The following is a 72,089-nucleotide window of genomic DNA, read 5'->3' as shown; positions in this document are numbered from 1 at the left end:
TAAGGGAAGTAGATAAGTTTTGTACATTTGTCCCCAAGATTCACAGCAGTAGCTGATGTGGCAGTGAAATAACGAAAAATACAGGGAACGTAGTATGGTGTACGGGAAATACCTTTTCGCCTTGGTAAGCGCGTAGCAACTGAAAGCTAGCTTTTTAGATAGCTTATCTATCTGCTCTTGCCAGTGCAAGTGTTGGTCAAAGATGATACCTAGGTATTTGAAAGAACAAACTTGCTAAACACAATCGTTGTTTAGAGATATGTGAATCGTACTAGGGTCGATGTTTCTTCTCTTGGAGTGGAATACTACATATTTAGTTTTATTTACATCTATTGTTAGTTTATTAACACGAAACCATTCTGAAACATTAAACAGTTCGGACGTTATCGTATTTTCTAGGCCCAAGAGTGACTCAGATGTGAACAAAAGAGCAGTGTCATCTGCATGCATAAAGACCTTTGAAAATTGAACAGCCTGCGGTAGGTCGTTTACGAAAATGGAAAACAAAACAGGACCCAATACAGATCCTTGAGGGACACCGCAAGTCACGGGTAGTAGTGTGGCGCGTCTGTCACTCAGCACTACTTTTTGTTTTCTGGCGGAAAGGTAGCTATCAAAGAACTGGAGAGAGGCATTATTAATACCACATGCTTTTAATTTTTCAAATACCTCTGAGTGACAGACGCACTCAAATGCCTTTTTTATGTCGAGGAATATTACTATTGCAATATGATTTTTGTGCAGAGCAGTGTTAATATGGTGAGAAAGTGATGTGACAGTAGTGGTTCTTGATTTGGCTGAGATAAAGCCATGCTGCTCAGCACAGATTACATTATTATCAAGCAGAAACTTGTTCAATTGTAAGGATATTAATTTTTCAAAAAACAGTATTGATTATACTAAGCAGAGATATGTGTCTAACTACTGGGGTCATTGGGATCTCCTGTCTTGTATACTGGCACAACTTTCGCAATCTTCAAGTTTATTGGATACTGAGAGCTAACCATCGCATGGTTAATTAGGTTGCATAAGGGAGTGCAAAGAATGTTGATATTGTCTTTTAGCACCTTCGATGGTGCTAAAATCCAGCGATTGCCTGTTGATGTGCTAGAAAGAGGGCCGTACAGGTGAATTCCCACAATCTCAAAGGGCTAGGCTAAGCAGATCAGCGGCCGCAGAGGAGCGGCTGGCTGGCGAGGTGGATTTCCGCGGAACTGACACTCTGGCAGGATTGGACGAACCGGTGAACCTAACGGTACATCCCACGCCAGTACTACCGCAGTCGCAGGCGAGTGAAGGTTTTCAACAAGCCGGTGTGGACACACTGGGGGTCGTCATGTTCGTGAGAGCAAATCACAAAGCGTAAATGGGTCAAAATAACAAGCAGCCACTTTCGACCATCTGGGAGGTAATTCCTACGGTTAAGGAACTCGTCTCTGATGGCGAAATGGTGAGACTGCCGGCGGAGAGCGCGACAAGGAGGACGTGTTGATCGGCCAGATAAGAAATCCAGTAGTAAAGCCATCCATGCGTCTTTGGGTTACTCGGACTTCATACTGGTGGGCATGTCGGTGGGATGTAGGACGGATATAGCAGGAGTGGCTACAGATGGCAGGAGAGAACGTGAGAAGGCATGAGCATCGGCATGTTTACGGCCAGAGCGATAGACGACGTTAATGTCTAATTCTTGGAGCCTCAAAGCCCAATGGGCCAGTTGACCGGAAGGATATTTCAAAGAAGACAGCCAGCAGAAAAGTGATGGTCGGTGACGACATAAAACGAGCGGACATACTAGTAGGGGCGAAACTGGGCTATTGCCCAAAGGATAGCTAGAGCTCTTTCTCGGTTATGGAATAGTTTGCTTAAGCCTTTTTCAGGGTCCATCTGGAGTAAGCGACTACATGTTATTCAAAGCGAGACTTCCGCTGAGCAAGTACTGCGCCGTTGCTGAAATCGCTGGCATCTGTGTACATTTCCGTGGGATAAGAAGGGTCCAAATGACAGAGGATTGGTGGAGTCGTCAGAAGGGGCGGAGTGTCGCGAAGTTTTATCACAGTGTGGAGACCAGGTTGAAAGGTCGTGGCTTGACAGAAGCTTGGTGAAAGGGTCGATGATTGTTGCTAAAGGGCGAAAGAAGCAGTGGAAGTAGGAGCAGAAGAGACCGACGAAGCTACGGAGTTCTTTCACAGTAATGGGCTTGGGAAATTCTGCCACAGCGTGCAATGTTGCCGGACCGGGAAGAAAGCCAATCTTGGAAACGACGTGTCCGAGAATGGTAAGCTGCCATTCTCCGAAACGGAACTTCTTTACATTTAGTCGGATGCCAGCGTCAGTCAGGCATCGCAGAACTGTCTCAAGGTGCTGAAGATGAGATGCAAAATCAGGAGGAAAAGATAAGAAGGTCCTCCTGGTAACAAAGGCAAGTGCGCCATTTGAGCTGTCTGAGTAGGTTGTCCATCATGCACTCGAATGCTGCGGGGCATTGCACAATCCGAATGGCATGACTGTAAATTCAAAGTGCCAAAGGCAACGTCACTGAAATAAAACTTAGTTGTGGTTTAGCTCTGGTTAACCCTAGTTGAATTTCGAAGGGAACGACGGAAGCTTCTTTTGCCTGCTGTGTCGTAGAGGTAACGAGAATGCCAACGGTTACGGCAGGCTGATTCTAATATCACCCTCACATATGAAAGCTTCTGCCGGAGCTAGGAGTAGCATCAATTCAAATGTCATGGCAGGTTGATTTTTCTTTTATAAAGAGACACGCCTCTATAGAACGTAGCTGCGGCCACCCGAGGTCTCGCTTTGGTTGTCTTAGTGTTGCTTTCGTAACAAAAGATAGCGTTTGTGAGCTTCACCGTGTCGTCCTATTTTCTGTATGCACTTATGCGTTCACTTACGCTTTATAGTATTCCACATCCGTGTCATCGGTACCGCTGAAAATGGCTTCAGAAATAAGTAAATAAACAAATACGGAGTTCTTCTCAGTAATGGTTTACATGCTGCACAGTACAAAATTGTTACCATTATGTTATGTTTTCATGAGAGGTCAGTGTTTGTGACTGCTGAATGTCCTGCATGGTAATTGTTTTGAAGATCTTGTTTCCTATAGAGACATATTGATTATAACATGATGGTTACATTCAGCATCCGGGTATTTGTGCTTCCCTGCCAATCCAAATGGCCTGTGTTCAGAGTACATAATCAGTATTCGAGAAAAAGGGGTAAAATAAGTTTGGTGAAAGCCATTACTTCCAATAAATTCATAGAAATGAATTCTGTAGAGGCCGTAACGAGTAATGAAAATTGTAATATGTCGACTTGTTTCATAAACGCGTGTCGAAAATTTAGCACTTTTGTATTTGGAATTACTGCCTCACTTTGCAAACCTGTTGTCAAGCAAACTTTCTGCGTGGAATTTGAACAGAAACATTATTTTTTATTAACTAGAATGAACTTTAGGTACAATAATAGTTGTAATCTAATTGCAGTTACAAACTATTTATACTACAATGCTAGGGTTTGAGGCTTAAAAGTTCACGTCTTTAGTTTGCATGGCTTCATTGTGCTACTTGAACGCTTCTGCAGCTTATAGGAAACACATGGCAGAGAGTACTCAATGGCTCTACTGACTTCAGTAATGATACGTTTGTGCATCCTGACACATTCCTCAATAGCGCATGAACACGCAGATTGGAGACAATACATGATGCATGTGTGTAATCAAACTTTTATTGGAGATATGTGAAAGAGGTCATTGAGAGCTTTATTCAGAACAAGAAAGTAATGCTTGCATGGGTTCATCACTGATAGTCATTGTTTTTCCTGTTACATACCTCACTAAGGCCTGATGATATAAATTCAGGATGCAGTCAACAGACGCAATGCTATAACCTTCTGGAATGAATGAGGAATCTCTATGAATTGTTTCTAGAAATGCTTTTCATTTGCCTGACTGAAGATTTTCAGAGTGGAACAGTCTTCCCGTCATCGAAAAGGAAGGAATGGTTTTTTTGTATCTTGCATTGTCCTCGACTTCAGTGAACGTTTTCTTGCTGCTCATCACAAAACGCTTCTGGACTGCTGCAAATAATGATACTTTCGAACATTTTCACCCTTCGGGGAAGATGTGTTAGTCCGTTTAGACCATGACAGCGAAGACTTTATACAAAAAGCTACTTACGTTTTGAATGGTTTTACAAGTGCGCTAACAATTGTCGATTTACCGCAACTTTCATGAAGCTTACTTCCTAAACCTTCTTTCCTGAAATTTCCCGAAGCTTGAAATCTTCTTCGCACACATTGTGAAAGAAGGCCAAGTCGAGACGCCAAAGTCATGACGGCAAGGCAAGGTACGCCGTGTCAGCGTTTTACTCTATTCGTGAACCCAAGCGCGTGCCGGAGCCGGTGCCGCGGGACGATGACGATGGTATGTACAAAAGAAAGAAGAAGATTATGGTATGTACAAATGAAAGAAGATCCGCGGAAGGCTCACACAATCTTCCCTGGGGGTCGGAAGCGGCCAGACTGCCAACCGATGCACCGCGGCGCACAAACGGCTTCAAGCGAGAGACATGAACAATTTCAGTTCTACGGTGGCGTCGATCGGCTGGGGGATCAACAGGTGTGACTCGGTAGTTCACGGGGGAAGTTCGGTTGATGACCTTGTAGGGACTAAGATAGCGGCGCTGAAATTTATCACTAAGGCCAGGGGCGCGCAGTGGTGTGTAAAGCAGGACTTCGTCACCAGGACGAAAAGAGACCGAAAGATGCGTAGAATCGTAGCGACTTTTGCGGTCTTCCTGGCAGGATTATGTGTTGAGGCGCGCAATATAACGGCATCTGGCCACACGGGATAAGAACTGGGCTGGTACTGATCAGGAGTAGTCGGGCGTAGAGAAGAAGGAAGTGTCGAGCATTGTAGTGGGAGGACGGCCAAAAACGAGGAAAAACGGAGAGTAACCGGTAGTCCGCTGCACTGCTGTATTATAGGCGAATGTGATGAATGGTAGAATAGTTTCCCAATTTCGGTGATCCGGTGTGATGTACATGGATATCATATCGGATAGAGTGTGATGAAATCGCTCAGTCAGACCGTTAGTCTGGGGGTGGTAGCTTGAGATTGGCTTATGAAGAGTGGATGACGTATGAAGAACTTCGGCAACGACTGTTGATAAGAAGGCCGTCCCGCGGTCACTTAGAAGCACCCGAGGAGCGCCATGACGCAGGACAATTGATCGCCAAAATAAAATTAGCTACCTCTTCGGCGGAACCGGTCGGTACCGGGGCTGTCTCAGCGCAGCGTGTAAGGTGGTCGACAGATGTTATAATCCAATGGTTACCCCCATCGGAGAGAGACCATATAAGTCGATGCCGACTACGTCGAATGGCGTGGCGGGACATGGAAGGGGCTGTAGGAGGCCAGCGGGCGAAGAAGTCGGCCCTTTGCGACGTTGGCACAGATGGCAGGAAGCGACGTATTTAGCTACGGTAGAAGATAGGCCAGGCCAAAAGAATCGTCTTTTTACGCGGTCATATGTTTTGTCAAACCCAAGGTGACCTACAGTAGCGTCATCGTGGAAAGCCGCCAGTATACGTGGGCGAAGCGCACGCGGCACGACTGGGAGCCAACGAATTTCATCAGGGCAATACACGTAGCGGCGTAGTATGCCATCTTCGAGCTTGAAATTGCGAAGCTGTCGGCGAAGCCCAGCATTCGGCGGGTTCGAAGCAGCGATGAGGCGGTCGATGACGGGCTGGCAGTAGGCATCATCTAATTGCTGCGAGCGGAGTGCGTGTTTGTGCTCAGAATCGTCAAGAGAAACTGTTGTGATATGCGTCGGGGGAAGAGATGGCCGGCTGTGGTCAGAGGTGGAAATGCGTTGCGAAGAAAAACAGCAGGTTGATTCCGTAAGTGGACAGCGAGAAAGAGCGTCGGCGTCTTGGTGTTGGCGATCCGATTATAAACGACGTCGAAATTGTATTCTTGCAGGCGTAGAATCCAGCTGCCAAGTCGGCCTGTAAAATTTTTCAGTGAAGACAACCAACAAAGAGCATGGCGATCGGTCACAACTGTGAAGTGCCGACCATAGAGGTAAGGGCGAAACTTTTGAACAGCCCAGAAGACGGCAAGACATTCCTCCTCGGTAATGGTGCAGTTTTTCTCAGCTGGAGTCAAGGTCCGACTGGCGAAGGCAATGGCTTTCTCACGCGAAGTTGCATCGTGCTGCAGAAGGACAGCGCCAAGACCATGACCACTGGCATCAGTGTGCAGGATGGTAGGAGCGCTGTCGCTGAAGTGGCCAAGAACGGGATCTGATGTGAGGGCGTGCTTTAGGTCGGTAAAATCAGTGTTGCACTGTTCAGTCCACACGAAAGAGCTGCGCGCTTTAAGTAGTTCATGAAGTGGCGCAGCAATGGTTGCAAACTGCCTTATGAAACGCCGGAAATATGACACCAGGCCGAGGAAACTGCGCAAATCTGCAGTCCGTCACGGACGAGGAAAGTTCAAGACCGCGATGATTTTATCAGGATCTGGACGAATGCCGTCATGGCTAACCAGATGTCCCAATATTTTAATTTCCTTCAGTGCAAAGTGGAACTTCTTGGTGTTGAGCTGAAGGCCCGCTGAAGAAAAACACGTCAGGACTTCATTCAGGCGCGTGACATGGACGTTAAAAGTTGCCGAAAAGATAACAATGTCGTCCAAGTAACATGAACAGGTTCTTCATTTTAGGCCATGAAGTACCATATCAATCACTCTTTCAAATGTCGCGGGTGCGTTACACAGGCTGAAGGGCATAACATTAAACTCATAAAGTCCATCGGGAGTTGCGAAAGCGGTTTTTTCTTTGTCGCCCTCATGAATTGGTATTTGCCAATAACCTGAGCGGAGATCCAAGGTCGAGAAATATTCGGCGCCTTGGAGAGAGTCAAGGGCGTCATCTATTCGCGGCATCCGGTAGACATCTTTACGGGTAATTTTGTTGAGTGCGCGATAATCAACACAAAATCGTACCGATCCGTCCTTTTTTTTTTAACTAATGCTACTGGGGAGGACCATGGGCTTGTTGATGGACGAATAATATCGCGAAGGAGCATGTCATTCACATTTTCTTCGATTACTTTTTGTTCCGAGAGAGAAACCCGATAAGGTCGTAGGCGTACGATCGAGTTACCTTCAGTAATGATGCTGTGGTGTGCAACACTAGTCCGTCCCAGTGGTGGGCAAGTGGCATCAAAAATGGCTTGATGGGCTTGAAGCAATTCCAACAATTGTTTGCATTGGTGCGGCAGGAGGTCCGGACTGATTGTCTTCGACAGCATAGGAAGAGAGACGTGCGATGAAGTACGTTGCTGAGGTAGCGCGGCGGTGAGCACCATCATGGACATAGGGTGAGCATCCACTATGCATGGCAGGGAAGTTCCTTTAGTCAACACGAGGGATTCACGGGATGGGTTCGGGACAGCTACTATCGCTGAGCTGCTGCGGAATCGTACAAGACTTGACGGGAAGGCGATTCCACGTGCAAGATGACGATGAGATGGTGCGATGAGTACATCCCCGTCAGTGATGTATTCCGAAACAACAGTAACATGTTTTTCGCACTGTGGAGGCAATACAGTATCAACTGCGGCAATGAGAGAATGACGTCCTTCAGAAATGTCAGATGAAAAATCACTGTCGTGATATGAACGACACGGTCGCGAAAATAAATTGACGCTGAAGCAGTCGACAAAAAACCCCGTCTAAAAATCATCTGATGCGCACACGGTGAAAGCACAGCAAATTGCACATGGTGGCGGACGCCGTCTATAACAATTCGAACTGTACACTTTGCTGAAGGATGTAGAAGGGTGTCATTTGCTTCACGAAGTTCAGGTTCATCACATGGTGTCGTTACTTTCCGCAAACGGTGGCACAAACCAGCGCGAATAGCAGGAATTGCAGCCCCTGTGTCAATCAAAGCTTCGACCGGTAATCCTTCAGCTAAAACGGAAATCATATTGTACGGGCGATAAGGAGGACTTTTGGTAAGCTCGCAAAGTGCAGTTTCACCTCCGGAAACCGTATCGCTTAGTTTTCCGAATGATGGACAGGAACAGTTGTTGCTGCTCGAAAACAGAGCGGCGGTATGGGAAACGCGACCGACGTCGGAATACATGGGCGCCACTTGGTTCAGACGAGGATACCGGCGGTGGAGAGGATCGACGAGGTGGGCTGGGAATAGGTCATCGCTGATAATATGAGGGTACGTCACTTTCGAAGGCGTCGTAACTACGCCGCTCGTTCTGAATGCGTCGACGACAGAAGCGGGATATATGTCCTCGGATTCCACAATAGTAGCACACTGGGTGAGAGGGGCGCCAAGGTGCGTAATAGGGTGGCGTAGGATGAGCCGTCGTCACGGCGTTGATATGCTTGTAGGCCGGTGCTTGTCGTGGGGGAGGAACAAAAGGAGGAGGTGATGCGGCAACGTGAGCATAAGTCGGCACTGGGCGAGGTGCAGTAGGGTCAGGTGCGACAGGGTGGGTGATAGTTGCCAACTCTTCTTTAATGATGGTGCCGAGGCTGGCGTCATTCGAAGAAGAGTGATCACACCCGTGCCGGCAGAAAGGGCTGAGGGCTTGGAGCTCCTCGCGGGTTATCGCTCGAATTAGGGCTCGTATATCGAGGTCAGTAGAGGGCGGGCCAGTAGAGAAGCCGGGCTGCAATCGGGAGGACTGCAGCTGTTCGAGGCGTTGACAGGTCGTAATAATGAAATCAACACTTGATGGATTTTGGGCAAGTAGGGTGTTATAAGCCACATAATTGATTCCTTTCATGACATGGCGCGCGCGTTCAGGTTCAGGCATGGTGGGACAAATACGCCGGCAAAGTGCAAGTATGGCATTTATGTAAGACGCATACGACTCATCGGGACCTTGAAGACGGAAAGCGAGCTTGTTCTTCGCGATCTCAGTCCGAACTGCCGGGTCGGAGAAGTATTGGCGGAACTGCTGTTTGAAGGTGGGCCAGTTAGTGGTTTGGGGCTCGCGGTTGATAAACCAATTCCTGGCGACCTCAATAAGGTAGAAGGAAACGTTGAGAAATTTTAAAGCGTCATCCCACCGGTTGTAGGCACTGCAGCATTCATAAGTGTCAAGCCAGTCATCCACGTGCTCGTCGCGACGACCGGCGAACAGCGGCGGGTCGCGTTGTCATGTGGGCACAGTGGGCACAGTGGGAGGCGGCGGTGTAGCCGAGGTAGAGGGTCCGGCCGGGTCGGGACTGCTCTCGGTTGACATAACGATGGTGGTTGTTGCCAAACGGCACAAGTCAGCAAGGGGATCAAATTTCACCTCCACCACTTGTGAAAGAAGGCCAGGTCGAGACGCCAAAGTCGAGACGGCAAGGCAAGTGCGCCGTGTCAGCGTTTTAATCTGATCGTGAACCCAGGCGCGTACTGGAGCCGGCGCCGCGGGACGATGACGATGGTATGTACAAAAGGAAGAAGAAGATTATGGTATGTACAAATAAAAGAAGATCCGTGGAAGGCTCACAATATTCTCGAGTGCTTGACATTCCAGACAAGGGGCAACAGATCTATTTTATTGTATGACACCGCTCACTAAGAGTGCCTTAAGCACTTCTGTTATCACGTTTTCTGCGTACGAGCTGTTCTATGTACGTATGTGTATGCCCCGTTTACAAATGTGATGCACCACCAAATCGCCCGACAGCTATTCCTATTTCTTAGGGCATTATCCGCCCAAAAATTCTGACTGCAATGCCTATTATATTTAAACAAGGTGAAGCAAGACTGGCATTAAATAAACGTCTTATAAGTTTTCTAACAAGACTGTTTTCTACAGTAGGACACACACAGGTAAAACTAGTGCCAGTGAAATCCAAGATAATAGCAAGGTTCAGCGTTTCCCAATCTTCGTACAAAGAACACATCTGTCTAAAAGAGGGAAAAAATGGTAGCACATCTGTGGCACACAGACATAAAGAAATATTGTAAAATGCTGTTACAGTAGCCCCTAGTGAAAACTTTTTCTGTGTGTGTCTGTTCCTGCCTTTTCCTCTCATCAACTTCATAAAACCGTTCTCGCCAAGTCGCACCAATCGCAGCCCAAATGCTCTGTGCACACAATCACATAACCGAATTTAGAGCGACCAACACAAATACCGCTAAAGCACAAAAATTTGCGCTGATTACTGGCCGTTTACAGCACGGAGACCTTATAATATAGGCCGAGAGCACAGCATTCGATTTACACCCCCAATGAACTCCGATGATCACCGAAGCCTTGTACATAGGCGTGAGATACTTGCAATCAAATGCACAACTTGTTACACGGCACGTATATCATCACTTCGCCTCAAGATGTATGCACAAAGAGCACAAAATGCTAGCACGCACACACATACAAAAACAAACATACACGTGAGTGAAAATATACATCACAGCACGCATGTTTAGACGCGGAAGCTCTTCGGCATCACCGAGACGCGCTTAGGTCACAAGTTCAATTTTATCACAAATGCTATCTTTTCTTTACTCTGAACGCTCACTGTTTCACGGTGCGCTTGGCTACCTTCCTGCTCTTCGAAAAGGGGCCCAAATATTTCGTGCGCTTGCAGCGTGGCGCCGAAACGCAGAACCGGAATATCCGCAGATGCAGCGTTCAGATTTTAGTCAATCGAAAGAAATGCACTTCTAGAGAATCAATGCGAATCAATACTGATAGCGCAAAAAACTAACTGGTAAGCGCACAGGCCAAACAGCGAAACATTCGACTGCAATTTTTCTTCATTGCTCAGTTCGGCTTGGCTCGTGTTCACGAGAGTGGCTTCCCTGAACACCCTCAGCAACCACTTTGGGCAATTTACCTCATGCCATAATCTTAAGCCGCAAAAAAAGCAGTTGCAAGGATGTTACATAATGCAAGATTGACGGAATGTTTACATCACGCAATGGGGAAAGGACCGGCACGTCTATGTATTCCCCTAATTTCCCTACTGAGGTGCCTGGCGTCCTTGTGTCTTAGTTAAGACGGCGCTAGGGTCGTAATCGTGCAAGCGACTTATTCAAATCAAGACCAAAGCCTGCAGTCTTGATTCCAGGCTTAAGCGGCCATGTTGGCGGCCAATTCCTTAGACTCAAGTTAAGTCTGGACTTGACTAAAACAGTCTTAAGAATGTTTTGTGCAAGCGGACCAGGTCGCCCACAAGCTTAAGTGTGTCGCGCATAGAGTGGGAGCACACGTTATGTTTAGAGCTGCGTACAAGCTGCAGCGTCTGTGCAGAAGAGTCAACTTTTCTGGACCTCAAAGGGCAGTTTACGGCAAGAGGCACGAAAAGCGTTTTGTTGCTTGCCGTAACCACGTGGTTTATGCGACCCCTTTTCCTTGCTACGCTTCATACGTTGGGCCTCATATGTGCATCATATGATCGCTTCAGAGCTACGCATCATATGTTGGGCATCATATGTGCATCATATGATCGCTTCAGAGAATATGTGTTGTCCCTTTATGACGGAGTTCCCAAAAGCAAACTAGTCCTCCTTCGTCGATCGTGCGAAGGATGCGTTCCCCTCCTTCAGCAGTGCGCTATGCTCAAGCATTATCCGGACCAGTGTATGAGGAAAATCTATGAAGCCCTTACTATCGCGCGCAAAGGAGCCTTATTTGCCCGCAGACCATCTATATCATTGTCCCGCCACGAGCTTGCGTATCTTAACACCTAAGCGACAAGCAAAGTGCCTTTCATTTCATTGTTGCCTCACAATTTTCTACTTTTGCGCATCTGTCGGTCTGTGTATTTATTCACTCAGAAATACATACAATCAATTGCTATAGCGCTGGTGTGTGTCCGTCTTCCTTCGTCTCCTTTTGCTTTTGCATTGCTTTTTAAAAGATGAGTAAGCAAGAAAAAAACTCAGAATGGGGTATCTAAAGAAGTCGCCTGTGTTTGCAGAGTGTATTCTGGTGGTCCTGCAAACATGACCTTCGTACCGGCTCGGGCGGTTGTCCTCACCCTCAATAGGGGCGAGAGTAGCAGCCGAGCCGCTATCGATCTACCGGCCCAAAACCAATATCTGCGCCTGGGAGACAAACAACACTGACGTGACCTCCGCTTCAAGCCAGGGGGCTATCGAATATTTAGGTCGATCAACGCCCGAATCATTTTTGCGGGTTTATTCTTCCAGCACCTCGATGAAGATGCAATGCATTCGAAGCCCGAAGCCATGTAGGCTTCTGGGCAGCCAAGCTCAGAAAGCTTTTAGGCAGAGAGTATGCATCGCTATTTGGCTGAGTAAACACGCTGAAGGCCTAGCAAGCAAAGCTGTACGAATGGGATCTGTAAAAACAGGCATCAAAATTATGTCTTGCGGGTTCCATCCAACAGAGCGTTTCACAGTGGCTCACTGCAGGTAAAGACATTCACGAAATAATGCTGCGCAACTCTGCTATCATTTTCTCGCGTGATAGCAAATGCAGATGACCACGTAGGTTAGGTAATGAGCGAATAACAATATGCTTTCTAGCAGCGCGCGTCCAATCGATCGACTATAGGTCTAAGTGCTTGTAAAGAAAGTAATGGGAGGAAGGAGGGGAAGGGCGTGGAGAAATCACTCTTTAAAGTTAGGAGTAAAATTTTTAAGCACGACGATAATAATTAAAAGCATAGCAGAAATATTCGTTCCTGTCGTGGTATTCCACTGGGTAAATGTGGAAAGGGTACCACAAGTCGAACGTAGGTAACAATAATTGTATATAAAAAATTAAAATAACTCGCTTTAGCCGAGTTTTCAAGGGCCAAAGGGCCAAAGGGCATCTCTCAAGGGCCAAAGGGCATCTCTGCGCATCTGCAAACGCGCGCAAAATGAGGTCCATAAGCACCGCCACGATTTAAATGAGCCTGTTTCCGCGACAGCACTGTTTTGCTCAGTTACTCAATCCTGCTTTGAAGCTCTAAAGGGAAGCTTTTTTTTTTTTGTTCGTGGAGGCTGTGCGGTGTGCTTCAATCTCATACCGCCTTCGAAACTAGCTATTTTTAAAGTTGCAGCTGCTTGCCTTAAAGGCTGTTGCCTTTCGAACTGTTCCGCGGTATTATACGATTTGCTATAAGTAAAACACAATTTTAAATGAGGGTGTCTTTAACCATGACCATAGCTTACTCCATGTTGATGTATACTTAGCGAAAAATATTGTTATTTTCTTTTTTTTTATGCAAATGTGATTCATTCTGAAAATAAAGTACGGATGTACTATCATGAAAGTATTGTGATGAAGATATTTTCTCTTTTTCTGTTCGATGTTGTGTTTTCTGTGACTTTCTTATTACGTTTATTTTATTTCTTTTTATTATATGGGCGCTTTCTATGATATTCATTTAGTCTATTCTAAATTATTATCAAGCTGCTGTCACTTACAAGGAAATGGTTTTGTAGGCACATTTATGAAGCTATTTAATGGGCACGTAGGACAACCGCGAAAGGTGAAATAAAAATTATTTTCGTGCGCAATTTTGTTCGACAAAGCCATCAGCTTTCCGGTTTTTAGAGTACCAACCGCTTCTTAATGAAGTAATAAAGTCATAATGGGGCCTACAAAGAATACAAAGCCCCATTGCTTCGACGAAGAGCACAGTGTTCCGGAGACTTATACGCCATTTATCTAAGGCACAAAAACAGCAACAAAAACTTGCCCATGATGTGGGTTGCCTTGCTGTTCTACCGGTTGTACCCTTTCCCCACTAGAATCAGGTTTTTGATTCCATGTTGCCCCTGCGTGTTAAGACAGGACATTGATGGTTATGCTGGATGGAGAGCCTCAATGACCCCAACGTGCAATCAGGGCGCAGGATATGTGCACTGCAAGATAGGAGGTATAATGGCTTTTCTCTAAAAAGTAATTTAAAGTATTGTGGTTCCCACTGAATGTGTAAAGATCACGTTACTTTGGAGTGTTACGCTTGAAGTAGATTGTGAACAGTCTTTTGGCATAAACTTCTACCCATTACAGTCCTTTTCATACAAGGTGCTCGACAAGACTGTGCTGAGAGCGTTGTTCCACTTTTTAACCAAAATTGTGCCAGTGAGTTGTTTTCCTGGGTACCTGCAACTTTCGGGTCATTGGGCTGCCCCTGGGCATCATAAATTACCGAAGCTCAACGATCGCGAGAAGACCGCATTCATCACACCGGACGGCTTTTTTGAGATAAGGTGATGCCATTTGGCCTCTGCTCCGCACTAGCAACGTTTCAACGAGTAATGGACACTGAGCTGGCGGGTTTGAAGTGGTAAATTTCTCGGATACACTTGGATGATGTCGTTGTCTTCTCCTTAGCTTTGAAGACCATCTAAAAAGGCTGCGGCCAAACCTAGCGGCTATCAAGTAATCAGGCCTAACTTTGAAAGCTGAGAAATACCACTATGCCTACGAGTAACTGCGGTTCCTGGTTTATATTGCTAGCAAAGATGGTGGTCGGCCTCGCCCTGAGAAAACGGCTGTGATCGCGCACTTTCCGCCGCCCGCCAACAAGAAAACAAGAAAGCCGGGCGGAGGTTCCTTAGGCTGTGCGCTTATTATCGGCGATTTGTCGGGGACTCTTCACATATTGCCGAATCGTTGACGCAGCTTACAAAAAGTGACGTAGCTTTTCAATGGGAAGCGCAGCAAGAAGCCTTCGCCGAACTTAAGCGCCCCGTATACAGTCCCCTCCTGTCCTTGGTTATTTTGATGAAAATGTCGAGACCAAAATTCACACAAACGTAAGCAGTGTGGGCCTATATGTGCCGTTCTCGTTCTGAAGAGTGCCGGACAGGAGAAAGTTATCTCCTTCGCTAGCCGTTCGTTATCGAAAGCTGAAGCTAATTATTCGACGACGGAGAAGAATGCGAATGACGGAGAACGGAAATGCTTGCCAGCATTTGGGCCACATCAAAATTTCGCCCCTATTTGTACCTATTTGTACGGACGACCATTCAGGATTGCGAGCGATATCACCATGCTCTGTGTTGGCTCGCCAAATGAAGAATCCCTCCGGATGTCTTGCGCGATGCAGCCTGCGCCTTAAAGAATTCGACATCACCGTCGTCTACATGTTCGGCTGCAAGCACTACAGTGCAGACTGCTTGTCAAGAGCCTCCTGATGCGCCATAAAAAGATGACAAAGACGCCTTCTTGGGACCGGTAAGAACTAGCAGCTTCGCACAAGAACAGCGCTCGGACCCTGATGTTAAAGACCTGGCTGATTACTTCGAAAGAAAGATCGCTTCCCCTTCTGCTGTGTTCCGGCGTCATTTATCGTCGTTCGCCCTGCACAATGATGTCGTCGTGGAGAACTTCGCAGCCAACAGGAACGCGCAGCTTTTTGTTGTGCGCAGAAACTTCAGACACGAGATTCTGTAGGGGAAGCACGGTGAGCCGACTGCAGGGCATCTCGAGTTTGGGCGCACGTTGCACAGGATACAAGAAAAGTATTACTGGCCACTGCTGCCTGCCGACGTTGCTCAATAGATGAGAACGTGCCGTGAATGCCAGCGACGTAAGACATCAATCCCCGACGAGCCCTGCTGGTCTGCTGAGCCCGATACTGCCGCCGATTAAGCCCTTTCAAGAAATTGAGATGGAGCTCCTCGGCCCCTGCCGAACTTCATCAGGGGGAAAGAACTGGATCATCGTGGCAATCGATTCCATGACCCACCATGCCGAAGCGAAAGTCCTGCCCAACGATACCACAGGGGAGGTCACTATGTTCTGCGTCGAACAAATTCGCCTGCTACACGGCGCTCCTAGCCGCTCATCATAAACAGAGGAGCTGCATTTACGGCTGCGCTCACGCAGGCCATTTTGCACTACAGTCAAACGAGCCACCTTAGGACAACTGCCTACCATCCCCAGACCAACAGACTTATAGCGCCTCAACAAAACGATCGCAGACATGATCGCCATGTACGTGGACGCTAAACATAAGACTTGGGACGCCATCCTGCCATACGTGAACTTCGCGTATAACACGGGAGTCCAGGAGACGACCAGAGCGACCCCCATCAAGCTTGTGCACACCGGGAAGCCCACGACGACTCTCGACGCAATGCTGCCGCATGTAACCAACGAGGACAACTTTGACATCGCCGCCACCTGCAGCATGCAGAGGGAGCCCGACGAATCGCACGGCTGCGTATTAAAGACCAACAGCGGGCCGACACCCGACGATACAACTTACGACGACGCCACGCGGAGTGCAAGGCCGGAGACCAAATGTGGGTTTGGACTAAGGGAATAGTTACTGCGTCGATACTTTGGGCCATACAAAATTCTTCGCTGCGTCGCACAACTAGACTATGATGTTATTCCCGACGGTACGAGGGCGTCAGAACTGCGACGCGCGCCCAGAAATACTACATGTTCGTCTGAAGCCTTATTACGCGCGTTAAAGAATCCGTGGTGTTGAATCTTTGTAATGTGTAGTTTAAAGTTTCCACGAACGCTTCAAAACTGTATTTGTTGTTTGTTTAGTAGCCTCCGGCATGCAGCATTGTCACTCCTATTCTGGCACGTATATTATTTCTCTATGTTTTGTTTGTTAATGCTCGATGTCGCGAGTCACACCTTTATCAGTTTCGTTGTAGCGCAAGATGCACCGAGATCTGTCTCGAAGGTTCCGGCCACTCGGGTGTCTTTTCACAATGTTCCAGCCCGTGCTGGTAGCTGTTTGCGACGTTATCTAGATTGTTCTGTGCACCCTTTAAATTGAGCGTTGACGAGTGTGGCGGGCATTCTTTGTTCGACGATCGACGAGCACGTTTGTTTCTATCGCCGCCGCCGCCGAGTTGCTTAGTTATTTTGCGGGCGCAAGTGAGCCCAATAATGAGTTTCCTCAGTGCACTCATAGACTCTTCATTTGTGTCACCGACTTTGTCATCACCACTTGACAATACCGACCTGCCGACCAAATCGAAGTGCTAACTCCTTAGAGTTCGCAATCCAGCTCTGATGTGAAGACCAAAAAGTCCTTCGTAACAAAAATCCGAGCAGCATCGGCAGCCACTGGAGTTCCGAACTAGGCATCGTAGCCACATATAACTGATGTAGCTTTCTTATCTCGTAAAACCTTTTTCATTGAGACTAACTTCTAGCTTTGCCGTCATCAATCCAATCTAAAGAGTCAACACGTGGGGAACAGGCTGTTTGCAATATGTGGCAATACAACCACGCGCACAAATATCCGTAATGCTCGTCATCGTGTTCGCGAACATCCGGTTGACCCTGGATTGTTCGCGACACTGGATAGTTCGGTGCACGTTAAAGAACACCAGCTGGTTCAAATTTCTCGAGTCTTCCGCTGTGGCGTCTCTCGTAGCCTTAGTTGATTTGGGACATTAAACCCCACAAACCAAATCAAATCAAACCAAAAGCTTCTGTAAAAGATTCTGCTGAAAATAAATTTAGGAAGTAAAGGGTCAGTAAGAAAATAAGAAGAAAAAATGTCGCACAAAACAAACGCTGGGCGGCACCTTTGCAAAGAGTGTCCTTGAAAAAAGAATTCAGAAGCTGAAGCTTTGCCCCAGCGGGTCCACCAAAGGAGACATTGCTAATTAAACGAAAACCCATGTGAGGCAAGCGGAAAAATACTGCCGAGAAAGGAAAGTAGGGGAAGTGACAAGAGTTTAAAAAGCATCAGAAGCGGGGAGCAGCGAACCAAGGGAACAGATGGCATGCAGGGGGCAGAAAAGATGGATTAAATGAAACAAAAAGCCCAGATATGGCAAGCCAAGTCATAAAGAATGTGGAAGAGGCGTTGAAGCATGACGGAAAAGATGAAGAACAAAAGGGGACGTTTCAAAGAAAGAGAGAGAGACAAAGAGAGCAGTAAAAGTGAAACGAGGGACGGAATGATAAAAAAGCGCGGAAGAAAAATAATATACGGACATCGGCGTCGACATAGCCACGCTTGAAAGAGAACAAAGAAGCCTAACGTGCTTAAGCTCAGCCATCAAGAAACAGGAAGTACTAGGAATGTTTTCTTGAAGAATTCGTTTTTCATTCCACAACAAGAGACGGAAGACTCACAATAAAGTTAATGAGCTATTGGCTGAACATGTCTGGAAGACTGGTATTAAATCTTTGGAGAAAAAGGCGTTACCGAGTTTACTGTAGAAATAATATTTTTAAAAAGGTGGCTGACAGACGCTGCCCCTGCAGCTGCCACCCTTCGTACAGTGAGCATAATTTTACCCTCAATTAGCCCGAAAACCGCAATAATGTATAAAATTCCTTTATTGGTTTAGGCTATCAAAAGACTACCGCTTTCCCATTATTTCATGCAGGCGGAAAAGAGAACTTTCACCGGTACTCATTGGTATTTATAGCATGAACGCGAAATAAACGGCTTATGTTCATATAAAAATAATGTACTGTTAGCACCCACGGTACTATTTATTTAGCATTATCGAAACATTTTATTCTCATAATTGTATTATCATCTCTCTGGGAAACTCATAAGTGTTCTTGAGTGTGTTCCGAAGAAACTTGGCTGACAATCGCGTTCAGTTCAGTTCAATCGTTCAGTCGTGTCCAACTCTTCGTGACCCTATGGACCATGTCACGCCACGCTTTCCGGTCTCTCACTATCTTCCTAACATCACATAACTTCATCTGCAGTGCCTCGAGGATGCCATCTAACCATCGCGTTCGCTGCCTACCTTTCTCCGGCGACCCTCAACCTTTCCCAACATCAAATCTTTCTCCAGCGACTCCTCTCTTCTCATCAGATGACCAAAGTAGCTGAGCTTTAACTTTAGAATTTGACCCTCCAATGAGCAGTCAGGGTTTATGGTCGACAATATTGACTGATTTGATCTTCTGGCAGTCCAAGGAACTCTCAAGAGTCTTCGCCAGCACCACAATTCAAATGCGTCAATTCTTCAGCGGTCAGCCTTTTTCACAGTCCAACTCTCGCATCCATACATCCCAACTGGAAAGACCATAGCACGAGTTATACGGATCTTAGTTGGCAGACTAATGTCTCTGCTCTTTACTAGGCGGTCAAAGCTAACCATTGATCTCTTTCCCAGAAGCAGGCGCCTCCTAATTTCATGGCTGCAGTCTCCTTCCGAGGTAATCTTTAAGCCCAAGAAAAGAAAATCTGTCACAGCTTCCACTTCTTGTCCCTTGATGCTCCAGGACTTGATAGGGCAAGACGCCATGATCTTTGTCTTTTTAATGTTCAGTTTAAGCCCAAACTTTTTACTCTCTTCTTGTACGCGCATCAGAAGTCTCTTGAGTACCGCTTCACTTTCTGCCATTAAAGTGGTATCATCCGCATATCAAAGGTTGTTGATACGTTTTCCAACAACCTTCACTCCAGCTGAAGACTCGTCCAGACCGGCCTTCCTCATGATGCACTCTGTATATAGGTTAAATAGGCAGGGCGACAGTATGCAGCCTTGCCTCACTCCTTTCTCAATCGGAAACCAATCAGTATGACCATGCCCAGTTTTGACTGTGGCCTCTTGCCCTTCATACAGATTCCTGAGGAGACAGATGAGGTGAATTGGAACTCCAATCTCTTGGAGAGCTTGCCACAATCTGCTGTGATCTACGCAATCAAACGCTTTCGCATAATAAATAAAGCAGAAGTAGATGGGTTTCTGGAACTCTCTTGCTTTTTCCATGATCCAACGAAGGTTGGCAACTTGGTCTCTAGTTCCTCTGCCCTTGCGAAACCCAGCTTGTACGTCCGGAAGCTCCCGATCCACATACTGTTGCAGCCTACCTTGGAGGATTTTCAACATCGCCTTGCTAGCATGCGAAATAAGCGCGATCGTGCGGTAGTTGGAACAATCTTTGGTACTGCCTTTCTTTGGAATCGGGATGTAAACTGACCTCCTCCAATCCTGTGGCCACTGCAGGGTTGTCCAAATCTTCTGACATAATGTATGCAGAATGTTAACAGCATCATGGTTGAGGTTTTGAAGCAACTCAGCTGGAATGCCATCAATTCCGCTAGCTTTGTTCTTAGCAAGGCTGGCTAAAGCCCATTCAACTTCACTCTTCAAGATGCCCGGCTCGAGATCAGTAATCACAACCGTCTTACGTTTGGTTTGCACGTTCGGGTCCTTCTTGTACAGTTGTTCTGTGTATTCCTGCCACCTCTTCTTTATCTCTGCGGCTTCAGTGAGGTCCTTGCCTCGTTTGTCCTTTATCACGCCCAGCTTAGCACAGAAGCTTCCTTTGATATCTTTTATTGTCTTATACAGAGCTCTTGTGTTCCTTAATTGGCTGTTGTCCTCAACTACTTGGCACTGTATGTTCAGAAAGGCGTTTCTTGTCTCTCCTTGCTATTTTCTGAAAATCCGCATTGAGAACCTTGTATCTTTCTCTTTCCCCCATAACTTTTGTCATCCTCCTTTCCTCAGCTATTTGCAAAGACTCTTCAGATAACCAGTTTGCTTTCTTGCATTTCTTTTGCTTTGGAACTACCTTAGTAGCAACTTCTTGTATTATATCACGAACATCAGTGCACATCTCTTCGGGCTCTTTGTCTTCTAGATCTAATCCTTGAAATCGATTCCCCACTTCCACAGCATATTCTTATGAAATTTGATCCAGATTATACCTGAAAGGCCTTCTAGTTTTCTGCGTTTTCCTCAATCGAAGCTTAATCTTGTCAACAAGAAGCTGATGATCGGTGCCACAATTGGCCCCAGGCCTTGTTTTTACTGCTTGTATAGCGCTTCTCCATCTCTGCCGGCAAATAATATAATCGATCTGATTCCTGTACAGACCGTCCGGTGAAGTCCATGTGTACAGGCGCCTCTTGTGGTGTTGAAAATGTGTATTCGCTATGGTCAGGTTGTTTTCTTAACAAAACTCTACTAGCCTCTGCCCAGCTTCATTTGGCTCGCCAAGACCGAACTTGCCTATAATTCCGGATATTTCTTCGCTCCCGACCTTAGCATTCCAGTCTCCTATGAGAAAAACGACGTATGATGATGGGGTGCGGTCTAAAAGGCATTGTAGGTCCGCATAAAATCTCTCAACGTCTGTTTCTTCTGTTTACTATGAGAGCGACCCCATGCCTTCTCTTGGATTCGTGCCCACAATCAAAGACATAATGGTCACCGGAGTTAAATTCTCCCATTCCGGTCCACTTGAGCTCGCTGGTACCCAAGGTATCAATATTCAATCTGTCAATTTCTCGCTTGACGATATCCAGTTTACCTTGCGTCATAGATCTTACATTCCATGTTGCTATGTAATACATCTCCTTGCAACATCGGACTTTCCGGTCGCTTCCCGACACATCCACAACTGAGCGTCCTTTTGGCTTTAGCCCAGCCGCTTCATTCATCCTGGAGCTACTAGAAATCGCCCTTTGTTCATCCCCAGTAACATGTGGGACGCCTTCCAACCTGGGGGGCTCATCTTCCGGCGCCCTATCATTAATGGTATTGTGACTGGCCATAGGGTTTTCTTGGCAGGAAATACTGGAGTGGGTTGCCATTACCTTCTCCAGTCAATCACATTTTGTCAGAACTCTCTGCCGTGACCTGTCTATCTTGGGTGGCCCTACACAGCAGAGCTCACGACTTCATCGAGTTTCGCAAGCCCCTCCGCTACGACAAGGCAGTGATCCATGAAGGGGGACAATCGCGACAACCCTGCAAATCGGAAAGCACTGAATACTGTAGCCCTAGGCCGCCCAAGCCCTGCTGAAGGTAGCATTCTCCAGCCAAAAGGCCACGAAATACTGGAAAGGAACAAAGACGGCAAAATCTTTTCTGACTAGGAGGCTGGTAAAAATTCGGAGCGTAAAGCCTGCAACAGGAGCAGCTAACGTACATTTGTCGTGTCGTATCAGAAGCACTGCTTTTGCACAGGTTATTATATTTATGTTACTAAAGCATCGTCTAATATTTTAGATAACAATAATGCACCAATATACGTGTTGCTTTTTAACTGTTTGCATGATATGTTTCTCTTTTTTGCCTTTATTTCACAATAAATACAGACGGATAGGTCGATTTTACTTCACCGTTTGTGCTCATACATTTAAAGCAAAGTAGAAATGATGTGCGTGATAAGTTTTGGCGATTAGGCAGTTAGTAGCGAAAATTTCCTAATCGACGTTTTCACTTTTTATTTACAGCGCAATAATATTCCTAATTTGGACGCCGTCAACCTAAATGTCAGTTAGCTTTTAAAATTTTGTATGTGACAATGTGGTTATATTTTTTGGCTGTCAATACAACACGTTTGGAGGTTCATTGAGTTGGCTTTTTTGGATTGCGCTTGGACAAAATGGCGTGTATAGCATTTTTTGTGCATCAAGTTAAGTTTCCTCTCTTATATTTATGATTTTTAAGCAGATACTACAATATCAGCTACATTTCGACCCGTAATGGCGGCAGTACATATTTATGCAATGGTGCAAAGCCAGCTCAACAAGATTTCAGGTGCATGCTTTTAAGGTTCTATATCTCAAACAAGCTTTAGCTGGAACAAGCATAAGCTGCACGTTTTTCTCCAAACAAGTTTCCTCCTTATCACCTTGCTACTTGAGTTTTCCCTGGAACCTTTTTTTTTGCATTTAAGTTGTGGTTTCCTGTGTGTTTATTATTCTGTTTCTTTGTCCCCCTGCGAAAAATTTTAAGAATTGTCCCCCTGTCCCTTCTCAGGTCCCTTTGCAAAGCCTATTCCTTTTTGAAGAAAGGTTACTCTGCACCGAACCTGCTTAAGCGGTGACTAATCATCCAACCCGTATTGTAGTTTTTCCTTATAATGCTCCTACTTCTTTTGAAAGCCACAGGATCCCTGGTTCCAGGCTGAGAAATACATACTGAAGGAGCATTTTTATACTTCTTTATTTTTTTTTCACTCCATGACCTACTTGATTCCCCCCCCCCCCCCCACCCCTATCCACCCGCCACACTCGACCTATTTTGTTCCCACCCACTTTCTCCCTCATCAGCTTTCCTTCTTCGGAAGCGAAAGCGTATTTAAAACCGTGTCAGAGATGATCGCTTTGCCCAAACGAAAACAAGTCCTCTTTTCGAAACTTTGGCTCGACCTTGCGAACTGAGGCTTCCCCTCCTTTATACTTGCTCTGTGCTCCTTCATACCGTGTAAGCCATTTTCTTCATCTCGTTCCACCTCGAACAAATTAAGAAATTTGAAATACGAGTGGCGAATTTTGTGTGGACGGTCTCCAACTTCACATTTTATCGTTCCCTCTAAAAGCAACAGTAAAATAAGTTAAGGGATTTTCGCAAATTTTTATTTAATCGCAGAGATCTATCACAAATAGCGTATGTCCGCCTTGCTACAAAACCCATTATAATAGACTTCCCAGAGGAGCCTCTCGTCAATTTTAAAACGCAGGTTTGCAAACAGCAAAAGAATTTCCAGGGTGCTATCTGCCTAAAACCGATCATAGTGGGAAGTCACGGGAAGATCTCTTTTAGCTCTATATGGGATCCCATGTGAAAGCCGTTGCAACAATTTCAGTTTGACCGTGGCCTCGCGGTCAGCTCGCATGCAACGGCGTACGCGATCTCAGAGGTCACGACGTTAGCACATTTTCTGCGCCGTCTCAGAGCCGCGCTTTGAAATGCCGGATACTTACGTCTTGTTATAGCCGGCGGGAGTGCCCGCCTTGATGGCAAAGTGGTTCAGCGGTTTAGCTCTTGGCCACTAAACCGACTACCAGTGTTAAAACCCGACCGGTTACAATCAGCTCCGATAGTTGTCTTTTTTTATTGCAAATGCATTACAAGAGGTCACTGGTTGGCCATAACCTCCATCAGTGTCTCTCGTTTTTGGCTGGCAAACTCTACAGACCCGTTTGGGCGACGCGCCTTGGAGCCACTATACAGCACTGTGTTCGAATGACTCACGCAAGGCCGCAGGGTTATAATCCTTTCGAAACTGCATATCCAATGTAAGCGACGGCATAAACAAGATATGACGATGTGTTTTGTCGGTAACGATGAGCGTATGAACTCTTTCGCCCTGAACACCCTGTATCTACATCCCCTTTTACGATGTGAGCCAAATACGCTCCGATAGCTACAGAGCGCCTATTCTCCTGAAACTGAAGTAAAACTTGTTGCTGAGTTAGTTGGTTCATGACCATACGAGAGAAAAGTAAGCGCAAAAGACGAAAGAGAGGAGACAGGACAACGCGCTACTGGTAGCTGATTCTTTTATTGAAATTCGCACACAATATATAGGGACATCGTCACACCCCCTATCGGCTCCGTACACGTCCGAAGGCAATATTATCTAACAATAAATTCTATGTTTAACATAGGTTATCTAAACCCTATAAACAGCTTACTCTTTAAAAACAAAATGACACGTGGTACGTAAAAGTACGGAAAAAGGAGTAGGCGTATGTATGAAAGTCTTATTTTGGAGTGTGGTAATTATAATCATGCGCTCTTCGTGGATTCCTAGTTTCTCGTAAAACTAAATATTTTATTGTGTCAGTATTGTAAGAACTCCTGAATAACGAAAAAGAAGTTTCAGCCTTGCCGATTTCCCTCGATCTGCTGAAGAAGGACCTGTAGTAAATTGAGCATTTGTGTCAAAGAACCCTTGCGCGAAAATTTTGAAAAGGGGAATTTTTCTGGCCGGCGTTGCACATTCTCAAGTTTTTTAATTAAGCCAACTTGGAAGAGTTCCTAGAGAGCACTCGCATTTTCTATCGTGGGCCTCAGGTAAGTTGAATAGGCTGTTAGTTTAGAAGATTGTTTTACGAGTTTTAGTTTTCAATGTAAGAACCACAGTTTCTTTTCGGCAGTTGAACCAATATGATTATTCTGGGTATTTCCAGCTCAAGTCCCTTGCTACTGTTAATTCCAAATACTTTGTTGCAGTAACTAATTTTTAGTTCCTTAGTGCCGACCATGTAACAATGTATAATCTAATGCTTGCTTAGTCTTGTTAGTGATTCTTAGGACGACTGTATTTGCCTCATGACATTTTTCATTGGTCACATCAGTTTTTGACCCGAATCCGACCGCCACTCAACAAGTCTTGATCTGCCTTGGTCCTTATTTCTGGATAAATTAAACAATCATCAGCTAAAAGAAATACGGTAACATTTTTGTTTCTAACATTGGTGAGTGCCGTTAATAAAGATGAAAAATAAAACTGGCACCGGAACAGATCCTTGCGGGACGGCGGAAGTTACGCGTAAGGATTCTGATTTATGGCCATTAATCTGAACATACCAGTATCTCTGTTTGACCGTTAATCTCTTCGATTATTCTCAACATACCATTAGTCTCTGTTTGATAAGTATGATAAGCATGCAGCTTATCAGTGTATCAGGTTAGAATTGATTCCTATTAGTACTAGGAGGAGGAGAAAAGGAGGGCGGAAGGCAGGTATATATATGGTTCGCAATAGGATTAGGGTGAGACATTTTTTTAAAGAAGGAGGAGAAGAAGCGAAAAATTGCTTCAACCTGTCCTCTGTTGTCAAGTGCCTGGTAAAGTCGTCCGTTGTTTATAATAGTTGGGTTATTGTGGAAAGCTTTTGCCTAAAGTCACGCTGGTTGGGACCGTTACGGGGCAACATGGAGGGAAAAATTGATAATAATTTCAGCCCCTTCCAGTAGTGTTTGTTACCATTCGGAATGAATCTCAAGTGAAGGTATAGACACGTTGGATGGTGCTGCTAAAGCACGAGCCAGTAAAAAACCTTGTGCTACGACAGACTACCCTGCATAAGTCTAGATATTCGACACAGCGAATCTAAAATGAAACCAGGCACCATTTGCGCCCCCCCCCCCAATCGGATATTCATAATATTAATCATCCGGCAGCTGATTTCTCACCAAATAATTTGCATTTATCGTGTTGCAGTTACTGCATACGACCCCAACGCGCTTAATAATAGTGGTAATAAATGAAAATGCGGCTACGGTATCTAAAAACGCAAGTGAATAATACAAAAGGAAATTCTTCTTAGATCTGGTTACATTTTAAACACTGTGTGAAATGTTTACCAAAAATAGAATAACATTAAATAACGTCAAGGAAAGTTACGGCACAGATCATGCTGCTTGAAGAGAATCAGAGAAGACATCTTTCGCTTTTTTGTTTTGTTGAAATATTTGTTATTGCTGGAGCGGAAGACATCTGCCATACCTTTTTTATTTTAATGACAGTTGGCAGACTGAAGCTCCCACTTTGATTCTAAAACACAAAACGAAATCATCTGAATGAGTACTCGATGAATTCAGCGTCACGCTCAGCACACACGAGAATTCCGTGGTGAATTGATGTATTTCATTCTTCACTCGGTGAGACGAATTGGCCTCTGAATACGAGAAAATTTTCAGTTCGTTTCCTTGCTATGAACGACAAAAGAGACTTATTTCTCGCTTCTCCTTTGTAGCTTTCATTCCCAACCAGTGATGGTCTAAAAAAAATATTATATATATAGTTCCAGCTTGCATTAGTGTCGCGCGTAAAAACCAGCAAAAACAAAAACAAATTGAATTCCCGTCTTCTGCGGGTTCACCAGGCGCCCTCTTGTGACTCAAAATTGCTTTTAATTACTCTACATTGTCTATTCCTCATATTTACGACATAGGAAGCGTTTCGTATGCAGCGCATTATATGTTTGCCAGATTCAATTGCTTATGTTCAGAAATCAAGCCTATTAAATCGCATATTCACCGAAGAAACGCCAAACTTGTGCACGAATGCTGACACCTCAATTGTGCGTGCATGCGCATATATTACAGGCTTTTTCGTCTTGGTATAGAGATCGTGTCACGTTTCTGCACACTGACTTGAACAAGATTCAAGTAATTCGTGCATTTATTACTAGAAGTGTTTCAATCCTCACTTCGGTGTAACACAGATGACATCTCAACTTGAGGCCTTAATTCTGCGTTGCGCAAAACTCTGGGCCTTTCTAGATGCTGCCAAAGTGTTAATAACAAGGCCTTATCCACGAAATATCCGCACATTTTAATGTTTCGGGCATCTTTCGTAGATCAATGAATTAATGTACACGTATGTAGGAAATTAATAATAGATGCAAGTGCACAAACCTCTAGCTTTAAAAAGAAGGTCTTTTGATGGCACTGGCAAATTTACAGCTTTCAATTGATATTTTTATTGGCTGCGCTTCATTGAAACTAGCAACCTCTCTCAAGCATTGCTCATCACGTGTAAACAACATCCTGCAAGCACCTACTAACCAGCTTCCGGCTGACAAGTTAAGCAGCTAGAAGCGCACTAACGTGTCTTCCGTGAAAACACTCCGCTCTGAGAAGTCTTTTCACCCCGTCTCTGCTAAGGCTTCAAAATGAAAAAAACAGAGATTACTGCAGAAGCTGCATTGGGAGAATGTGGAAGTATTAGAGTTGACGCGATGTCGGTGATTTCTAGTCAACGCCTTTCTATATCTACTTAACCACCTGTTATGACTTAGAACTTTACTTCTCATAACCCATGACTCTCCTGATTCATGAATTGGATACCTCGACACTTTTATGTCGATGAGTAATGACTTTTGACTTGTTGACGATACAGAACTTTCTATTGCACATAAAGCTCTCATCCGATCATTGACAGATTACGTCACGTGGTGATTACACCGAGAGGAAGTCAAATTGCGGGGACTCATTTTGCGGACACTTCCGAGGCAAAGTTACTATTCACATAAAAAGAGCGTGGAACTTGCGCCGCACTGACATCAGCTGCAGTTTAAGGATTTTGGTTTTCTACAAGCGGCTGGCCTGTACTCTCTTCTTCAGGTGTTATCGATCCAAGGGGACAAAAGAAACACATCGGACCAAAGTCATTGCTTTATTGCTTTTTTCTGCAAACTGCTGCGGTGACAGTTTTTTATTTGTTGAGGAGCGGGAAGGTGGGGAAATGGGAGTGAAATTGCAATAACGAAATATATCGCAGCATGCGACAAAGCCTTAATTTATTTATGCTTGTAAACGTCAAGATTTACGAGTTTCTTGTATGTGCCAGTGCATTATACAAGCTAGTCGTGAGGTGTTCTTGGAAACTGTTTCACGCCCTATGTGATACCTGTAAAAATGCCGCGGACAAGCAACAAAAAATTTGCATACGTCATTCAATTTAGTTTTACGCTCATTATAGCTTACACGGTAGAATGAGTGTTTAGTTCTATCACAGACAAGTAATACCGTACTGCTTATACTAAAAAATAGAATGAAAAGGGGAACAAAATATATCTCCTATTTCATCCTGTGACAAGTGCCATAGCCAGACTAAAGTTTGAAGGAGACAGCCACACTTAGTTGGCACTGATTACTCGCTGTTTCGGACAGCTTGGCAACTGCGCTTTGGTTTTGTCGTTTCCTGGAAATGGATCAGGCTTGTCTAAACCGCGGTTAAAGTTTAAAGTGGTTGCCTTTTCAAAAAAAAAAAAAAAGATATTTGTTGCGAAACAAATGCCAGAAAAGGATTCTTCACACAAAAAAAGAACTTATCCCCTTTGAGCGAGTATTCATATTTTGTGCGATGTTGTGCAGGCGCTTTTCTATGACTGCAGCACAAAAATATTAAAAGAGAAAACCATCTTACACTTAAAACGCTCAAAATCTGCACTCTATCAACGCAAATGTTGGGCATGACAGTTCTCATTTATTCACATTTATTTTGTTTGTTCATGTCGAGCAAGCCGTCCAGTTAGTGAAATAGGACTGATTTTGTGTTGCCTAGACAATATTCAAGACCAGTGCGTTGTTTAGACGACCTACAGTAGCGTATCAACATAGGTAATACGCCGAAAGAAGCAGATGTATCCGTTGGCTAGAAATACATCCTTGACTGAATGAGCTGCGCCTCACTTTCAAAATAAAAGCAAAGGTATGATTTGCAGAGGACAACGTCGCATTTGTCGCAGTTTATGAAAGGATGCTGACCACAGCGGGTACTTCCATTTTAAAAAGATGCAAGAACTGGAATAGAAGAGAAACACCAATGCTCAGACAATAAATTATGTTTTAATGGAATGAGGAACATAAATGTAAGTCGTCGCACCGGCATTGCGTAGTCTGGTGCATTGAAAACGTAGAAAACTGTTTTTGACAATTTTATCTCAACTGAGACCCATTATATCAAACGAAAAGGGTGGGTACATGTAGTTATTTCAGATATATTTTCTGCCAGAACTTTGTTGTGATTGTGTGGCCTTGTGGTGCAAAGCTGCCTAAAGTTCTAGAATAATCGAGTAAGTTCTCTTATTTTACTTTGAAAGTGTTAGTTGCTTTTGTACCTCTTTAAAAATATAGTAATGTGATATGCTCAGCGAAAAACACGTTTGCCGTTACAGGACTTAGCTATGGCTATTAAAAAACGATTTTATCTTCCTCGACTTTGATAGTCTTGTTTTAGAGTAATGAACAAAAACGGAATATATTCAAGAGAACAATTTCATTCTTTAAACGATTGTACGGATGACCTAAGGCCTAACTGTCACAGACTCAATTTATTTTTTCAATGAGTTACATCTTGCTTTTTTTTCCAAAGCACCTGTGTTGTTCGTTCTGATTAATATGACTTAAGATGAAGTAACGATGCTTCCAACGTAACAACAGTACTAAATATATTTTTCTGAATAAGCTATCAGCAAAATCAGGTACTATGATTATGTCGCATATTTGGTCGGACGACGAATGGAGGGCTTGGGAAGAGATGTTAATAGGCATTGCTCTTCCTTTTTCCCTTTGTGGTGGCTCAGTGATTACGCCCTTTGGGTGCTGAATCCAAAGACATCCTGGCCGTGATGGTAGCTTTTCAATGATTTCTAAAGGAAGGCTCTCGCGTGCTACGCGCTGTCACTGCAAGATAAAGATCCCCAGATGTTCGGAATTTCTAGCGGTACCACAGTGACCTCCCTCGTAATACTGGTTTACATTGGAAGGCTAAACCTATAAGGCAAATTAAAGAAGTTCTTAGAAATAACAAGTCTTTTTTCATATTATGTTAGAACACTTAACAGTGGTAGATAGAGAGCCTCAGTTCGCAAGCCGGAAAAACGTTTTGACACGACCACTAGTCGAAACGCTGGCTCGGCTTGCCAACTGAGCCTCCTCTCTACCCTTGTCCAGTGCACTTTCATACTGTGCAGCCATCTTTTCTCTCTCGTTCTATGTCTGCTTTCATAATGCATAGTTCTCGTAAATATCAGCGGAAGTCGAAAACAGAGTTTAAAACGTGTTTCAAGAGAACATTTTCGTCTAATAGTAAAAAGGATTGAAATGCAAACAAGCGCTCTAGATACATATTGTTCGGGGGAAAAACAATGGGGTGTTTATTTAAAGTGCTGAAGGAAGCGGAACAAGCTGAGGCCACTAGCTTCAAACACCACCGCCTCTTTCATCTCTTCTACCACCCAATACGTCGTCGTCGTAGAAGCGTTAAATGTCCCTCCTACTCAGCCGAAGCCCTCTGGATGTGTTCATGAGTCATGTGAAGCTAACACAGCTTCAAACGGGCAACGAAACGTAGTTCGGTTGTCGCAGACCAACGACTTGATGCAGTGAGGCGAGCTATTTAACAATTTAAATCACTGATCCATTTGACCACCACATATGGGCCGTCATGATGAGATTATATAGTCAAAAGGTGGAGGCCTAGGACTTGAACGCAAGGCGTTGAGGAAGGCAGACGACAGCAGGAGTTGTTCGGGGGAAGAGTAAACTGGAGATTTATTTTACCTAATTACAACAGATGTGCTAACGTGCAACCAGAATAAAGGGATCGAGATAGCTCTTAATCAGCTGAGGGCACAGGCCTGTCGCACTAAAGCAGCCCTCGTAGGCTGCTTAAATCCCCTTTTTTGTTCAAGATCTCTATAGCTGTGAATTCCGCGGCTTCCTAATCGTTCAATGGGCGCTGAGCCGCTTCTTTTGGCTACAAACAGTTTTTTGGTTTCGACCAACTGTCCTATCCCACATCAGGCACACGCACACATGCACACACGCACACACACACGCACGCACGCACGCGCACACACGCGCACACACACACACACACACACACACACACACACACACACACACACACACACACACACACACACACACACACACACACACACACACACACACACACACACACACACACACACACACACACACACACACACACACACACACACACACACACACACACACACACACACACACACACACACACACACACACACACACACACACACACACACACACACACACACACACACACACACACACACACACACACACACATGTCAGTGCACGTTAAAGAACCCCAGGTGGTCGAAATTTCCGGAGTCCTCCACTACGGCGTCTCTCATAGCCTGAGTTGCTTTGGCACGTTAAACCCCACAAACCAACCAACCAACCAACCAACACACACACACACACACACACACACACACACACACACACACACACACACACACACACACACACACACACACACACACACACACACACACACACACACACACACACACACACACACACACACACACACACACACACACACACACACACACACACACACACACACACACACACACACACACACACACACACACACACACACACACACACACACACACACACACACACACACACACACACACACACACACACACACACACACACACACACACACACACACACATCTCCTCGCACTTGACCCGACAAGACTGTACACTACTACAGAAAAGGCAGGTCGTCCTCGTTGCTCTCTATGAAGCGGTGATGTCCTGCAGGGTTCCAGGCATAAGTCGTAAATCTGGCTTCAATAGCGCTGGCAAGGCGATGTGACACACACCTTCAGCAACACAAAGCTTTATTCAAGCCAATAAATCTTAATGGCTATCGAGCGGCGCGTGCAGCAGCCTCTTTGAACCATCCCCCCCTTTCCGCCTCCCTTTCAGCAAGCATGGATGCACTATTTTGCAGTGCAGTCACAATAGATGGCGTGCAGCTTCTCCGGATCGGCTCGCCGTCCCGGCCAAGCTGCAACGGCGCCGACCCGGTGATAGGGAACCAATTTCCCCGCCGGGAAGCAGGAGCCCGGGAGAACCACAGCTTGGTCGAAGCCAGTACTCCGTAATGACCATAGAGTCACACAAGGATCATCTTTGAATCCACAATTGCTTCCCTATGAAGAGCTAAGGAAGCCTTCTCCCTCAGCATACTCGCAACACGACGTTGTGCATCTGCTGCGGTTCACCCCCGCCGTCCTGGTTCATTGTTCGGAGGAGCGGTGGGGAGGATCAAAGGACTCCCCTTTCCGTTTGCCAACAAAAGCGCCAGACATTACTTTCCGAAGACATGCCTCTCCACGTCGAGAAGTTAAGGATCCGTGCTTCTTTGTTCTGGTGTCCTCAGTCAACACGCACCGGTTCACTGTCGCATTTTCAAAGAAACCACAGCCTCCTCTGCAGCGGTCCTCTCCGAATGCGTGGGATTGCGCAAGCGATTTATAGCTAATTCGCTCGGGCATAACATGGACGAGGAGATTTGCATGTAGGCCGCGCTGCCGAATTGGACGCCAGAGGCACATTAAACCACCTATAAGTATGTTATACGCCGGTGACTAACATCATATCGTGCTTTGGAGCGTTTCTGTGAAGCACCAGAACGTAAGCGGGCGATTCTCCGAGCTTCTTCTGCGGGGCAGGGGGTCTCACCCGAACCGGAAATTTCACTTGTTGAGAAGGGTGAGAAGATATGCAGGGAGTAGCGTGGTGGTATGGTATGCAGCAGGAAGAATGGCTATACCCTGTCATCTCATGCGTGGCGGAATTAAACGGATATGCAATGAAGAATTGTATGGTGTCCTAGTTCCTAAGCCCTGCGTCCGCATACATGGCCAGCATGTTGACAACCGTTCTGTTAACGCGCTCAGTCAAGCCATTTGTCTGGTAACGGTATGGTGTCAAGTATTAGAAAATTAAGGCGAACAAACGCATGACCACTGAGGCATCAGTGATGAGTTGACGGCCCCGATCAGTGATGACATTTCGTGGCGGCCTGTGTTGCACGATAACGGAGAGCCGCAGAAAAAGCGACACGATGCGCCGTAGTATATGGAATAGCGACGGCTGCACTGTAATGTGTGAGGTATCCGCGATTTCCATCGAATGACTTGAGAAACGGGCCTACGAGGTCAATGCCTACTTGATCGAATGGGACTGACGAGGCCTTCAAAGGTGTAGCAAGCCAGATGGAGCTGTGGTGGGACGTTTGTGGCGTTGACATCACTTGCAACTGGCAACGTACTATTCACTCGTCGAGTGCATTATTGGCCAGTAAAGTCTTTCTTGAGTAGGGTGAAGTGTTGAAACGGATCCCAGATTCCCATACGTCGGATCATCGTGCATGGTGCCCACTACGTCAGTCCAAAGCATTTTGGGAACCACAAGTAGTTAACGCTGGCTGTAGGGGAGTAACCGAGGGTCCCGGTGCAGTCTTATGACTATGGGACCCTCGTCTATAATTCTATGCATTTTGTAAATATGCTCAATCTAATAAACTTTCACTTTCACTTTAACTGTTTTTCTATATTAGGCCATCACCACGCACATAAAAGCGACTTGTAGCTCTGCTGGTATGCAGCGGCGAAGACGCCTGCATACCATGGTCCTTTTGCTGTTATGTTTTAAAAACTTTCGGGCAAGGGAACGCCTGCTCTAGGGACGAAATATAATTGCCGAAATCGTCTCTGTAAAATTAGGTCATGGCCACTGAAATCCTAGAAAGACAATATGCCTGTGTGTGATGCCTCCGGTTTTTGTAAACCAGGGCGTAATCATATTCTTGTAACCAGAAGACCCAACATGCGAGGCGATATTTAAGGTCTCGAAGGTTCTGCAGCCAAAAGAGTGAATGATGGTCAGTTAATGTTGTCGAGAATCGTCCGTGCCGATTCTCGCATTGCGCAGCTCTGTGGCCATGGAACTTACTTAGAAGATTCAGGGGGGGGGGGGGGGGGGGGGCATAGACGTTCTTGAACAATTTGCCTGATAGTCGACGCAGACACGTCGGTCAGCCGTTCAAAAGTAGGCGCATACGAAGTGTTTTGAGGGCTTGAAACGCCCTGATGTGTCAATGACATCGGAGACAGTGTCAAGGTTGTATTTGGCCTTAAGAAGTTGGACACGTCTTCCGTGATGCCCTTCAACAGGTGGTCGACTCTGTTTTCCTCGGACATGTTTGAATTGACACATTTGCATAATCTAAGGATCTCTCAGTATAAGTGGTGCATGTTTTACTGGACAACTGAGATTTTTAGGCAAGGGTCTGCAGCTCAACCCGCTTTTTTCTCGCAGCAGAGCAGCCAAAACGCTGTTTTAGCTCTGTGGCAAACAGTTCGTAAGAAGTTAAGTTGTCCTCCTTATTCTCAAATTAGATCATCGACGTGTGAGTTAGGAACAAAACGACATTGGTTAGCATAGCGACAGGGTCCCACCGGCTGTACCGACTAACTCTTTGATAACGAGTTGAGCACTTCTTAGTTCAAAAGGGTGGCTTTTTGGGCTTGTTGGTGCTTGAACATAGCGAGACTGTAGCGCAAAGCAGACAGGACACATGAGAAGAACGAACAACACGAGCGCTAACTTCCAACAATCTTTATTTCAGACATGCAGCACATTTATACGCCAAAGATAGGAAATCACTTGTGCTGACAGTATCACCGCCGGAGAAAAGAGAGTTCTTTATCGCATAAACTAATAGACGGAGTGCTAACACAAGTCTCTCCGCAAGAAGATAAATGCTTGCGGAGAGACTTGTGTTAGCACTCCGTCTGTTAGTTTATGCGATAAAGAACTCTCTTTTCTCCGGCGGTGATACTGTCAGCACAAGTGATTTCCTATCTTTGGCGTATAATTGTGTTGCATGTCTGAAATAAAGATTGTTGGAAGTTAGCGCTCGTGTTGTTCGTTCTCATGTGTCCTGTCTGCTTTGCGCTACAGTCTCGCTTTGTTCACTTTTTAGTGTCGTCATTCTCTTCGCTTGGAAACTACAGTGGTTTCCCATGGGGCAGAGACGGAATATGGCTCACGGGGGCAGGCCTATCGCCAGCCTGGCTTCCAGCGTCGCGGCATGCACATTTGTATTCGGTTGTGTGCTCCAGATGGTCGGAAGCGGTGGCAGTCTAGCAAGGCGGCGACCACGGCAAAGCTTCAGTTGCTGTGGAAGCGCCGTTGGTAGTGGGAAAGCGGTCAAATTAAGCAACGCACACCAAGTTGTGAGAGTGAATTAAAAAAGGGGTGCTTAATTGCAGTGCTGACGGAAGCCGGACAAGGTGAGGCCGACTAGGTCAAAACACCACGTTCTCTTTCTACTCTTCTGCCAAACAATAAGTCGTCGTCAGCAGCGTTGCAATATAATAGGTATTGAATATTGCTGCATTGCCGATCTTCACTTCTCAGCTGCAAGAGATTCGAGTCATTAATGAAAAAAGTACGTCAAACAGGTAGGGGATATGAGTAGGTAAATGAATTTTTTCAAACAATGGCATAGATGATACTTGAGCGAAAGCTATTTTTGTTTTTGCCCTCACAACTGGTTGATTTTTTGAAAACCTACTTTGTTTGTACAGATGTAATCAAAGCCTAGGAAAAAGAAAGTAGCACTGACCCTTTCTAAAATTTTACACCTTGATTAAATCATTTTTTCTTCCTATAGGCTCTTTTTTTACAGTGATGTTCAGCTTGGCAGAAATTACTTTTTATAATCCCTCTAGTGCTTATAAATTTTGATGTAGGCTTAATTATATTGTTAAGTTTTATTGTTAACAGGGTTATAACCCTGTTATCTGGTCAGCATCACGCAGTATTACCAACTACAAGAGTTATTTCGTGCTAGGAAACTCATTCATCAAATTCGGCTTTACTTTTCGACCTCGCTATGGCTGATGCACGTTCTGCAAGGCAATAAAACATAGCGTCTGAATTATTTAAAATAGCAGATATTCAGCCAGCGAACGAATACAACATGATTGCATTTCCAATTTACGAAAATGAAGAGACTTGATTACGCTTCTTTGGAAGTGTCCCGCATATGGCGTGAAACTCTGTGGGCCTATAAGATGGGAGACTGTAAACATCTTAGAAGCTCTTACACGCATTCTGATTCGAAGGCGATGGAGTACTTGTGGTAGCCTGAATTACTGTTCGACCTAGAAAATGTTTTCAATAAACGCGATAAGAAGGGAACATCTTCCTTTTCTTTCCTAATCAAAAGGGAGACTAGCGGAGGCGAGAAAAAAAAATGTTCTGTCTTTGCTATCGATGTGCCCAATTTCAACATTGGGTGCTATGACAAAAATTGTACATCAGGTGCCAGAGAACATTATATTTTTTTTAATATCTTGTGGAAAGAAGGAAGTTTGTCAGACCCATAGTGCCGTTCACTTACATCAGAGCAGGTTGTATTCATACTGAAGGAACTGCTTTATAAAGTGGCTCATTGCCGTAGGCTCCGTTTAAGTACGCTGGCGATTGCTTGCTCTTTTTTCTTCAATGTGCTTGTAGGAGTTGATGGGTAGAGAGTACGACCGCATGCTTCTTATCATGCTATATAATTGTGATTTTTTTTTTTCTAGATTAGACATTTAAAAGCAAAACACAAAAAAAGGAGCGCTGTACACTTCTATACCAGAAAGTTCACAGAAGCTCATTGACATTTATGTGGCATATACGCGAAATTTGCTACTTTTATATAGCATTTTAAATATTTGACAGGTTGGTAATAGGTAATTACTTACTAATAAGTTGGTAATAGGTGATAGGTAGTAATAGATAACTATGGGATGCATGATATGAGGTGGTAAAGTGATTCGCTGTCTCAAAACCCTCACTAATTTCTAATTTACACGGCTGGGATCAAAAGATAATTAAGAATTAAATAAAAGCCGACATCGGGCTTTGGGAAAATCAAGAAAACGAGGAGTTTGGTCCTGCCGTGCTTGGCTACAACACAATCCAGTGTTAGACCATTGCAACTAGTCGGCCTGAAATGAATGGGCTAAACTTTTTATTCTTATGGTGGTGAAGAAAAGAAAGCGCGGTGATAGCTCGTGGAAGGTGGAGCGTGCAGAGTAGACAAAGAGGACGAAGACATGAGGATCAGGGCTTGTGGTGCTGGTGTTTACGGTGTATTCCAATGAGGATGGATGTGGAAAGGAGCTGAGTGACGTCACGGGCTGAGCAAACTTGCCCCAGATCCGGAACTCAAACATTCACATCGGCGATGGAGATTCGCCGCAGAGGGACGTCGACAGTTTCAAGCCGCACGCAGCAGGACAGGAACGGAGAAGTATACAAGACAGCCGTTTCTGACCTAGTAATGGTTCTTGGGCAGTCAGGAAAACAAATTCAGTGAAAAAAGTATGCAAAATAAAATAAACAAACTCGTTCGGGGAGTGTTTATACCGGCTGGCTGTAATGTCCCCCAGCCCGGAGAGGGCGGCTGGCGGCAAAAAACCGGAAGCTGCGAGGCCCAGCAGCCTCTAGAAGGCGTAAAATCTGCACAGTCACCCTCGCTTAAAAAAGGATTCCAGCGTTCGTGTGATTGCCGCTTTCAGGTGCCATCCTGAACCGCAACATTTTGGTGGCAGCGGTGGGATGGCGCTCACCTTCGCCCAGCGCAGAGCGCCATACGAGACCGGAGGTCGGTCTCCGCTACCCAGGCTTCAATACCAGCTCCAGTGTGCTCACCGGTAAGGTCCAGGGGAAAGTCTCCACTACCTCGCTGAATATATCCAGCAGTTGGCGTTGCACTGACTGCCGGGGCACCTCAGAAAGCCGTGGCCTTGATTGGCAACGAAGCTTTTCTCTACGCCATCGGGGATCCGGAGGTCCGGCGCCAGGTATGTCTCGGGAGCCCTGATTCGATCCCCGCCGCTTCGAGCCTCGTTATCGATGCGACCAGCAAGTGGCGCAAGCGGGGCCCCGATCACGAGGCCCACTTGCGGAGGAAGCTGGCCTACATGAATCTTGTGTGCAGAGATGCTGCCGAGCGCTGCCAGATTCTGCACAGCAATCTCGACCGGGCCAAAGGGGCGCTCGAGGATCTCGAGTCGCGTTCCTCTCAGGCTCTCAATAGTGGACAGGCCTTTTAAACACGGAACTCCCGAGGTAGAGGAACTGCTGGCTGGGAAAGACCAAGCAGAAGCTGACACTAAGCTCGCGTCTTCGTCAGCTGCAGAGCGAGCGCACGGTCCTCCAGGAGATTCAGAAAACCTCGAGATGCTGATCACCACCCTCGCGCAGCAGGCGGACGACCTCGAGAAGAAGGTGGACGAGGAGGACGAGGTGGCCGCACAGGCGGAGGACGCCCACAATCGGTTGCAGAAAGATATGGAGGCCCAGCAGCGGCAGACTCAGGAACTGCAGTCCCTCAACGATAAGCTGGGCAAGCCCACGCGCAGTCTGGGACGAGGTCGAGGACGTCACCATCGAGCTTGAGAACCAGAGAGCCAAGCTTTGGGAGGTAGAGAAGAAGCAGTGCAGGTTTAATCAGCTGTTGGCGAAGAAGATGACTGTGTCGGAATGGATAGCCGCCGCAGATTAAAATCACCGAGCAAGATTAGTCTGGCTCCCAAAAAGAAATGATGTTCCAAATAACGAAGTACTGTTAACCTGAAGTCTAGATGACTTAACGGGCTACGGTAAGCACAACATATTACAATAAATCAAGAACCAAGTAGCAGTTTTGCAAACATTGCTTCCACACCTTCAATATCTGCAAGTACCATGAATTGTATTTTTTGTTGATGAAAATGGCAACCCCTTTTTCACGTGTTGCTCTCTTTTCAAACGATAGCATAATTGGGGGGAGTAACCTCAGCATCTTTTATATCAGATATCAGCCAGGTTTCTGTTGCTGCCATAAAGTCTAGTTTTATGCCGATCAGTATGCTTTCTAAGGACTCAGCTTTGTTCATTAGGCTACGGGCGTTTATGTTAACGAACATTATTTGGCTTTTTTTGTGAGGACGGCGCGGTCGTAATGTTACTGTTTCGCTTTGGCTCTTTTGGTGCGACGGTGCTATTGGGCATAGTTTCCACTGGCTTAATACAGTTCTACTCATCGTCCCAGCAAAACCTTCACCTTTAAGACGCACTTTGTCGAAAACCACTGCAACTTTATCACCCTTATCTTTGTACTCTTTTGCAGCGTCCCGCAACTTATACGTAATGCCACATACGCGGACAGAGTAATCCTCGCTAAAGAAATATTTTATTTTGTCCTTTAATTTGCTGCAATTCTTAAATATTCTTGTTTTGCTACGAGAATCAAGAAGCTTAAGAATCACTGGTCTAGTTTTCTTTCAGTGCTAGCCATACCCTGTATGTGAATTCGTTCTATGGCAACAGGGTCAATCTTTAGGATATCGTTTATACTTTCCTCATTTGCGGTTTTTTCCAGTGATTCATTTTTCTTCTCTGTCCGCCGGAATACCATAAATTATTAGGTTGGACCTTTGAGAGATTTCATCAGGTCATCTATTTTTGCTTCTAGGGTAGTAACTCCTCCTCTAAAGACATCATATTCTTGGATACATGTGATATTTTCAGGTCAAGTGCGGCAATGTTTTCCAATCTTTTATCGATGGAAGCTAGGCGTTCTTTATTTATTTCTTTAATGTCATACGCTATAGCCTGAAGTTGAATAATGATCATCACGGTATCGGGTTCTGGGTTTATTTCAATGTCTCCTGAGAGCAGCAGGCGTTCCATAGAATAAAGCATATTGCATAACACCGGACCAATCAGGCCTGGGCACGGCAGTACTACGAGGCAAGGTTCGCTTGATCAATAGCAGTCGCCGTAGCGTTTGCTCACCTGTGCGAAAAAGACAATCGGGTTAGTGAACCTTATGCAGGAAGTGCTGCCGAGCCCAAGGAGCCGTCCAATTTTTCCTGTTGCTTTTATGCCAGGCAGTGGCCGATCCGACGCCAGGATGGCGCTGTCTCCGTAGCGTGATGTAATCGTCCGAGATGACATCTAGTTGAGTGCGCTAGCCATCATCATTTGTAGCTGCGGCCTATCTGCCTTGTGATCTTGATCGAGGAGGAGCCATATTCTGTGTGACGCTGTCCATTGTAGCGGATCGTGCTGAACCGCCGGCAGTAGCAGCGTAGTGGCGATCACCTGTGCGAAAAAGACGATCGAATTGCTGAACCTCATGCCGGAAGTGCTGCTTACAAGTAACCAGCTTTCCTGTGTTTCAGGTTAGAATTGATGCCTATTAGTTTTAGTTTTTCAATAAGGTCAGGGTGAGACGCTTTGTTAAAGGACTCGGAGAAGTCGAGACAAATTGCCTCAACCGGCCCCCGTTGTGAAGTGCTCTGGCAAAGTCGTCCGTTGTTTGTAAGCGTTAAGTTATCGTAGAAATATTTTGCCTAAAGCCGCGCTGGTTGGGGCCGTAACTTTGAATAATGGAGGGAAAAATGAATCGTGATCTCAGTCCCTTCTAGTGATATTTGCCGTTCGGAATGAATCCGAAGTATGGGTATAGACGCAGTTTGATGGTGCTGCAGAAAAATGGGCCTGGTAAACCTCATGTGCTACGACAGGCTACCCTGCATATCTCCAGGTATTCAACACAGCGGATCTAAAATGAACCCAGGCACCATCTGCGGCCCCACAACCGTAAATGCAGAATACTAATCTTCCGGAAGCTGACTTCTCTCCAAATAATTTGCATTTATTGTGTTGCAGTTACCGCATACGACACGAACGCGCTTGATAACAGCGGAAAAAATGAAAATGGGGCAACATTATCTAAAAACGCAAGTGTAAAATGCAAAAAAGAATTCTCCTTTGACCTGGTAACATTATAAACACTGTGTGAAATGTAAAGCACGAATAGAATATTATTAAACAATGTCAAGGAAAGTTATGGCATAGCTCATGCTGTAGGTAGGAAATTAGTGAGGGCGCCTTTGCTTTTTGTTTTCTTGAAATATTTCCCTTTGTTGGAGCGAAACAAATCTGCTGTTTTATTTTAATAACATTTGGTGTACTGAAGCTCCCACTTTGATTCTGCAACACAAAATTAAATCATATGAATGAATATTCGATGAATTCAGCGTCACATCTGGCCAAGCAAGAATTTTGTGGTGAAATGATGCATTTCTTTGTTCCCTAACTGACACGAAGTGGTTTCTGAATACCAGAAAATTTTAAAGCTTTGTTTCCTTGTTATGTGCGCAAAAAAAAAAATTCTCTCTTCTCCTTTCTAGCTTCGATTGCCCAGCAGTGATGGTCTAAGAAAAAAAAACATTTGACCAGCTTATATTACTATCGCGCGTAAAAGCCAACAAAGACATTTTTCACAAGCACGAAAAAAATTGGATTCCCGTCTTCTGCGGGTTCACCAGGCGCCTTCTTCTCACTCAAAATAGCTTTCAATTACTCTGTATCGTCTATTCCTTAGATTCACGTGATAAGAAGCAGTTTCGTGAGCAGCGCATTATATTTTTGTCAGATTCAACTGCTTATGTTCAGAAATCCAGCCTATTAAATCTCATAATCATCGGAGCCACGTCACACTTGTGCAAAAATGCTGAGGAGTAAATTGTTCGTGCATGCCGCATACATTGCAGGTTTTTCCATCTTGGTATAGAGGTCGTGTCATGTTTCTGCACATCGAATTGCACAAAGTGTTTCAATCTTCACTTCGGTTTAACAAAGGTGACATCTCAACTTGAAGGCTTCATTCTGCGTTGCGCAAAACTTTGGGCCTTTCTAGATGCTGTCAAAGTGTTAATAACAAGACCGTATCCACGAAATATCGGCACATTTTAATGTTTCGGGCATCTTTCGTAGGTCAATGAATGAATGTACATGTATGTAGGAAATTAATAATAGATGCAAGTGCACAAACCTCTAGCTTCGAAAACAAGGTCTTGCGATGGCACTGGCAAATTTACAGCTTTTAAATGATATTTTTATTGGCTGCACTTCATTGAAACTTGCAACCTCTCTCAAGCATTGCTCATCACGAGTAAATAACATGCTGCAAGCACCTACTAACCAGCTTCTGGCTCACAAGTTAAGGGGCTAGAAGCGCACTAACGTGTCTTCCGTGAAAGCGCTTGGGCAGTCTTTTAAGTCCCTCTCTGCTAAGGCTTCACAAGGAAAAAACATAGAGATTACTGCACAAGCTGCATTGGGAGAATGTGGAAGTATTAGAGTTGGCGCGATGTCGGTGGTTGCTAGTCGACGCCTTTCTATATCTACTTAACCACCTGTTATGACTAAGAACTTTATTTCTCATAACCCATGACACTCGCGATTCATGAATTGGATACCTCGACACTTTCATGTCGATGACTAATGACTTGTTGACGATACAGCACTTTTTAATGCACATAAAGCTTTCATCCGATCATTGACAGATTACGTCACATGCTGATTACACCGCGAGGAAGTCGGATTGTGGGGATTCATTTTGCGGACACTTCCGAGGCAAACTCAATATTCACATAAAAAAAGCTTTGAACATGCGCAGCATTGACATCAGCTGCAGTCGTATTCTGCTCCCTGATGGTCTAATGGATTGGGTTTTCTACAAGCGGCTGGCCTGTACTCTCTTTTTCAGGTGTTAGCGATTCAAAGGGACAAAAGAAACATCGGAACGAAGTGAATGCTTTTTTTTTTCCTCCAACTGCTGCAATCAGTTTTCTCTTTTTTTTAGGAGGGCGAGGTGGGTTTGCGGGAGTGAATTTGCAATAACTAAATATGTCGCAGCATGTGACAGCACCGTAACCTATATATCTTTGTAAGTGTCAAGATTTCATGTTTCTTACATGTAGCAGTGCAATATTCAAGCCAGTCAGGAGGTGTTCTTGCAAAATGTTTCACGCCCTACATAATATAAACGCCGTGGACAACGAACACAAATTTGCACGTTATTCAATTTATTTTTACGCTCATTGTAGCTTACGGAAAATGGAATATTTTGTTCGCCCCGTCGGGGTGGTGCAGTGGTAAGACGCCCGACTTCTGTGCCGGAGTTCCCGGGATCGAATCCCGGCCTCGGCGGCTGCGTTTCGATGGAGGCGAAACGAAGTAGCGTCCGTGTGCTGTGCGATGTCAGCGCACGTTAAAGATCCCCTGGTGGTCGAAATTACTCCGTAGTCCTCCACTACGGCCCCCCTTTCTCTCTATCCACTTTCACTCCCACCTTCATCCCTTCCCTTACGGCGCGGTTCAGGTGTCCACAGAGCAAGTGTGACAGATACTGCGCCTTTCCCTTCCTATGAACCAACCAACCAACCATTTTGTTCCTTCAAAGACAGGTAACACCGTACTTATATTCACAAACCGAGAGGGGAAAAGAACATATCTCCTATTTTTCTAGTGACAAGTGTCATAGCGAGACTAAAGTTTGCGGGAGACAGCTACACTGAGTTGGCACTAATCACCCGCTGTTTCGGATAGCTTGGCAAACGACATTTTGGTCTTGTCGTTTCGATAGAAACAGATAAGGGTCGTCTATACCGCGCTTATAGTTGAGATTGGTTGCCTTTAAAAAAAGAGAGGGATATTTTTTGCGAAATATATGACAGAAAATGATTATTTGCAAAAACAAACTGATTCCGGATGAACGGGTATTCATATTTTGTGCGATGTTTTAACAGGCGCTTTTTTGTGAAGGCGGTACAAAAATAATAAAATATAAACACATTTTAGACTTAAAACGCTCAAGATCTGCACTCTACAACGCAAACGTAGGGCGCGGCAGTTTTCATTTATTTACATTTATTTTGTTACTTTGATGTGTAGCAAGACGTACAGTTAGTAAAATAAGACGAATTTCATGTATTGCCTAGACAATGTTCCGGACCAGTGCGTTGTTAAGACGACATATAGTAGCATATCAACACAGGTAATGCACCTAAACAAGCGGGTGTGTCCGTCGGCTACAAATTGATCCTTGACCGAAACGGCTGCGCTTCATTTTCAAACCAGAAGCAAAGGTATGCTTTGTAAAGTGGAACATCCTTTCGGTCTGAATTTGTGGGAGCAAGCTGACCACAGGGGAAACTTTCATAATAAGATGCAACAACTGGCCTAGAAGAAAAATGCCAATTCTCAAAAAATGCATTATGTTTTAATAGAATGAGCAACAAAAATATGGACCCTCGGGCTGGCACTCCGAAGTCTAGTGCATTAGAAACGCAGAAAACCGCTTTTGACAATTTTGTCTCAATTAAGACGCATTATATATACCAAAATATCTGGGTACATGTAGTTATTTAACATATATTTCTTGCCAACAGAGCCTCCCCTCTACCCTTGTCCAGTGCGCTTTCATATAGTGTAGCCATTTTCTTTCTCGCGTTCTAAGTCTCCTTTTATTATGCATAGTTCACGTAAATATCAGCGGAAGTCGAAAACAGAGTTAACAACGTGTTTCAAGAGAAAAGCTTTGTCTAATAGGGCAAAATGTTAAGTGTAACTAGAATAGCAGCTTGGGCATGTTGGTTATGCATCTTGAGGTGACAGAGAGGAACGTGGACGGGAGCACTAGATTAGAAGATGGCACAACGAGGTTGAAAGTCAGCGCTCGTTGTGTCGTCTTCTAATCTTGTGCTCCCGTCCACGTTCCGCGCTGTTACCTCAAGAAGGTTAATTGTAAGATGAGCGCTCTGGATACATATTTTAGGGACAAATAGCAAAAGGGTGTTTAATTACCGTATTGAAGGAAGCGGCACAAAGTGAGGCCCAGTAGCTCCAAACACCACCGTCTCTTTCTTATCTTCAGCCACCCAATTCGTCGTCGTCGTCAGTAGAGTTAAATTTCCCTCCTACTCAGCCGAAGCCCTCTGGGAAGGTTCACGAGTCGTGCGAGGTTAACACAGCTTCAAACGGGCAGCGTGACATAGTTTTGTTTTTGCAGACACACGATCCAATGTAGTGAGGCGAGCTATTTTAAAAGTTAAATAACTGATATATTTCACCACCACATGTGGGTCAACATAATGAGCTGATATGGTCGAAAGATGGGCGCCTTGTACTTTATCGCACGGCGTTGAGGAAGGCAGACGACAGCAGGATTTGTTCGGGGGAAGAGTAAACTGGATATTTATTTTACATATTTATAACTTATGTGCAAACGTGCAAACACGTTAAAATGGGCTAAATAGCACTTAATAAACTGAGAGCCCAGGCCAGTCACACTAAAGGAGCCCTCGTAGGCTGCTTAAATACCCTTTTCAGTCCATGATTCTTATAGCTATGGAACCCGCAGCTTCCCAATCATCCAAATGCACGCTGAGCCGCTTCTTTTGCCTCCACATAGGTACTTTGGCTCCGCCCAACTTTCCTATCCTCCCCACACACGCACACGCGCGCACGCACGGACACACACACACACCTCCTCGCGCTTGATCGGGGCAGACTGTAGACCGCTGCAGAATAGCAGCCCGTTCCCGTGACTCTCTGTGAATCTGCGATGTCCCCACTAGTTCCAGCCGCAAGTTGTAAATCTTGCTTCAATGGCGCCGGCAAGTCGATGTGGCACACAACATCAGCAGCACAAAAGCTTGGTGTAACCAATACGTCTTAATGGCCGTCGAGCGGTAATCCCCCGCCGCCTCCCTGAGAGCAATTAAGGAAGCAATCTTCCGTAGTGCGGTCACAACACGATGCCGTGAAGCTGCTCCGGTTCGGCCCGTCGTCGCGGTCTATGGTTGAGAAGGATCCAGCCACAAGCCGTAAGTCTTGCTGCAACTCCCAGTCGAAAAAAACTACAGAATCGTGTCAAAAATACGACAAAATATTCTGTAGTTCTGTCGTAAACGTCAAAATTTTCTTCAGTTTTGCAGTACTTATCTCAAGTTCTGTAGTTTTCTGTAGTATATTTCTGTTGTCTGTAGTTCTGTAGCACTTTTTTGTAGTAACTACCGAAATTTCTGATGTTACTACAGAACGGTCTGTTGTCACAACAAGTTTTCCGCCGAAAACTGCACAGAAATTCAGTCGTAACAACAGAATATTTTTTGTAATTTTTTTCGGATTAGCTGTGATGACCAAGTTATAGGGCATTTATCTCCCTGCCGTGAAAATGGAGTACGGGAGAAGCGCACGCTTGTCGAGTCAGTACTAATTATTGACACAAGCAGCATCTTCAAATCCACAACTGCTAATAACCGCTAAGGAAGCCATCTCCCGCTGCGCGCTCCCAAGACGACGGCGTGCAGCTGCTACTATTGCCCGCCCCCACTCCCCCCCTCGTCCTGGTCCATTGTTTAGAGGAGTGATGGGGAGGATCAAAGGACTCTCTCAACAAAAGCGCTCAACTTTATATATCTTGTCGAAGACGCGCCTCTCTACGCCGAGAAGATAAGGGTCCGTTCTTCTTTGTTCTGATGTCCTCGATTACAAGGCACCGGTCCGCTGTCGCATTTTCAAAGAAACCACACTTTGCTCTCCGACGGCCATCTCTGAACGCGTGGACGTGCGGAAACAATTTATGGCCAGTTCGCTCTGGCATGACATGGCCCAGGAGATTTTTATGTAGGCCGCGCTGCCGAATTGGACGCCTTTGCCACACTCAATCACCTATAGAGTATGTGATATGCCGGTGACACGTTCTTTGGAGCGTTCCTGCGAAGCACCAGAATGTAAGCGGACGATTCTCGGAGCTCCTTCGACGAAGCAGAGGGTATTAGCCGGGTTCTGCACAGCTTGAGAAGGGAAAGATGGTATCCAGGGAGTAGCCTAGTGGTCTGGCATGCAGCAGGAAGAATGGCTCTACCTGCAGTCATCTCATGCGTAGCGGTATTAAACGCATATGCAATGAAGATTAGTGTGGTGTCCTAGTTCTTATGGCCTGCGTCCCCAGGCCTGCGTCCCCTAAAGAGATTACATTACTAATTTCTGTGATTAAACAAGTAAACATTAAAAAAAAAGACAAAGTACCATCCCCAATGCTTTCCTTGGCCTCGCCGACTGTTGGCTTCTTTCCTTCATGTATTATAACGAGCACCCTCATTTCCCCTTGATTGATCTGCTTGTACCTTACGGGGGTCTCGGTTCTGGCAGTCTTGAAGCCATAGGTAGCGTAAGAGGGTTCTAGCACAGCTTTCGCCCTCGCTCTTGATCACGTTCTACGTGACGCTGGCGGTAAAAAAGGACGTCCCACGTCCGCCGCTATGGCTTAGGGTGGCGCTAGTGAACACTCTCAAGGTTCGTATACAGAAAACATAAATACCCAAGAAAGTAGCAGGGGGGGACAGCGGCCGATGTAGCTCAGTTGGAAGAGCACCGGACGCGCTATTCGGAGGTCGTGGATTCGGATCCCACCATCGGCACGTAGTTTTTTCTTCTATTTTGTGTCTAATTATCTTTCCTCTAAACTGATTACATTACTAATTTCTGTGATTACCCAAGTAAACATAAAAAAAAGACATACAGTACCATCCCCAACGCTTTCCTTAGCCTCGCCGACTGTTGGCTTCTTTCCTTCATATATATGTGTATATATATATATATATATATATATATATATATATATATATATACATATATATATATATATATTTATATATATATAAATATATATGTGTGTGTGTGTGTGTGTGTGTGTGCGTGTGTGTTGGTTTGAGGGGTTTAACGTCCCAAAGCGACTCAGTCTATGAAAGACACCGTAGTGGAGGACGCCGGCAATTTCGATCACCTGGTGTTTTTTAACGTGCACTGACAACGCACAGCAAACAGGTGCATTGCTTTTCGCCTCCACCGAAAAGCTGCCGCCGCCACTAGTCGAGCGCCGTAACCACTGCGCCACCCCAGATATATATATATATAAATAGGGTATAAGGGTGCTCGTTATATGCGTGAAAGAAAGAAGCCAACAGTCGTCTTTTTTTATTTTTACTTCAATAATCACATAAATTAGTAATGTAATCTGTTTAGGGGAAATATCAATAAACATAATGTAGAAGAAAAAACAACGTGCCGATTTTGGGAACCAAACCCACGACCTCCGAATATCGCGTCCGGTGCTCTTCCAACTGAGCTACATCAGCCGCTGTCACGCCTGCTACTTTCTTGGGTATTAATGTTTTCGGTATACGAACCTTGAGAGGGTTCACCACCGCCACCCTCAACCATAGCGGCAGACGTGGAACGTCCTGTGTTACCGCCAGCGTCACGTACAACGTGATCAAGAGCGAGGGCGAAAGCCGTGCTAGAACCCTCTTACGCTACCTATGACTTCAAAACTGCCATAACCGAGACCCCACATATTTAACACACGTTACCGCCAGCGTCACGTTCTACGTGACGCTGGGGGATGATACACAAAGCCGATACAGTATTTGAATACAATGCGGTTTTATGTCTATCCCACAGCTCCCTGCCTTTTGTAAGGAAATAAATAAAGATCCCATATGCTCCAATAACGCATTTGCATAAGCAATGTAATGTTTAAATGACATAGGAAATAGCGGCAAATGTTGAGTCATATGCACTCGTCCTAGGTCATGTATTATATATACATATTTTTTTTAAATACAAAGGACGCAATGCAACCATGATAAACAAAATGCAGCTGATTATGCCAAGGGACGCAATACTCGACTTTCTTATCTGAGCAGCTTTAATTGTTTAAAAAGGCGGCTCGACATTCTTGTTATATACCTTTGGCGACCATGGACGGAATTCGTATTTATATTTATACTTGTGCCCGTAGATTAACAGACGCGGATCATAAGAGGAAAATAGGGCGCATAGAGAAGATGACGCTAGAGCATTTAATTCAGACAAGGTGCGTAGTTTGGAGATATGTGGTTGTTTATAGATGGAAATTCTATTTAATTCCTTGCTATAGTTACCATTCCAGTGTTACCACTCAGTTTTGTTGTAGTTGCTCTGTATCCATAAGGAAAACGTTCTTTTAAAAATATGCGTATGAATCGTAACGTATAGCGTAGGTAAGATGATCAAGAAAACACAGGTTTCAAGTGAAAAAGATTTCAGTGCACGCTATGAATGTAGGATTCCGTTCTACAGTTTACCACCAGGAGGAGACAGAAGATATTACCGAGTCATATGATAAGTTTCTACTGCTAAATCAGCACTCTTTGCTGCCTTGTATTTCCGGAAATAACGTCTGAAAGGCAACGGACTAAATGTAATTTCATCATCAGCTATATTACTGTTTCTTGAATGAAAGCATGAAAGAACTGTATATTTACTTTGTCTTCCTGTGAAAAGTTAATTTCGTTGAAAACAGCTATTAGTGAATGTGTATCACGAATAGTTTCCTGAAAGAAAATAAGTATTGCTTAAATAATGCACCGTATTTGAAGTAAAGCATGTTAGGAAAAAGGGATATCACTCCGCATCATTGGAAGTTATGCATGGTTTCGCTGTTCCTAATATTCGCAGGTGGTTCCTTTGCGCGTGCAAGGATAGTCGCGGCTAACAAATTCATTCCTGTTGCATCACATGCCATGTAAGTGCATTTTCCAATACCAGGCATATACACTTTAAAGAAACAACATAAGAAAGCACTAAAAATGAACTCAAACGTTGCTTTGCAAAGGCCTTCGAATAGGATGCTGTGTAAGTTTTACAGTTGCAATACATTGGCCATAGGATCATGGCTGAAATCGTGACACGCAGATTATGACCTGAGAATAAAGCGCCGGTTACTTTTGATTTGTGGCCTCGGAGGTCAATTTGTCGTGAACAGTTGGCAGCTCATTGAGCTATAAGGACCCTCGACCGGTCTCCGCGGAGTGCCAGTGTACGCGCAAAATATTGGACGTGTGCCAGCAATGCAGACATGTTTTCATGGAAGGCTCAAGGTTAATAGCTTGGCAGAAAATAGGAGCGACTGAAAGCAAGAAATCATATTTGGCAAAAAAGTTGAAGGAATGAAAACTAAACAAATGCGGCTTTTTCTCTTTTTTGTTTTCGGCATGAAAGAATGTGAACTACCAGCATGAAGGTCACAGCTTTTCTGTCTTCTAAAAAAGACAACCTGATGATTCATTCCTGAACTTTCATTGCTTTTCTACTAAATGTAACCGGGATAAATAGGGGGTCAGGAGAAAAGCTACTTTCGCTCTTTGACCAGAACTCACTTTAGAACCTAAAAGAAAGAAACGTACCCATGCAATGCAAAAAGCCAACAAAACCAATTAGGAGATGCTTAAGCTATTTTTTATTCTAGCGGCGATATCAAGAGGAGCAGCAGTTGGCTTTCATATGTGAAAACCTTACCTGACAACGATTCAGCGGGCGGGAGGTCTCTCCTGCAGGAGCGCCTCTTATTTATATTTATGCCACTCTAAGCTGTTATCTATAGCTTTTTAAGCAGCCTATAGTTTACGCTCGCACGATACGTTGTAAAAACAATGAATGGCTTTATGTCGCTATTCTTTGTATTTCTGGTATTCCAGAGATAGTAAAACATCCAGGTTCCCGGAAATTACCCAGTATGTTTTTTTCTCTCATGATGGGAGCAGGGTGAATTGCAAAACCCCTCAAGACAAATCAGACATGAGCATAAAACAGAAGCCTTTCTAATCTCACACGACGGCATCTTCTGTTCAGCAGGCATCACCTTTCTGTTTTGAGTAGTTTAAGAAAAGCCAGGGTGATAAGCAGCGGTTCTGATATTAGTTTGCGCAAAGCATAGGGATTCCGAAATCCGTATTTTACGGTTCTGCGATCTTCCAATGAACTGTCTCTCCCCCATTTTCTCCCAATAATGTCCCTGCTCCCCGTTTCGCTACGCCAGCGAAACTGGCGCTGTACCCAAGTCTCTGAACCCCTTTATAGAGCAGTAGCTCTTCTGATTCTCGTTCCTCAGTCTCGTGGCGTCAGCATAGGCATGATTCACAGTCCAGATTTTGGCATATGGCGCCAAGGTGCTGCACGTTGTTTTATGCTTGATGCAAGCGAGCCCAAAAGATGACCTGTTCCTATCGGAGTGCGACCGGAGGGCCCCCCGCGGCAACCTGCTGTCTGCGGTAGCAGCGGATAGAGGGGCAGTGTGGTCGCGTAGTGTCAGCTCATCGCTCACCTTCATGCCTGAATGATGTCGGTTGGGACCCAACTTTTTCTTCACCGCGCCTGCGTTGTTTCCAAATAAGCATATTTTTATACGTACACAGGTGCACGCGGCGACATGAGAGGCACAGCAGAGTTAGCCGAGCCAAGCCAAGCCGGAAAGGGTCCGCACCTCAGTCGGCTGTTTTCTTGGCTTTTCAATGCCGTTGGCAGCGTTTGAGCGAAGATTTGCCGCCAGCGAGTCCGGCAGCGTTTGAAAGCTGTAATCTGTAATCTACTGTAACTTGTCGAAGTAGAAAAATACGTCTGCGCTGCGCTGCCATAGAACAGGGAGCGGAAGATAATCACTCTCAGTTAGTCCAGCATTCACATGATTCAGTGCTCAGATCAGCCAGTCCAATCACCTTCGTTAATCTAGCACGGATGAGATGGAGAAAGAAAGAGAGAATAAATTAAAAAGGGAGTGAGGTTAATTAGGCAAATACCAGTGCGCTACGTTACACGTTGAGAGGGAACAAACGGAGAAAAAGGAAATAATGAGCCCAAGGAAATGAGTCTGTCACATGTCCAGAGATCTATAGTAAAAGGGGGTAGAGAGCGTACACTTAAAGTCTAAAACTCAACCCCGACGCCTTTAAAAAGCTGAGAAGCGCCTTCACTGCTTCCTTTTCTGATTAAGGTGTCTTGCAAGGGCCCAGAAGTTTAGTTGTGTAAGAGGGCAAGAGTCCAAGGAGCGGAGTATAGCAGCCGCGAAGGCACGCTCACGCTCAAATTGAAAACAGTCACAAAGTGTTTGTGCAATTGTTTAAATATACCTGCACTGCTCACACTTTAGAGAGTATGCTATTCCGATAAGATCGTAATAGGCGTTCGTAAATGCCACTCGTAGCCACAAGTGACACAACACTGTAGCATCACAGCGGTGGAGGCCGAATACTATCTGCAGTTGAAGTTATTGGCCAAAGTGGTGCGAGCGGGATGTCCAGCTTCCAGGCGTAGACCTTGATTGTCTTGTCATGTTTCGGGTGATCAGTCGAAGGTGCCTTGCTGCCTCGGCTCTTGTCAATGGTATCTCGATAATGATGGTTGTATTGTAAGCCGATCGAGCACCATTGTCAGCTACGTCGTTGCCAACAATTCTACTATAGCCTGGCAGCCACTTCCAGATGATTTTGTGAGCCTCTTGTAATGCCTGGTGGTGTTCTCATTGCCGCCAATGCTCAAGCCCGCGATTGAAGAAATTGCAGGGCAGGTTTGGAATCACAGAGCACAGTCCAGTTTTGAGGAGTTTGTTTAGAGATATACTTTACATCAGAACTAATTGCGGCCAATTCTACTCCAGTAGAGGTAGCCTTATGGGAAATTAGGTGGGAAATATCTGTTTGTCTCGTAAGAACGACGACGGTGCATGCAGAACTAGTAGGGGTTACCGAGCCATCGGTACATACGGGAGCAAGGTCCCAACAGTTATTGTAGCATGGACAGTGTCGATTGCTGTACAGATAGCGTTGATAAACTGGATTTCTTCGATATCTCTGGAATACCAAGGCGCACACATGGGAGCCGCAGGCATCGCAGTGGCGATGGAGGTCGTGCTGCCGGAGTGAACGTTTATGGAACGGATGACTGGTGCGTTCCTATGATCTTTGCAAACAAAGAATGGGGTCTCTGCAGAAGCATCTGCGCAAGGTGAATATAAAATCCTTGAAATATGCCATATGTGCATTGGTAAAGAGTGTAGAGCAATAGATGTCTAAAGCGGGTATGTTCTCAGGATCAAAATCATACGGGAAAAGAAAGAGAAACCAACCAGGCACAAGTCGTTACCTTCAAATCGAGAACACTGACCGAAGATGTGGAGGTGGGGTACTCAAAGTTGAAACTGAAACCATACATACCTAACTCGCGTCGTTGCTTTAAGTGTCAAAGGTATGGACACAGCTCGCAGACGTGCCGAGGTCAATCGACATGCGAACAATGTGCCTCCCATGCGTATCCTGCCGAAAACTTTGAATCCGAAACACATTACTGCATCACTTGTGAGTGCCGGCAGTCAAGCTGCTTACTCACTCATCTGCACAACCAAGAAACAAGAACAGGAATCACACTGAAAGTGAAAAGCATAGCTTACAGGGAAGCACGTAAGAAACTCACATCGACGCAGAATCTAACTTATTCTATTGTGAAGCAAAAGGGGGTGGCATCACAGCAGTTTTCAGAACCTGCCCAGGCCACACTTGGTATTCCTCAGGCAGGGACCTCTACCCCCCTGGTGGAAGTAGCTGGGGCTGCTCCTCCACCCCCAAACCGTCTGTGCCAGCCTCAATGTCAGCCGGATCTAAGGTCTCTCCAATCACAACAAGGCCTAACACAAATATATCTGTGCGTTGTATACAATCGTCCACAACGTCCGAGGACGCGATGGGCACACGAACAACGATCATCCGAGGCCGTCAACATCAGACAGGCATCGGAGCTCCTCGGAGCGAAGTAGAAAACAAAGCCCGAATCACTGGGCCAGAAAAAAAACTTCTCTCTACCTTCATCTAAAGATGATGTTCATAGTCGAATGGAACTATAGAGGACTTTTAAAAAACTACAGCAAAATAAGGGATGTTTTCGTTTCCCTCTCGCCTGTAGCGCTTTGTCTACAGGAAACCAATCTCGGTCCAGAGCATTCAAGATAGCAAAAAATATAACGTTTTCCGCCACGATCAAGAGTGTGCCCTCAGGCTCTCCGCTGGTGCTGCCATAAAAGTAAAAAATTATATTCCAGCAACAGAACATACACCTAACACTCCGTTTGAAGCTGTGGCAGCCACCTTGCTTACATTCAAAACACTCATAGTTTGGTGCGTATAAGTGGAGCTGCACCAAACAATAACCCCCTGTGATTTCGAAGACCACCGTTTTCCGCCACGATCGAGAGTGCGCCCGCAGGCTCTCCGCTGGTGCTGCCATAAAAGTAAAAAATGATATTCCAGCAACAGAACATACACTTAACAATCCGTTTGAAGCTGTGGCAGCCACGTTGCTTACATTCAAAACACTCATAGTGTGGTGCGTATAAGTGGAGCTCCACCAAACAATAACCCTCTGTGATTTCGAAGACCCTTTAAATCAGCTACCGAACCCTTATGTGGAAGTTCGAGATTTTGATGCATATTGTTCCTTTTGGGGAAGCGAGAAAATTAATGCATGTGGCTAAATATAGAAGATTTTTTCTATTCAATAATGTTTGTTTACTAAACACCGCTAAAATGACCTACTTCTTTGTGAGCACGGGAACATTTAGTGTTTAGATCTATCTTTTTGTTCACCTTCTGTTTGTAATAACTTTAAATGGGGAATTGTAGATAATCAATATGAGAGTGATCATCTACCAGTACCAATCAGCTTGTCACCATCACCAAAAATCATCCTTAACAAACCGCGGCGGTAGAAGCTTCCTTTAGCCGACTTGCCTCTTTTGAAGTCTAAAGCCAGCCTAGAGAAAGTCTTTTCAGAAGTGCTAAATGTAGAGGAAATAAATTAAACTTATATGAATTGCATAATAAATGCAGCACACTTAGCCATTCCACAATGCTCAGAGTTGTGAATCGAAATCATATGATATGCTATACACGAGAATGTCAGGATGCAAAAACACAAAAACAAAATAAGGACTGGAGAACTTTCCGCAGGTACCCGACACAAAAAAACCTGATAGGCATATGCCATCAATAAATAGCATGATGAAATCTAATAAAATATGGGAGCAAGTTCACAGATTAAAAAGAAGCTACTGCCCATTTACAATTCCTTTGTTGACAACCCCTGATATACAGTCAAGCATAGAAGAGCAGGCAGACCATATTAGGCAAATATTTTTCAGAGTATCTGGTTCTTCACATTACAAAGACACTTTCTTAAAGTAAAAACGTATATCTCTGAAACAAAAACTTTCCACAAGTATCAGTTTAAATAGACCTTATAGTAGTTTTTTCACACCTCAAGAAATGCATATGTAAGAATGGGGGGTTTATTCAGCAGATCAACAGGACTTGATCAGCAGGACTGAGCAGATCAGCGGCGAACACAGCGGCAGCGAACACAGGCAGATCCAGCACGCGCAGCGATCACGATGCCACTGACTGGCATGTTTATTGTGCACTTCTTCCTCTTCACAATTACCCGCGGGACGAAGGGGAGACATTCTGGCGACTTACAGCGTGAGCAAGACGGCAGGGTCGTAATAGGGTTTGAGGCGCTGGACGTGAACAATCTCGCGTCCGCGCCGGCGTAGATCATGGGACGGCGTAACAGCTTCCACCACATAATTAACCGGGGAGGTGCGCTCCAGAACATGGTATGGGCCATGATATTTAGCAAGAAATGTTGAAGACAGTCCAGGGGCATTGAAAGGTATCCATAGCTACACAAGAACGCCAGACGAGAGGTGCGGTGTAGAGTGTTGGCTGTCATGGTTGGATTTATGGCGGTACTGGGTGTTAGCCGTGAATGCGCTGGCGATTTGTCGACAGTCTTCCGCATGTTGGGCTGCTTGAGACGCAGGTGTATACTCTGATATGTCTTGCTGATATGGGAGTATGGTGTCAATTGTAGCAGAGGGGTGACGGCCGTAGAGGAGAAAAAAAGGAGAGAAGCCAGTAGTAGACTGCGTTGCGGTATTGTATGCGTACGTGACATACGGAAGGACGAGGTCCCAGTTTGAGTGGTTGGAGGAGACGTACATAGAGAGCATGTCGCCAAGGGTACGATTGAAACGCTCAGTGAGGCCATTAGTCTGGGGATGATAGGCGGAGGTGGTTCTATGAATAATGTTGCACTTGGTGAGCAAGGCTTTCACGACGTCACTCAAGAAAACGCCTCCTCTGTCGCTGAGCAGCTCTCGAGGTGCACCATGGCGAAGAACAAATCGCTGCAAAATGAAGGAAGCTACTTCTGACGCTGTGGCAGATGGAAGTGCGGCGGTTTCTGCATATCTCGTCAGATGATCAACGGCTACGATAGCCCAGCGGTTGCCGGCCGCAGTGTAGGGAAGCGGTCCGTACAAATCAATGCCGACGCGGTCGAAAGGACGTGGTGGGCTGGGTAACGGCATCAACTCTCCAGCAGAACGTTGAGGAGATGGCTTGCGACGTTGGCAGGTGAGGCATCAGCGAACGTACTTGAGTACAAAGGTGTACATACCCCGCCAGTAGTAACGCAGCCGGAGACGAGTGTATGTCTTGAAGACGCCCGCGTGACCGGATTGTGGGTCAGCGTGGAAATAGTCACAAATTTGCGAACGTAGCTGCCGGGGAATAACTAGCAACCACTTGCGGCCGTCTGCACAGTAGTTGCGGCGGTAGAGGAGGTTATCACGAATGGCGAAGTGGGAAGCATGGCGGCGGAGAGCACGCGATGGAGAAGCAGCTGTAGGATTGGAGATAAAATCGAGGATAGAGTTTATCCAAGGATCTTGCCGCTGCGCTGACGGCATGTCATTGATGTGAAGCGATGGCGGGGAATCGTCGGAAGGGGAAAGGCTCGCGACCTCAGCTGTAAGGGGGCAGCGGGAAAGTACATCGGCATCGTGATGTTTGCGGCCAGAGCGGTAAACAACGCGGACATCATATTCCTGAAGGCGAAGAGCCCATCTTGCCAGTCTGTCGGATGGGTCTTTCAGTGAGGAAAGCCAGCAAAGCGCATGGTGGTCCGTCACTACGTCAAAAGGGCGACCATAGAGGTAAGGGCGGAATTTAGTAAGAGCCCAAATAATCGCTAAGCATTCTTTTTCAGTGACAGAGTAATTGGATTCAGCCTTCGTGAGTGTACGGCTAGCATAGGCGACCACGTATTCAGTATGACCTGCTTTGCGCTGAGCGAGCACAGCGCCGAGACCAATACCACTGGCGTCTGTGTGGACCTCAGTAGGCTCTGTGGGGTCGAAGTGACGTAGGACAGGCGGTGCCGTGAGGATGTGTCGTAAAGCATTGAAGGCATCGTCGCACACTGGTGACCACGACGAAAGGTCGGAACTGCCGGACAGAAGTTCTGTCAAGGGAGCAGCAATGGAAGCAAAATTCCTAATAAAGCGGCGAAAGTAGGAGCACAGTCCGAGGAAGCTACGTAGATCTTTAATGGAAGTCGGTTTGGGAAAGGCTGTTACGGCACGAAGTTTGGCAGGGTCTGGAGATACACCTTCTTTGGAAACAACGTGGCCGAGAATGGTGAGCTGGCGGGCGGCAAAACGACATTTTTTTCAAATTCAGCTGCAGTCCGCCATTAGATAGGCAGGTCAAAACGTGCTTCAGACGGTAGAGGTGTGTGTCAAAGTCAGGAGAAAAGACGACAATGTCATCGAGGTAGCAGAGGCATGTCTTCCACTTTAGGCCACGCAAAATGGTGTCCATCATCCGCTCAAATGTTGCCGGAGCATTACAAAGGCCATTACATTAAAGGAGAATTACAAAAAATTCGTACAAGCCGTCGGGAGTTACAAAGGTAGTTTTGGGGCGATCAGCCGCTTCCAAGGGGACTTGCCAGTATCCGGAACGTAAATCTAGGGAAGAAAACAGTTCGGCGCCTTGCAAACAATCGAGAGCGTCGTCGATGCGTGGGAGAGGATAGACGTCCTTTCGCGTAATCTTATTAAGGCGGCGATAATCGACACAGAAGCGGATAGAACCATCTTTCTTTTTCTTACAAGGACAACAGGTGAGGCCCAAGGGATGCTTGAGGGCTGAATCATGCCATTCTGGATCATTAGGTCGACTTGCTCTTCTATAGCCTGGCGTTCGGTTGCAGACACACGATAGGGGCGCTGTCGTAGTGGTGCGTGGGTGCCGGGGTCGATGCGATGAGTGACTGTAGATGTTTTACCCAAAGAACTTTGATGAGAGTTAAAGGAAGAGCGAAAGTGATGTAGTAGGTTCAAAAGCTGAGCGCGCTGCTCTGGAGGAAGATCGGCATCGATGGAACGGAGGAATAAGTCTGTAGAGGGGGGAGCGGGTGCAGGTGAAGGGGGCTGAGCGCAGTCACGGCACAGTGCGGCGCGTCGTCAGGTTCCTCAGAGATCAGAAGAGATGCGATTGGCTGGATACTTCCGAGGCATTCGCCATGGCGCAAAGCAGTAGGGGAGTTAAATGGGTTAGAGACCCATAACATGGAAACGCCAGCGGAAATAGCGAGCACTGCATAGAGCAATGGAAGGCACTTGCGGCGCAGGAAAGTATGGGCTGGTGTGAAGAGAACGGTGTCATCGCTAATAGATGCACAAGCTACACGAACGAGCACTGAAGAGCAGGGAGGAAGGTCGATATCTTCGGCGACGAGGGCTTTGGCACCGGAATTTGATTGATCAGCGTCTGGTAAGGCATCGGGCACAGTCTAGAACCCGACTTCAGCTCGAGCACAATAGATAATAGCAGCATGACGCGACAGGAAATCGCAGCCTAAAATTACAGCGTGCGAGCAACTTGGCAGCACGACGAACTCAATCGTATAAAGGGAATTCTGGATAACTATTCGAGCGGTGCACGCTGCTAAAGGCTTGATATGCTGAGCGCTCGCCGTTCGCAACGAAAGTCCCGCAATTGGCATCTTCACTTTCTTTAAAGTTCGACATAGTTTTGCGTCCATTACCGAAATCGCACCACCGGTGTCAATTAGAGCCATGACAGCAACACCCTCGACGAAAACTTCAATTAGGTTTGCCGGCGACAGATGAGGACTTGGGAAGTTGGACTGGGTCGCAGTTCTCGCCACAGGAACTGCGGCCCCTAGTTTTCCTCATGTGAAGCGTTCTGTCGACGTCGCATCGGAGAGATAGAGCGGCGTCGCGGCGACGGTGAACGGCGGTCGGACATGGCTGAGCGGTCTAGGGAGAACTGAGGGCGGGCTGGAGGCTCAGTAGGCGCGGAATACTGAGGCGTAGGAGACCAGTATGCAGAACCATGAGTAGGTGGTGCCGACACCGGGAGACGGTTGCGGCAATAACGAGAAATGTGTCCAGCAAGCCCGCAAGTGTAACAAATTGGCCGGTTATCCGTCGTGCGCCAGGGATTACGTGGTCTTGGAGCCGGTCGCATGAACTGCGCAGGTTCTCTCGCAGGCGCAGGAGGCGGCTGAACGTAGGCTGGTGGCGGTGGAGCATATGTAGGTGGCGGTCGGGCCGCAACAGCCGCATATGTTAACGGCGCTGTAACAGGCATGGGTTGAGGGGCTGGAGGAAGAGATTCAGCTACCTGTTCTTGAATAATGTGGCGCAAACTGGGAGCTAGGTGTGAGGAAGGTTCTTGATGGCAGGATATAAGGGATAGCTGTCTAGCAACTTCTTCCCGAATGAAGCTCTTAATTTGTGGCAGGAGCGCAGAATGTTCGCCTGCATCTGTCAGGCCAGCAAGGGACTCCGAGTGCATGGTGTTCGCGCGAGTTATGGCCCTTTGTTTCCGCAGTTCATCATAACTTTGACACAGTGTGACCACTTCCGCGACGGTGCGGATATCTTGAGCCGACAGCATCTGAAAGGCATCGTCACCGATGCCTTGCAGAATGTGCTTGATCTTCTCGGCCTCTGACATGTGTGGGTTAACGCGCTTGCACAGGTCGACGACGTCCTCGATATAGCTCGTGAAATATTCGCCAACTTGCTGAGACCACGTACGCAAGCGCTGTTCAGCGCGGAGTTTCCTCACAGCTGGTCGGCCGAAAACTTCAGAGAAGCTGGCTTTAAACGCGGACCATGATGGAATGTCCGCTTCATGGTTTCGAAACTATAGGTTTGCTACGCCGGTGAGATGGAAAATGACGTTGCTTAACTTTGTTTCCGCGTCCCATTTGTTGTAAACGCTCACTCGTTCATAGGATGTGAGCCAGCCCTCGACATCGTGGTCGTCAGTGCCGCGGAAGATGGCGGGGTCTCGCTGGCGGAGGGAGCCGGGACAGATGATGGCAGAGCCAACTTGTACGGCTTGGTGGTTGACGTCCTCAGGCATCGCAGGAGGTGGTAATGTACGGCTGCGGAGTTCCAGGGCGAGAGGATAGATCTTGACTGGCAGCTCCACCAAATGTAAGAATGGGGGGTTTATTCAGCAGATCAACAGGACTTGATCAGCAGGACTGAGCAGATCAGCAGCGAACACAGGCAGATCCAGCGCGCGCAACGATCACAATGCCACTGACTGGCATGTTCCTTGTGCGCTTCTTCCTCTTCACACATACAGTACTTTCTGCCGGGAAACAGACTCCACCAGGAGCTGATAAAGTACATTCTGAAATCCTGACTAACGTTTTTGGAAATGCTATTAAAGCACACCTTAAACTCTTTACTAAGATATGAGTATTACGATGGCTACAAGAAGCATCCAAAACCGCCATTACTGCTCCATTGCTTAAACCGGGTGAACCGCCAACCTCTCTCACCAGTTATTAACCTATAGCTCTAACAAATTACCTCGCCTAGTTCTTCGAAAGTATTTAAATATTAGATGAAATATTTTACTACAATCACGCACACTTTTTTGTGTTCGTCAGTGCGGGCTCAAAAAATCATGCTTGACAGAAGACCATCTAGTTCGCCTCGACGACGTCCGGGATACATTTACATAGACAACACTGTCTTGGCATGTTTTGCGATCTTGGCAAGGCATACGATATCACTTGGAGGTATGGAATGCTTCTTCACCTAGCAGAGTCAGGCGGGGTAGAATGTTGAACTGCCTGAATGATTTCATGTCTAACCGCTCTTGTCAGGTCCGCCTAGGCGCAACTCTTTCGAGAAGCTTTGTTCAAGAGAACGGGGTATTCCAGGGCTGTATTTTAAGTACAAGCTTTTTGTGGTGAAAATGAATTCAATTACCATAATAATTCCGAAATCTGTTATGTATTCAGTTTATATTGTTGATCTTCAGACATATTCTACATCATCCAACATTTCAAAATATAAGAGACAAATACAGTTAACTATAAACAAGCTAACAACATGTGCAGATAAATATGGATGCCAGTTTTCCCCTCAGAAATAATTGGCAGCGATGTTCCCATAAAAACATGGTATGCAGACCTACCCCGCTTATACCCGAAAGAAAATATTTTGCCTTTAAAAATGAACATAAATGTTTAGGTATAACCCTTGATAAAAGCTAACATTCGTGCCTCATAAAAATAACCTTAAAAAACAAAGCTTGTAAATCAAACTTCTCACAAGGAAGCACTGGGGATCTGATCGAACATGCCTTTTACACATCTGTTGTATGCTCCAGCTTAGATAATGGCTGTATTGTGTATGGCTCTGCGAGACCAATATATCTAAAGTGATTAGACCCAATACATCAAATTGGTTTACAACTTTTAATGTGGTGCGTACAGAACACTCCCTATGAAAAGTATCTACGTATAAACAAATGAACCACCCCTTGCAGCAAGGAACATGATGCTTACTTGTGCATACATTCTCAAAATGACATCTTTACGAAAACATTTCTGTTACCTCTTAATTACAAAGTGCTCTTCCAAAAAACTGTTCGCAAACAAAGCCCATTCAATCAGGTTCCTACTACTCAAGCTTTGAAGAAATATGCAAAATATGCCATAATTTCGGAATACCGGATGCACTCCTAAATGTTATCCAAAGACAATATTCATTGCCACCCTGGTACAGTCTTTCCTCTACAGCTGACCTTACAATGACAGTCTTCCGAAACGATCAAACACCACATGAGCACATATTACAAGGATACATAGCACTGCGAGGGAGGAAACTTGACCGAATTTTTACCGATGGCTCAAAAACAGCAAATTATGTTGAATGTGCTGTTGTGCAAGGCAACAGGGAAAAAGAAGTAAAACTAAGTAAGTAAGAAGTAAGGACAAGCGAGTAGACGGGCGGCGCTGTTCCGTCTACTCGCTTGTCCTATGTTTGTTGCGCTGTGTATTTAAAAAAAATGGTGCATCAATTAGCTCAAGTCACAGTTCTTTTGCAAGTAAGGCTACCTAACAAAGAATCAATATTTACTGCAGATTCTTATGCTGTCTATGTAGCTGTAGACAAACTCATGAAGCAGATTAGCAAAAAGAGCACAGTATATACTTATTCTTTTTGTCCACTAACAGCATTACATTCTAAAAATTCTGTTGAACCTATAGTACGAAACATCTTTCATGGCATAGAAAAAATCACAATACCAGGCCAAATCATTATATATTGCCGCGTTCCTAGCCATGTAAGTATAGATGGTAACAAAAGAACCGAATCATGTGCTGCAAAAGGTCGAAACACGGAAAGAAAGACAATACACATCCCCTACAAAGATTGCATCAGATTAGCACAAGGAAGCTTGAGAGATAAATAGCAGAATAAATGGAATACTGGAGAACAAAATAAGCTGCATGGAATAAAATCCATAGTAGGAGTATGGATGTCATGTACACAGAAGGACCGTTTAAGTGAGGTACATTTGTGCTCTTTTCGGATTGGACATGCACACTTGACGCACAATATTTTACTTAGAAAAGAGCAAACATCTTTATTTGAAAAATGTAGAGATGAGCTCACCGAAAACCACATTTTGGTCTCCCGCACAAAACTTGAACAATTAAGAAAAAAAGTTTACCCTATTCTATAATGAACACATCTCATTCCACCCCTGCTTACTGCTAGGAAACAACCCACTTGTTGAAATTTTATGTTTTTATTTTTCCTAAAGAATTAAGCGCTAACCGCATGAGGCGACAATTCGCGGCGACATGCCGCTCGACGCCGTCGCGCGACGGGCTGAGGGCCGCCAAAGCATTGCCACTCGTCTCTGTCGCTCGGTTGCTGGGTTTGTAGAAAACTTCGCCCGTCGCCCGGAAGTGCCTTGCGAGACTAGCCAATGGCTGTTGGCGTTGGAGGTACGTAACTTCCGATCTGTTTTGCGCGCGAGAACGGTTCCTTTTTAGCGCGCTTTCAGTGGAGCAGCTGCTGACGCGGAGCTGACAATGGCAGCGATAGCAGCTTCTAAAGAATTTATTGAGCATCTGATTGACAAAATAGAAGAGGAAAGGGTGCTGTGAGACTTGGGCTACATCTTCTACAAGTGCACATCACACCGGAATGCCGCTTAGCGTCGCGTTGCAGCGTCCCTCGGGGGCAAAGGTGAGTCGAAAACATTTCAACTATCATTCATTCTTTCGCGTACGTATGTGGAGACTAAAAACTTCATGTACGGATGACAGGCAATTATGTGCTATGACATAGACATGCGTGCTGATATAGATAGTAACAAATGAATGTTTTCAACGTGCTTGCTTCATGCGAACTGTTGCTTGTCATGCGCTTACATGCGCGCATGGAATGAAAGATCGATCAGATTCGGCTACTGACATTTCGTGAACCATGCAAGCATGTGGTAGGAAACCAACAGCAAGTACCGCGCTTATCGCTGTTGTTGGTAAAAGCTGTTTATATTAGGCCATTTTAGTCAGTCGTAAGCATATTATTGACCGGAATGTACACGGAACGTGTACGAGTGCTGGGCAAGCACTATTGTAAATATGCGCCGAACGATGGTGCATATATGCGGAGAGCCGTATACGTTTTTGATGCATTCGTAATTGTAACGCTGGATAAAAAAATTTATATATATATATATATATATATCAATTAGGGGAAAATGAGGGTGCTCGTTGTAATACAAGAAGCAAAGAAGCCAACAGTCGGCGATGCCAAGGAAAGCGTTGGGGATGGTACTTTATGTCTTTTTTTTAATATTTGCTTGGATAATCACAGAAATTAGTAATGTAATCTGTTTAGGGGAAAGATAATTAGACACAAAGTAGAAGAAAAAACAACGTGCCGATGGTGGGATCCGAACCCACGACCTCCGAATAACGCGTCCGGTGCTCTTCCAACTGAGCTACATCGGCCGCTGTCCCCCCTGCTACTTTCTTGGGTATTTATGTTGTCTGTATACGAACCTTGAGAGTGTTCACCAGCGCCACCCTCAGCCATAGCGGCGGACGTGGGACGTCCTTTGTTACCGCCAGCTTCACGTAGAACGTGATCAAGAGCGAGGGCGAAAGTTGTGCTAGAACCCTCTTACGCTACCTATGGCTTCAAGACTGCCAGAACCGAGACCCCCGTAAGCTACAAGCAGATCAATTAGGGGAAAATGAGGGTGCTCGTTATAATACAAGAAGCAAAGAAGCCAACAGTCGGCGATGCCAAGGAAAGCGTTGGGGATGGTACTTTATGTCTTTTTTTTAATATTTGCTTGGATAATCACAGAAATTAGTAATGTAATCTGTTTAGGGGAAAGATAATTAGACACAAAGTAGAAGAAAAAACAACGTGCCGATGGTGGTATCCGAACCCACGACCTCCGAATAACGCGTCCGGTGCTCTTCCAACTGAGCTACATCGGCCGCTCTCCCCCCTGCTACTTTCTTGGGTATTTATGTTGTCTGTATACGAACCTTGAGAGTGTTCACCAGCGCCACCCTCAGCCATAGCGGCGGACGTGGGACGTCCTTTGTTACCGCCAGCTTCACGTAGAACGTGATCAAGAGCGAGGGCGAAAGCTGTGCTAGAACCCTCTTACGCTACCTATGGCTTCAAGACTGCCAGAACCGAGACCCCCGTAAGCTACAAGCAGATCAATTAGGGGAAAATGAGGGTGCTCGTTACAATACAAGAAGCAAAGAAGCCAACAGTCGACGATACCAAGGAAAGCGTTGGGGATGGTACTTTATGTCTTTTTTTTAATATTTGCTTGGATAATCACAGAAATTAGTAATGTAATCTGTTTAGGGGAAAGATAATTAGACACAAAGTAGAAGAAAAAACAGCGTGCCTATGGTGGGATCCGAACCCACGACCTCCGAATAACGCGTCCGGTGCTCTTCCAACTGAGCTACGTCGGCCGCTGTCCCCCCTGCTACTTTCTTGGGTATTTATGTTGTATGTATACGAACCTTGAGAGTGTTCACCAGCGCCACCCTCAGCCATAGCGGCGGACGTGGGACGTCCTTTGTTACCGCCAGCTTCACGTAGAACGTGATCAAGAGCGAGGGCGAAAGCTGTGCTAGAACCCTCTTACGCTACCTATGGCTTCAAGACTGCCAGAACCGAGACCCCCGTAGGCTACAAGCAGATCAATTAGGGGAAAATGAGGGTGCTCGTTATAATACAAGAAGCAAAGAAACCAACAGTCGGCGATGCCAAGGAAAGCGTTGGGGATGGTACTTTATGTCTTTTTTTTTAATATTTGCTTGGATTTCTAATCTGTTTAGGGGAAAGATCATTAGACACAAAGTAGAAGAAAAAACAACGTGCCGATGGTGGGATCCGAACCCACGACCTCCGAATAACGCGTCCGGTGCTCTTCCAACTGAGCTACATCGGCCGCTGTCCCCCCTGCTACTTTTTTGTTTATTTATGTTGTTGTATACGAACCTTGAGAGTGTTCACCAGCGCCACCCTCAGCCATAGCGGCGGACGTGGGACGTCCTTTGTTACCGCCAGCTTCACGTAGAACGTGATCAAGAGCGAGGGCGAAAGCTGTGCTAGAACCCTCTTACGCTACCTATGGCTTCAAGACTGCCAGAACCGAGACCCCCGTAAGCTACAAGCAGATCAATTAGGGGAAAATGAGGGTGCTCGTTATAATACAAGAAGCAAAGAAGCCAACAGTCGGCGATGCCAAGGAAAGCGTTGGGGATGGCACTTTATGTCTTTTTTTTAATATTTGCTTGGATAATCACAGAAATTAGTAATGTAATCTGTTTAGGGGAAATATAGTTAGACACAAAGTAGAAGAAAAAACAACGTCCCGATGGTGGGATCCGAACCCACGACCTCCGAATAACGCGTCCGGTGCTCTTCCAACTGAGCTACATCGGCCGCTGTCCCCCCTGCTACTTTCTTGGGTATTTATGTTGTCTGTATACGAACCTTGAGAGTGTTCACCAGCGCCACCCTCAGCCATAGCGGCGGACGTGGGACGTCCTTTGTTACCGCCAGCTTCACGTAGAACGTGATCAAGAGCGAGGGCGAAAGCTGTGCTAGAACCCTCTTACGCTACCTATGGCTTCAAGACTGCCAGAACCGAGACCCCCGTAAGCTAAAAGCAGATCAATTAGGGGAAAATGAGGGTGCTCGTTATAATACAAGAAGCAAAGAAGCCAACAGTCGGCGATGCCAAGGAAAGCGTTGGGGATGGTACTTTGTCTTTTTTTTTAATATTTGCTTGGATAATCACAGAAATTAGTAATGTAATCTGTTTAGGGGAAAGATAATTAGACACAAAGTAGAAGAAAAAACAACGTGCCGATGGTGGGATCCGAACCCACAACCTCCGAATAACGCGTCCGGTGCTCTTCCAACTGAGCTACATCGGCCGCTGTCCCCCCTGCTACTTTCTTGGGTATTTATGTTGTCTGTATACGAACCTTGAGAGTGTTCACCAGCGCCACCCTCAGCCACAGCGGCGGACGTGGGACGTCCTTTGTTATCGCCAGCTTCACGTAGAACGTGATCAAGAGCGAGGGCGAAAGCTGTGCTAGAACCCTCTTAGGCTACCTATGGCTTCAAGACTGCCAGAACCGAGACCCCCGTAAGCTACAAGCAGATCAATTAGGGGAAAATGAGGGTGCTCGTTATATTACAAGAAGCAAAGAAGCCAACAGTCGGCGATGTCAAGGAAAGCGTTGGGGATGGTACTTTATGTCTTTTTTTTAATATTTGCTTGGATAATCACAGAAATTAGTAATGTAATCTGTTTAGGGGAAAGATAATTAGACACAAAGTAGAAGAAAAAACAACGTGCCGATGGTGGGATCCGAACCCACGACCTCCGAATAACGCGTCCGGTGCTCTTCCAACTGAGCTACATCGGCCGCTGTCCCCCCTGCTACTTTCTTGGCTATTTATGTTGTCTGTATACGAACCTTGAGAGTGTTCACCAGCGCCACCCTCAGCCATAGCGGCGGACGTGGGACGTCCTTTGTTACCGCCAGCTTCACGTAGAACGTGATCAAGAGCGAGGGCGAAAGCTGTGCTAGAACCCTCTTACGCTACCTATGGCTTCAAGACTGCCAGAACCGAGACCCCCGTAAGCTACAAGCAGATCAATTAGGGGAAAATGAGAGTGCTCGTTATAATACAAGAAGCAAAGAAGCCAACAGTCGGCGATGCCAAGGAAAGCGTTGGGGATGGTACTTTATGTCTTTTTTTAATATTTGCTTGGATAATCACAGAAATTAGTAATGTAATCTGTTTAGGGGAAAGATAATTAGACACAAAGTAGAAGAAAAAACAACGTGCCGATGGTGGGGTCCGAACCCACGACCTCCGAATAACGCGTCCGGTGCTCTTCCAACTGAGCTACATCGGCCGCTGTCCCCCCTGCTACTTTCTTGGGTATTTATGTTGTCTGTATACGAACCTTGAGAGTGTTCACCAGCGCCACCCTCAGCCATAGCGGCGGACGTGGGACGTCCTTTGTTACCGCCAGCTTCACGTAGAACGTGATCAAGAGCGAGGGCGAAAGCTGTGCTAGAACCCTCTTAGGCTACCTATGGCTTCAAGACTGCCAGAACCGAGACCCCCGTAAGCTACAAGCAGATCAATTAGGGGAAAATGAGGGTGCTCGTTATAATACAAGAAGCAAAGAAGCCAACAGTCGGCGATGCCAAGGAAAGCGTTGGGGATGGTACTTTATGTCTTTTTTTAATATTTGCTTGGATAATCACAGAAATTAGTAATGTAATCTGTTTAGGGGAAATATAGTTAGACACAAAGTAGAAGAAAAAACAACGTCCCGATGGTGGGATCCGAACCCACGACTTCCGAATAACGCGTCCGGTGCTCTTCCAACTGAGCTACATCGGCCGCTGTCCCCCCTGCTACTTTCTTGGGTATTTATGTTGTCTGTATACGAACCTTGAGAGTGTTCACCAGCGCCACCCTCAGCCACAGCGGCGGACGTGGGACGTCCTTTGTTATCGCCAGCTTCACGTAGAACGTGATCAAGAGCGAGGGCGAAAGCTGTGCTAGAACCCTCTTAGGCTACCTATGGCTTCAAGACTGCCAGAACCGAGACCCCCGTAAGCTACAAGCAGATCAATTAGGGGAAAATGAGGGTGCTCGTTATATTACAAGAAGCAAAGAAGCCAACAGTCGGCGATGTCAAGGAAAGCGTTGGGGATGGTACTTTATGTCTTTTTTTTAATATTTGCTTGGATAATCACAGAAATTAGTAATGTAATCTGTTTAGGGGAAAGATAATTAGACACAAAGTAGAAGAAAAAACAACGTGCCGATGGTGGGATCCGAACCCACGACCCAGGCAGCACACCAACATCGCACCAACCCCGGCCCAACGTCGACAAAAATTGGTACCAACATTGGCGTAACACTGGTTTTTTGAGAAATTACTACATTTTTATATATTGGTCCGACTTATATGCCAACATTGCACCAGTCTTGGCACTGCCAACATAGGCTATCAGCTGGCCGTGCCCCTAGTGTCACGTATTGGCATGCCACTAGTATTCATTGGCTAACGAGGCATTGGCACTGCCACTGTTAAGCCACCTTTAGCCATGCAATTATTTCACCCTTGCCCTTACTGCTGCCATTTGCTTAACTGTCACTCTGACAATTGTAGTTTTCTTATGCAGTCATTTTCCAATACCACCTTGCATGTCATCTCCTTAAGGAGCCATAAAAACATGTAATTAAATAAGGCAAGCAAAATATTTTCCGAAAACATTTTATTGAGAGCTCATATACATGTACATGCCACAAGGACATCAGAGGGTCCAAATGCGATGCAGGAAGCATTGGGTACAGGGTTAATATGGGAGAGGCTAGTAGGTGTAATTGGAAACAGGGCACTAAGCAGCACATGACCAGGTAGTGTAGGTAGAGGTGATGGGGTGCAGTGTGCATTGGTCATGATGGAAGGGGCTGGACATGTTGAGCAGGGTTGATGTACTATAATAGCCTTGTAGTGCGAGAGGTGTTGCAGGAATAGGAGGCTGAGCATGGGTGCACTCCAGGGCAGTGTCCACCATGGATGGAAAATGGCAGTGGACTATGTTGAGCATGATAGTTGGCAGTGAAGGGTCAATGGATCAAGTGCTGAGGTTGACGGGGCGGGGGAAGCGCATGGCCCAGGTAGTAAGCTGGGAACCGCGCAGGAAACAACCATTCAGGAACAGTTTGTTGAGGAGATTGGCCCGTGGGTCTTACAAATGACATCTGCACAGAAGACAAGCATATATCACCATAAAATCTAAACTCACCTTCTCAACACTTATCCAAACACATATGAAGTCTGGGTGCTCTATACGATTGAGTACAAAAAACACAACCCCGCTTGAGGTTGACGGGGCGGGGGAAGCGCATGGCCCAGGTAGTAAGCTGGGAACCCCGCAGGAAACAACCATTCAGGAACAGTTTGTTGAGGAGATTGGCCCGTGGGTCTTACAAATGACATCTGCACAGAAGACAAGCATATATCACCATAAAATCTAAACTCACCTTCTCAACACTTATCCAAACACATATGAAGTCTGGGTGCTCTATACGATTGAGTACAAAAAACACAACCCCGCTATAGTAAAACTTCTGATATAACTGAAACTGAAGTCCCAGTTCATCTTCCATAGGCAACTGCACATTTTCCCCCTTTGTAGTAAAGATGTTTTTGGTAAAAATCAGTTAAAGTGCTTCTGGCCATGGCGACGACTCCCGCGCACTACCTAGAGTCGCGAGGCCAAGACTTTTTGTATTTGAAAACAGAACAATAACCCCAAGTGTTCGTTTAGGTGGCTTTACTACTAGCCGCAGCAGCAGTCAGAAGAAGCCTACTTTACAAAAGCCTTGGAGCAGTCGGGGAAAGCGGGCAGCGCGAAGAAGAAAAAGTAAAGCTGTCTACAAACATAGCAAGGAGGCGGCGTGTTCCATTCAGAAAGTAAAGGAGTAAAAGTCCAGCAAGAAATAGGGAAGGGAAAGAAATGGGTCAACATTCACTGCAATGTGCAGTACAAATCATGAGGCAGTGGTGGCAGAAAGTGGAGGTGCAGCGAGTAAGGCCTTACAGCACTTGAGTGCCATGCGAATTTATCATTTACTGCCTTTTAAAAGACAGAAAGAGCAAAAAGGAACACCATTTTCATGCAAGGATTTAGTTTTTACATGAAATCGAACTTGTTTGCATTCATAATCAAGTCTTCAAGCTTCAGAGGTACTTCCACAAGATGTAGAGAAGTTTTATAATCAAAAAATCACACAAAGAGATGATAAAAGCGAGATGGAAGGTATTTAGGTTTTTTTTTTTCATTAAGCAACAAGACGTGTTCAGTAAGTGCCTATTTAACTAATAGACAGCACTTTCAGGACCATGTCAGTACAGACCACTGATACAGTAAAGACCATGATATAGTAAATATTTTCGCTGGCCTCAGTGGCTTTACTATAAAGGGGTTCTACTGTATATACTGAAGGCCTATTGCCACACATTCTTCTTTTAGAGCACTTTGCGACAGGTTTCTGGGCCTGCAAGGGCATGTAGCATCTTATGACGTAGGGATGATAAACATATATGCAAAATAATATCCATTCCAGATACAAAAGAAAGATATTTGGAAGGAAAAACCTGCTTCTGGCAAACCGATAACTTCAGGTGGAGGCTTAGTGTTCATTTAGAATTACAGTTCCTGAAAATATGACGGTTCAGGCTCCAGAACTTTCAATTTTAAAAAAATTCTTGAACATTCCTGCAATAGACAATATGGATTACTAAGCATGCAAAACTGGATGATATTAAAGAACACATTAAAAAATATTTTTCTGCAGTACACCAGCTACAGGCACGCATACATTACTGCGGCCAGAATAAAGAAATAATTGCCCTGACAGAATCACTCAAGCTATGTTCAATCAGCTTACTGAAGGGAGATGTGTACATCGCAGATATTCTCAAGGATGTGTACGCATACAATATTATCAAGATAACCGTACCATTTCAAGTTCCAGCTTTTTTGTTTTCACAGCTTAATTGCTTGCTGCATTCTACTATAAACAATTGCCTTACTTGTAATGTACCAAGGAATAGTTTTTATACAGTGCTCATTATAAATTAAAGACACCAGAACAACATGCACACAAACAAGAAAAGAAGAACGGGACAGAGCGCCATTCATAACTGATTTATTGTGCAGAATAAAGTACATATATATGTCACTGCCAGCATATGCGCAAGGAACCCATTCAGCATCATGTAGTTTAAGATATGTTCAAGAAGCCCATGCCTCATACCACAGCCTCTTTCTCTGAGAAAGCATTTCTTGAACACAGCTTATCTTAAACTACATGATGCTGAATGTGATGTAGCTGAATGTGTTCCTTGCGCATGTGCCGGCAGTGAGATATAGGTACTTTGTTCTGCACAATAAATCAGTTGTGAGTGGAACTCTGTCCCATTCTTTTCTTGTGTGCGTGCATTGTTACGGCGCCTTCAGTTTATAATAAATAAATACGAGCAAGCCCAACAAGAAGTTCTAGTAATCATACAGTGCATGCTTGTTCAGCTAAAATTATTACAGTCAGCCTGCAATGAGCAATCGAGCACGTACTAGAAATTTACTTTGCATAGGCAGAACAATGTTATGCTAGATCTGAGTACAATGATATCGTACTTCCTTATCAGCTAGCAGCCTACCAGGTATGCATTTTCCTTCATCACAGCTAATCATATGGCCATACCATCGGCACCCTTCCACGTGCAAGATTATATTCAGTTAGGCATACATGGGTGATTTTATGTCCAGGAACCAGGTGTGGTGCTCGGGCATCTGATTTCTTCAAACCAATTCATAGTAGTTGTTGGTATAGAAAATAGTAATCTGCCTGAGTATCTCAGGCCAAATATTATTTTCATTGCTTAAGCACACCTTAAAATACAATGCTTGATGTGACTATGGAAAAAGTGATGTGAAAAAACGATACATCTAGCATGACAGTGATTTTTCACTTTCACCCTATCACAAGTTCCTTGAAAAAC

At 45.4% G+C, this 72,089-nt stretch overlaps 1 non-coding gene across 1 annotated transcript; it reads left to right on the top strand.

Moving 5' to 3' along the window:
* The first annotated feature begins 47,269 nt into the window (after positions 1-47,269).
* On the top strand, positions 47,270-47,342 carry TRNAA-CGC (transfer RNA alanine (anticodon CGC)). The gene has a single exon. It is a non-coding gene; the product is annotated as a tRNA-Ala (tRNA).
* The last annotated feature ends 24,747 nt before the right edge of the window (positions 47,343-72,089 follow it).

Source organism: Amblyomma maculatum, chromosome 9 (genome assembly GCF_055883805.1).
Source record: "Amblyomma maculatum isolate TAMU_Amacu chromosome 9, ASM5588380v1, whole genome shotgun sequence".
NCBI lineage: Eukaryota > Metazoa > Arthropoda > Arachnida > Ixodida > Ixodidae > Amblyomma > Amblyomma maculatum.
This window is presented reverse-complemented; position numbering and strand designations above follow the sequence as displayed.